General features: G+C 38.0%; 8 protein-coding genes and 1 long non-coding RNA gene across 12 annotated transcripts in view; 4 read left to right on the forward strand and 5 right to left on the reverse strand.

Annotated features, from left to right (window-relative positions):
* The first annotated feature begins 2,081 nt into the window (after positions 1-2,081).
* Positions 2,082-9,404, forward strand: LOC140940041 (uncharacterized). The gene is made up of 2 exons (XR_012166292.1): positions 2,082-2,153; positions 8,576-9,404. It is a non-coding gene; the product is annotated as an uncharacterized lncRNA (long non-coding RNA).
* A 2,633-nt stretch (positions 9,405-12,037) lies between these two features.
* Positions 12,038-19,688, reverse strand: LOC140941275 (uncharacterized). The gene is made up of 6 exons (XM_073390254.1): positions 19,119-19,688; positions 17,134-17,439; positions 16,272-16,589; positions 15,794-15,875; positions 14,832-15,037; positions 12,038-14,248 (listed from the first exon to the last, which is right to left on the reverse strand). The coding sequence occupies exons 1-6, from the start codon at positions 19,561-19,563 to the stop codon at positions 13,941-13,943; spliced, it is 1,665 nt and encodes a 554-aa protein (XP_073246355.1). The 5' UTR covers positions 19,564-19,688; the 3' UTR covers positions 12,038-13,940.
* A 127-nt stretch (positions 19,689-19,815) lies between these two features.
* On the forward strand, positions 19,816-23,403 carry LOC140940906 (uncharacterized). The gene is made up of 3 exons (XM_073389869.1): positions 19,816-20,147; positions 20,475-20,791; positions 22,254-23,403. The coding sequence occupies exons 1-3, from the start codon at positions 19,820-19,822 to the stop codon at positions 22,869-22,871; spliced, it is 1,263 nt and encodes a 420-aa protein (XP_073245970.1). The 5' UTR covers positions 19,816-19,819; the 3' UTR covers positions 22,872-23,403.
* Positions 23,404-23,486: 83 nt separating this feature from the next.
* LOC140940905 (26S proteasome non-ATPase regulatory subunit 12-like) lies at positions 23,487-33,846 on the reverse strand. The gene is made up of 12 exons (XM_073389868.1): positions 33,730-33,846; positions 33,480-33,539; positions 31,603-31,731; positions 30,703-30,810; positions 29,368-29,443; positions 29,007-29,035; positions 28,446-28,595; positions 27,078-27,212; positions 26,677-26,789; positions 25,421-25,589; positions 24,516-24,593; positions 23,487-24,080 (listed from the first exon to the last, which is right to left on the reverse strand). The coding sequence occupies exons 1-12, from the start codon at positions 33,829-33,831 to the stop codon at positions 23,865-23,867; spliced, it is 1,365 nt and encodes a 454-aa protein (XP_073245969.1). The 5' UTR covers positions 33,832-33,846; the 3' UTR covers positions 23,487-23,864.
* A 1,225-nt stretch (positions 33,847-35,071) lies between these two features.
* Positions 35,072-37,218, reverse strand: LOC140941269 (actin, cytoplasmic-like). Its single transcript, XM_073390250.1, has 3 exons — positions 36,876-37,218; positions 36,691-36,801; positions 35,072-36,057 (listed from the first exon to the last, which is right to left on the reverse strand). The coding sequence occupies exons 1-3, from the start codon at positions 37,128-37,130 to the stop codon at positions 35,293-35,295; spliced, it is 1,131 nt and encodes a 376-aa protein (XP_073246351.1). The 5' UTR covers positions 37,131-37,218; the 3' UTR covers positions 35,072-35,292.
* Positions 37,219-40,892: 3,674 nt separating this feature from the next.
* LOC140941270 (actin-3) lies at positions 40,893-43,549 on the forward strand. Its single transcript, XM_073390251.1, has 3 exons — positions 40,893-41,239; positions 41,348-41,458; positions 42,476-43,549. The coding sequence occupies exons 1-3, from the start codon at positions 40,985-40,987 to the stop codon at positions 43,238-43,240; spliced, it is 1,131 nt and encodes a 376-aa protein (XP_073246352.1). The 5' UTR covers positions 40,893-40,984; the 3' UTR covers positions 43,241-43,549.
* Positions 43,550-45,920: 2,371 nt separating this feature from the next.
* On the reverse strand, positions 45,921-57,602 carry LOC140941599 (cytohesin-1-like). The gene is made up of 15 exons (XM_073390618.1): positions 57,414-57,602; positions 55,525-55,598; positions 54,810-54,874; positions 53,840-53,909; positions 53,304-53,422; positions 52,591-52,671; positions 51,018-51,130; positions 50,204-50,277; positions 49,128-49,202; positions 48,455-48,566; positions 48,033-48,109; positions 46,996-47,067; positions 46,796-46,880; positions 46,623-46,692; positions 45,921-46,175 (listed from the first exon to the last, which is right to left on the reverse strand). The coding sequence occupies exons 1-15, from the start codon at positions 57,463-57,465 to the stop codon at positions 46,097-46,099; spliced, it is 1,218 nt and encodes a 405-aa protein (XP_073246719.1). The 5' UTR covers positions 57,466-57,602; the 3' UTR covers positions 45,921-46,096.
* A 2,355-nt stretch (positions 57,603-59,957) lies between these two features.
* LOC140941600 (SPRY domain-containing SOCS box protein 3-like) lies at positions 59,958-65,861 on the reverse strand. 2 transcript variants are annotated; one of them, XM_073390620.1, is made up of 4 exons: positions 65,579-65,720; positions 62,970-63,085; positions 61,858-62,048; positions 59,958-61,065 (listed from the first exon to the last, which is right to left on the reverse strand). In XM_073390620.1, exons 2-4 carry the CDS (start codon positions 62,998-63,000, stop codon positions 60,580-60,582), a joined length of 708 nt encoding a protein of 235 aa, XP_073246721.1. In that variant the 5' UTR covers positions 63,001-63,085; positions 65,579-65,720; the 3' UTR covers positions 59,958-60,579. The 2 variants fall into 2 exon arrangements, with proteins under 2 accessions (XP_073246721.1, XP_073246720.1); XM_073390619.1 differs by lacking the exon at positions 62,970-63,085 and having other exon boundaries at positions 65,579-65,861.
* Positions 65,862-67,209: 1,348 nt separating this feature from the next.
* The window catches only part of LOC140940539 (SPRY domain-containing SOCS box protein 3-like), a 3,530-nt gene continuing 1,357 nt past the window's right edge, over positions 67,210-69,382 (forward strand). The window contains exons 1-3 of one of the 3 annotated variants that reach the window (XR_012166358.1): positions 67,415-67,711; positions 68,521-68,636; positions 69,241-69,380. Coding sequence is in view for 1 of the 3 variants with exons in the window: in XM_073389522.1 (XP_073245623.1) it covers positions 67,708-67,711; positions 69,241-69,382 (146 nt within the window). In the remaining 2 variants the exon portion in view is untranslated. Of the gene's footprint in view, positions 68,637-69,240 lie in introns of all 3 variants that reach the window. The other 2 variants (XR_012166359.1, XM_073389522.1) reach the window with 2 other exon arrangements.

Raw genomic sequence — 69,382 nt, forward strand, 5'->3', positions numbered from 1 at the left:
ATGATAATGTTAAAAAGTAACTTAAAAATACAAATACATCTAGAAGAAATGAAAGTTAAAAATCTAAAATCTCAAAATACCGAGATAAATATGTATATATTTATGTATATGTAACATACTATGTGATATACGTTGTACCTACTCAGAACAAACAGGAGGGAAAAATCAGCCAATCAGAATTCGATCAAACTGTTGGAATACGAATCGTAACAGGCACCTAAAATGTGGCTGGATCTACTGCAGGAGCAGCCATTGGCCAAGTTGTTATTCCTGTTCCGATTGTGGGAGGATTTGTAGGAGGTTTCAAGGGATCCTTTACTAAGAAGTATGTCCGAGGACTGGCTGTATCTTAACAATTCGAACCCAGACTCTGAGAATCAAGCCAATCAGTTTTAGTAGGAGGTGTTTGCATTACAGGGATTCTGAATTTATAGAATTTGCTTGGTAGTTTAACTTTAACACTCGTACTTGAATATTCTAGTTTTTAACATTTGAATTTTCCCTTGAGCTGATTGGGTTTGCCCTTCTTCGTTTATACTCTCTTGGATTTTATAAAAGCAAGAGAGAATAATTTATTTTCTCTCTTGATAAAAGCACTTCAATAAGTCTCAATATTTCAGCCATAAAGGCTCGTGAAACTGTAAATAAATATACCTGGTTATCATTATTTGTACTTTGTTTAATAACCCAATAAGGCCAAGCAGTTTTTATTCCTAGTCATGCAGCGAACAGAACAAGCCTTAACTGTTTGCCGTTTCCTTCGGAAGCTTAAACTTATCTAATTGTATTAGTTCCATCTCAGTTTTGACTTCTAAAAAGGATAGTTTTAACGGTTCTTCTAGTTTCATTTATATTTGTTAGTTAGCTTCAGCCCACAACAACGCGGCACCATGAGTGCCAGAGACCTCAGTTCTTGCGCGGTGCGCGATTTCTGTGTTTTTTTTTTTTTTGGCTTTCGTGTGCCCAAGGTAACTACGTGGCATCTGTTCACTGAAACACCTTGGTAACAAATTTATCGCTAAATAGTAGCAACAACTACGTTTAAGGGTATGACAAATTTTACTGACTTGCGCTATCGAATTATGTTCGCGTTTGTTTAAATTAAAAATAGCGACTCTTCCGTGGACAGAAAGCCTGCATTAGCAGACTCGACAAACCTTAAAGGTTTAATAATTAAACACTTTTACTTTTACAAAATAGCATCAGCAACTATAGAATTTGAGTTTCTTTTTAAAATATGTTTTTTGGTTACTTCTTGCTTAACCTCAAGGGATTCTCATTTGTATCTCTGGTACTCCTTTGTTTTCAGTGGTTGCACGAATCGCTCAATATGAAAAAGCCCGTTTGTACTGTTTTTTCGATTACCTCGACATTACAATGTAAAGTGTACTATCTTGAGGAAAATAAACACTGTTGGAACCAAGTTTAGTTTGTCTTTTCTTTCTCTAAGCACTAGTTTGTGATTGGATCCATTCTTACAGATGGGAGTCGCTTTCCTTCCCAGCCAGTCTCGCGTGGGAACGGGGAGCATTTCGTGTCTTCGGCCCGAGCGGCTGCGAAGGAAACTACTTCCTGGGCGGTTTTCTTACTTTAATAAGCCACAGATTTCACTCACCTACTTTAAGTCCTAAGAGTGACCAAATACAATTTTCTCCTGTGGATAAACAGTAGGAAAGGTTAGGAGAATCAAAATAAAATGATCAACAGAGGGAAATACTTTAATCTTTTGTCAAATTCTCTCAACCGTTACTCTTTAAGGAAATGTATGGAGATCAGTCTGAGAATTTGTAACCGGATAATGGGGCTTTAAAGGATAAGTTCTTGCTAGCAGCAAGCAGCAAAGGCGTTTACTAGCAGCAAAGACGTTCAAAACCTTTTTTCCGTCGTATATTTTATTAATTTACTTGAAAGTGGAAATGGGTACTTTTTGCCTTACGAACAGCACTAAAAACACATTTTAAATGACACCTGCTTTCAGACCTACACAAAGGAAACTGCGCATGTGTTCTAAGACGGGTGAAACACCGGAGAAAGCGACTGCTCGCGGGCACCTGTCAGTTCCGCTTTCGGTTTTTTTTTTTTTTTCAATCAGTGCGGTGGCGAAGATACGTTGTTGCGTTAGACTCTTGATCGTTGCGTAACTGAGGTAAAAGGTAAGACCTGTTATTTCACATTTGCCCTAATAGGGAGGTGAGGCTGGTCTCATACAACAATAGCCTCCTTAAAGAGCCCCCTAAAATCAAAGATTTTTTGGAAAAAAAAGCCGGGTTTATACAGCACCTTTTGGCCTACGGCGTAAACCAGTTCATGACATCCCTCGTTTATGGGGCGCCAAATGTATTTTTATTATTTAGAGTGGTTATTTGTATATAACCAAAACAATGTTGGTTATTTACAAATAACCACATTACAGTTTTATTATTTCTAAATAACCAAAATATAAAATTGGTTATTCACTAATAACCAAAACTGAAATTTGGTTATTTAGCAAATAACCAAAAATTAAAAAGTGGTTATTTCTAAATAACCAAATGCGAGGTTGGTTATTTATTAAATAACCAAAATGCGATATTGGTTATTTATTAAATAACCAAAATGCGAGATTGGTTATTTATTAAATAACCAAATGCGAAATTGGTTATTTATTAAATAACCAAAATGCGAAATTGGTTATTTATTAAATAACCAAAATGCGAAATTGGTTATTTAATAAATAACCAAATGCGAAATTGGTTATTTATTAAATAACCAAAATGCAGGCAGAATGGAAAATTGGTTATTTATAAACAACCTGGACAGTTGGTTATTTAGTAAATAAAACATGGACGATTAAAAATCCAAAAATGTGCAAAAATGGTTATTTAATAGAGAAATGGTTATTTACCTTATTTGGTCTTAGCAAGTGGCCACGTGGCCCATTTTCCCGCTCATTTCCCATAACGACTTGCAGACTTCTATTTCCAACATGGCTTTTTCCAAAAACATAGCGCGGTTAAATGCAAAAATGGCTCTGAGCTGCTTTGAAGTTAGCTACTGACCGATCCAAATCTGATACATGCCACTACAGACTGTTCACAGTCCCTATTTTTCCGGAAGATCGTCGAGATCGAGCACTTTGTGTTACAGGCTGCCATCTTGGATGAGTGTCAAAACTAACCAGGGGGCAGGGGGCGGTTTGGGAGGAAGCGAGAAAAATAGTCCCTGAGTAGTTTTGACGATCATCTAAGATGGCTCACCCGTAACGCGAAGCCTATTGCGACAGGATTCTCTAATCATCCTGATATTGTGGAATTCTGTAGGTACTTTTGATCACTGGTCAAGCCAATCTTTGCCCAAAGAGATCTCAGGAGCAGGAAAGTAACATTTTCCTGCGTATCAATTTACTGACAATGTCCCGAGGAAAACGCTGGAATAGGAATTCTGAGACCCTAAATATAAAAATTTTCCGGGAGAACATGCCCCCAGATCCCACTAGGTTGGGTCGCCTTCGACACTACAACTTTCCTCCCTACTTGCGTGCGAAAGGTTTATTAGAAGATACATCATTATGATAACTCGAAAGAACAGACGGGAGCCAATCTTAATTCTCCAGTCGGCAAGTGATATGACCAAGAAAATTGTAAAAGAAATCGAAAAGAGAGACACTTTATTTGGTATTTCATTCAGTTTTTGGCAAGTACAGAATTGAATTTTATGGCCAAAATGTGAGATCAGTCGGGAAAATATATACCTCGTTAAGACCCTGTTGTATAACAAAACAGTGTAAAATACGATACGTTTCACGGAAATGCAAAATTATTTTTGTATATGTGTAATGTCTGAAGATTAAAGGACAAGGGAACAAATTAGTCAGAAATGAATAATGTGACGGCACGACAATTCGTTGGATAATCTCTGGACTATCATGAAAACTAACTGAAGTAGATGACGGTAAATGAAGACTAATGGTGGTAGATGTAGGCGTATGAAGGTAAAAGAAGGCTAATGAATGTAGGTGACCGTGGATATAGGCTAATTGGGGTAAATGAAGGCTAATGGAGGAAGATGACGGTAGATGAAGGTGAAAGAAGGCAAAGGTTATTGAAGGCCTTTGTAGGTAGATGAATATTAATGACGAGGGACGAGTGTGAATGAAGGTAAATGAATTAGAATGAAGGTGAATTAAAATAAATAAAGGTGAATGAAGATTAATGAAAGCGAATGAAGGTGTACGGAGGAAAATAAAAGTAAATGAAGGAAAATGAGGGTGGAAGAAGGTAAATGAAAGAGGAAAGTGAAGGAAGTGGAAGAAGCCATGTTGGAAATAGAAGTCTGCAAGTCGTTATGGGAAATGAGCGGGAAAATGGGCCACGTGGCCACTTGCTAAGACCAAATTAGGTAAATAACCATTTCTATATTAAATAACCATTTTTGAACGACTTTCCACCACCATCTCGGAGCCTGGAACAGGCTAGCTGAGCGGCAACCGTTACATCTCTAAACTGTTCATAACTGACGGACTTCACAACGGTGGTGGTGGAGTTTGCATTTACGTTCGCAAAGACAGCATTTTTGAAGGATCTATCTTTTATTTCTGCACAAATCTTTTACCAGCTTTAGATAAGTAGCGGTATAAAACGGTCTATTGGGCGCTAAGAAAACATGTAGTGCATTACCGCTGGGCTTGTGCCTCGGTAAAATTAAAGCTCAGAAAATTTTTTTCCAAAATTCACCAACTTTATTCAGGAAAGGAATTAGCTTAGGGCGAATTGTCGTATGATAATTCACTTTTGATCGGTATCTTGGCTTTTTTCTAAGACGGAGCACCAAGCAGGGATGTGGCCACAGGGATGTGGAGTCGTAGCCGAAGAACTTCAGGAACATAGGTGTAATTTGCTAAATTACAAAGTGAAATCGAGCGTCTGATTAAGGAAGGCATGATATTAGCACCAATCTAGACGATAGCTGACGATAAAAAATAACACCCGAACTTCTCGTATAAGTGGCACAAAAAATGTCTTTAAAATAAAAAGCGACTTTGCTTAGTCGCTAGCCTGCTAGCTGGCGGTATTGTGTGGGTGCGAGATTAAAGTTTTGGCGGCACATATCACTCGACTATATTACAACGGCTCCGCCGCCAAATCTCATAAAGGATAACGGACTGAGGGCCTAAATTTTGGATCTTTTAAAGCAATGACATTAAAGTATTTGCTAGAACTTTGATAAAACACAGCATAAATGTAGATGATTGTAGATTGTAATTAATTTTTTAACACCTTTCCTATTGTAAATATTAGTCTTCAGCTTTTTCATCATGTACTATTGTTTCTGAAATATTTTGAATGCTAAAGAGTAACCGTACCAAGAATCTACTCTTTTCATCCTAAATTTAGACTAGTTTTTTTTTTTCTGATATAACACAACAAAGCCATGACCTGGCAAAATATGTAAAGCCAAATGAACTGCTCAGGACAAAGCAAGACAAGTTTCGGGTTTTCGCTCTAAACAAACGACAATACATAAATATTAATACAATAAGGAATAACCATAGAAGAGGCCGAAATGGAGCCTTTGCCTAACCAGAAGACACTACACATTAATAAAAGGAGCCACAGTCGTAAAGACCAGGGAAACGAGTCCCCGTAGTAATAAACGCCCGAAAGAGTCAGGAGACAACATCTGCTTCGGAGCCACGAAATAGATAGCAACAAATTTTAGCGAAATTTAAGCCCCTGAAATAAAACACGCTCGATAGAGTCAGGAAACAAAAGTTGCCGCGAAACAACATCTGTTCTGCAGGCACAAAATACACCATAAACAAAAATTTAAGTCTTTGAGAATCTTCTAATCTCTTTTAATATGAGAAATAGAATCAAGGGTGCAACAATGAAAGCATAGAATCAAACCGGCCTTCTTGTCACCGGCCGAAAAATTTCGGCAAATCATTTTCATCATTTTTACCTGGTAATGAAAAATTTCGAAATAACTCGCACTCAGTACGCTGTAGAAACCCATGCTGTATTTTTAAATTAAAACTTTTTTCCTAGAAATCACAGAGTTTGCAAGTTTTCTTGTCTTTGGCTTATATTCTCCCTCCTTTGGCCTCCTGGAAAATTTTCAAGAAGTCAAGATTAAGAAAGCCTACGTGAAAAAAGGAGATCCTAAGAATTGAAAATGAAAAAATTTTTGTAAATTAGTATAAAAGAAAACCATTTACAATGATACTAAACGCCTGTTCACTGTTACTTTCAGTTTCGTGTTCTTCCTGCCAACAACTCGTGAGGTGTAAAAAAACAAATTCATGTTCATGAGTTTGATATATCTGATGTAGATCTACCTTGTTAAAGAGGGAGAGCTAAGATACTCCTCTGTCCTTTATTTAGGAAAAGCTCAGTTTTAGAACCCTGTCTATACCAATGCACAATATACAGGGTGTCCCAAAAGTTCGTTCGTCTACTTTATAAGTCTGTATTTCAGTACGCTTGAACTTGTTAAGCAAATAATTGAAACAAAAGTTGTGTCTTTCAATCTAATTAACTATTTTCATACTTGTTGTGCCATTATTTGAATCGAATATTCGATTTGTGTTCTCCCGCGTCAAAGGTGCCCGTGCGCGAGTATATTTTCAAGCCACATATTTTTTATATTTTATAGCCCGAATTGTTCGAACTCCTCCCTCGTATTTTGTGAATATCACGAAAGATAAACCCCCTTAACGCAAAAAAGTTCAGCTAGGTGAGAGCATAAGCATGTACAGGGGCACCCAACGGGAAATTTTGAGAAAAAGACCTAAAAACAACAACAAAGCGTGAATAAAGTTTTCTGAGACTATTTTAAGCATTTTGGGAGATTGCTGGAAAAAAATTATCTGTTCCTCACTCCCAGCAAGACTGATGGAAGAGTTCCCAGCCAGCAACCTTACAACCTGCAACCTGACTTACTGGGAAGTTTCATAGGGCCAATTCAGATCTTGAGTGGTAAGTAACCCATACAAGTAACCCGTAGCAGCTATTCTAGACTTCAAATCCCCTCTGACACCCTGAATTATCTTTTTCCCAGCAACTCTTTCCTTCCAAGGACTATTATTTCTTTCACATCTCCCAGCTAGCAAAAATGTGCCTGAAGAACAGATATTTTGAGGAACAGATCCACTGGGTGCCCCTGCATGTATACTTCGATTTACTGGCTTATCTGTTGTAGAAACTGCTAAAAAACTGGAAAAATCCGAATGTTGGGTGGTAAAATGATCATAGAGAAATGAAGGTTTTGAAGACAAGAAACGAAGGGGAAGACCAAAAGTCCTGAAGAAAGCAGCTAAAATAGTTTTAAAGAAGGCTAGATACAAAGTAAGAGACTCAATGAGGAAGCTCTCACATAGTTAGAGAGCCAAGTCCAGAAAGGGTCATGAAAAGCTGTTTAAAATGTTTAAAATTAGAGGCCCCTGAGATGGCAAAAAAACCCTTTGCTTAGTCTGCCAAGTAACGCCCAGCTGGTCTCAAATTTGTAAAGAAGTATACAAAAGCCTTGCTGTGGAAGGAGGCCGGGATCATTATCTTTTCTGGATAAATGCCCAATATATATTTTTTTAATATGCCTAAAATAAACAAATAATGTTAGGGGGTGGACTGGCTCCTGTGCAGCAGGTGATAAAAATGCTGAAAATGGATCATCTGTGGGTCTACACATTGTATCCCGCTTCATGCCGCAACGGCTACAGAATGTAATAAAAAATCAAAAAGCGCATGCCAGTTACTGAAATTCTGAATGCATGTACTCGGTAGCGAAATAAACATCTTCTAGAAATTTCATGTAAAAATAAAGTTTTGATCAAAAGTTATAGTGCATGAAATTAGAGGAACGAACTTTTGGGACACCCTGTATATGCTTGGCTATTTCTTGAAAAAAAAAAAAAAAAACTGGTTTAGGATAAGCTGATATAAAATTGTATACCCTGTTCAGGACACTAGAACGGCCCAGAAAAACGCTTTCCAGCGGCACGTCCCTGAATAAGGATGTGCCTCCCTTCCATCCCCGGGTGTGGACTTCAATTTCATCCTCTTGGGTAGACAGGAGAAACATTTTTTTGTGTTTTCTACTTGGCCTAATATTGTAGTTAGTATATTTTTTTTAGCGACCTGTGTCCTGGCCCCTCAGGAACTAGCGCTAGCTGTTGTGGCGTCCTCGCCTGTATTTTTGCGTGTTCAAGTATGGTATTTTCTGGTTTAATCTTTTGTGGTGTTAACAAAATTAATAAATTTATTTGATTCATTTTCTTCCGACTCCACTTATGTCTCGGTCAAAATGAAAACCAGATTGTGGGTTTTGGGTAATAAGCAAAGGCAGAAGGACAAACCAATCACAGTGCTTGTTCCAACGCGTAGTGATTGGTCTAGCTCTTCCATTTCCCAATTTGTCTGCTACTCCGACAATCTTGTTTTCACTAGATCGTAAGCGGAATAACTGAGGAATCGGAGCACGCGCACCTTTTTAAATTAGATCATAACGCTTTCGGAGACACTTCAGTTTGATTACGACCCCGACACCGATTCTATATTGGCTAGTGAAAACTAACCTTAAAGAAACTCCATTTTTACAGGGTACATAAACTTTTCTGCCAGTAACAACATGTACACGTACAGAGACAGACAAGGTAACAAGCGTGAAGTGCCCATGGTGCGTGCCTCCTCGCTGGACCAGATTAAAAGAGGAGACCACATCTGCTTCGATCGAATTTTTTACACGCATCACGCTATAGTACAGTCCGTCGATGAAGTAAATGGCGAAGTCACCGTTATCGAGTACTCCAATTCCGCAAAGCAATTTTGCTGTGATAACAGCACCCCGCCAAAAAATCCTGGATTGGCAGTGGTGGTTACTCGAACCTTCAAATTAAAAGATGATCCCAGTGTTAACGTTATTAAACACGACAACTGTTTTGATCCCGAAACTGTTGTTTCCAGAGCTAGGAGTAAGATAGGGGACAGAAAGTACAACCCTATTACCAACAACTGTGAGCATTTTGCCTTATGGTGCAAAACAGGAATATCCTCTTCAGAACAAGTGAACGCTGTCGGAGAAGTCTTGATGAACAAGCACACTTTTGCCTTTATGTAGTAACAACTGCCATTTGAATAGTAACAATGTTCAGGCCGTATTACCCTGGGTTCCAGAAGTTATTTTTTTCTTATATAATTCCTGATAGTTCGCTGTAAAGCCACGAAGCGCCGAGAGAATATTTCATCCTAGGTATTTCGCGAACGGACCTCTGGAGCCAGGGTAAGGCTGTATCGTCTTAAAGATGAACTGCCGGCGTTGATAGTTAAAGAGGTGTAGATTAAGACTGGAGCACGTTTCCATTTTTGTGAGTTGTTCTAGAATGTGTATCACGGCTTTTTTGAAAAAAATAAATGTTAAATTGTGTCAAAGATACGCAGCTGTTAGATTTCCGTACTTTTAAATCCGTCACTGCCATGCATTGTTATATATTCTAGCGTCCCCAAATGTCCTATTGAAAAGAGAATCGTTAGCATTCTTACCCTTTTTCACGTATTACGCAAACGCAAAGACAAATGCAAGTACGCCTTTGACGCAACAACGCGTTACATTTCTGCTTGCTTTACGAGGAAACAATCAGTAAAAGATTCCGACAATTCATTGACAACCTTTTACAAAAAGGTTAACTCTGCTAGTTGGAAAGGGGAGAGGGCATCAAGTTTCTGCATTCACTTTCCATAGATCAAAATGCAAAATTGTTAGCTCTTTTGTGATTGCTAGTCAATAAAATGAAAAGTCACAACAAGGTACCTTTTGAAAAAAAGGTTGTATTTTTAGCTTTCAATTGAAAATATTTTGACATCAATATTGTTCGTTTTTTCACCCATTCCTCACTTAACCAAACAAAGCTTAAAAGCACGAAAAAGGAACCTGTTACAAGCGATCTCATTAAACGCGCGAAAAAGGTTTCTGGTTGAGGAAATGTTTCTACCTTCTTGGAGCGCTCACTTGTTGTCCAGATTCCAGCTTGAACTGAGGTTGAGAAGTGATCATGTGGTAGGGAGGCATCTTTTCGATTAAAATGGAATCAAATTGTTATTTATGATGTTTAAAGGATTGAAGAGTAAAATTTAGGGATTGAAACGAACAAAGTTTTAATTAAAAAACAACGCATTGGGCGTTGACTCAAGAGGGCTTTAATTCTGTAACTCTCAGTTCCTCTGTTTTTATACCGTGATGTGAATAAATGCCATTCAAATACAAGAAATCTTCTGTCATCGTACACAGAGGTCTATACGATCTTGGAAAAAAAGGAAGGGGGTATGTGTCAAAATTCACAAGCAAAATAATTGCAGACGAAATGAAAGTTATAGAAACAAAGCCCCTCTCGTCGATTCTCTCTTGTCGACTAACAATGCATTGTTTGTGGCTGGGACGGCCACCTTTATAAGCGAATTTAATAACAAAAATCCCTAACCCGAGTTAGGAAACACTGACTGTATAAAGTACTGGAAAACATATCAAAAACCACCTTTAACAAATGAGTATCTTATTAATTGGATGGTCCTAATAAAGAAAAGAGACCAGCTCTGAACACTCAAACAGATTATATCCCCGCTCTGCTTATTATGTTTTGTATTCCACACCTTGTTTTTATCGCTGACTTTTATTCTAAAGCGTTTTACGAAATTTTTCATTATCAGAGGATGCAAAAAACGAATGCCGGGGAGAAAAATTACCTATCTGCAATAAATGATGTCAGTTTAAACTGCGTATAGTGGAAGGTTGTCACTGTATCTCTGTTGATAATGTTGTTGTTGCTGCTGTAAATTTGTTATTGTTTTTTTTGGCGGAAGAGTTCCTTTAGTTGAACAGTTAACCGGCATCCATAGGGCTCGATTTGTCGAATAGGATGACCTTAGTCTTTTCAATCAGCTTGAAAGGGTCAGAATCAAATGTTAGCTAGTGAAAAATGTTGTTGACCAATTAACTCGAACGCGAATCGACTTTCGGACGAAACAACCGCAATTTGTGTTACACTAGGATATTGTTCCTATGGCTGCGGTGTACGGTTTGTCCAGCAGTTGCTCGGCTTCTATGACTCGTACCCCTTAAAATTAGCCCCTTCTTCACTAATCAGATGCAGTTTCAGCAGTAGTAACATTGCAAGTCGTACCACTTAAAAGGCCACTCACCAAGAAATGCACTTTATTTTATCTCACTCAACCGTATCACATTTACCACTGGTATCCTTTTTTCGTTTGTGAAATAACTTCAACTTTATTCAAATTTGGAAGTACAACAAAAGATACATTGGGACTGGCGTGCAGTTAGCGAGGCTATTCGAGGCAGGCCAGGCTACATAATTTACTACAAACTAGACAAATACAAAGACAATATTAAAGTGAAAATTTTAAAAACAAAATAAAATGAAAATAAAGGACAAGAGAATTACTTTTACATTTTCACAATAATCGTATCCACATCAATATAGGAGTCTTCAGATTGAAGGATATCGAGTAGTATTGCTTTTAGTGATCTTTTAAAAAGTTTTTTCGGTCTTTCTTTAAGAATTTGAGGTATCCCATTCCAAATTTTGACCCCAACAAGCGAAAAAGCATTTCGTTTGACATTGAGTCGAGATTCTTTAGTATGAAAATGTTCAGACGTTGAGGCACGTGTATTGTAAGTATGAACACTGGAAATTCGAGGGAAGAGTTTCAAAATATTATCCGGAGCAGTGTTTTTATTTACACCATACACAAGACTACAAACGGGTTCTTAATATAGAGACTGTAAAGGAGAATTTTTGCATTGACAGAAAAAGGTATTGCGTGGTCGTTTGCTTCAGTAAAATATATTAAAGGCAGTGCGCGTTTTTGAAGGACAAGAATTTGGTCAAGGTAAGTTTTACACGCGTTGCCCCAAGAGATAAGACCGTAAGTTGTTAAGGTGTAATTAGGGACTGATAAATATTTAGGAGGGTGCAAGTGGGAACAATATACTTTGATAATTGATAATTCAGACAATACGATTCGTACACATTAAATTTCTCCGCAACAAACAACTTAAAACAAACGCTTTTGCTTTATTCGTCAAATCCTTATGGTCTTTTTCCTTTGACAAAATACCTTTAGGGTTCGTTGTTGTTTTTATTTACAAAACAGTTAATCATAAAATAGCACAAGTAAATACTCCTTTACATTTAATTTGGCAATACATAAGTGGCAAATTAAATTCTATATATACATAAGCAATATATTGCAGAGTGCAGTCCTCTATAAGACTGTTAAATAACAGTCCTATTCACGACTGCAATCACAGTATAAATATACGTTTTTTATTAATAACTATGTTTGCCAGTCTTGTATTCTACCTATGTAAGGGTGAGCAGTACAAGGAATATACATGGTAGCAAATTTACTGATTATGCCACTCACACTATTTAAGTGTAATTAATTTACTTACCAGGGTATCAATAGTTAAATCAGTCCATATTTTCAGCCCACGCATATGAAATAACAGTCCACGTAAGAAGAAAAGAAGCAACAACATGGAAACTGTGTCGGAATGCAAAGAGGTGCTAACCTTACTATTGTCGGTACTATGCTTACAAAAACTTCGCAAAGCATCATGTATGTAGCAGCACCCTTAAGTTATCCTACCAACTTCTTTATTACAAAATCTTGTCTGAGTCTAAGACCTTGTTTACATGGAGTGGGGGGCCCCGGTCTAGTGGGGTAAGTTTCTTTTGTTTTGTGTCCCCCAGAGCGTGAAAACAAAAGAAACCAACTCCACTAGACCGGGGTCCCCCACTCCATGTAAACAGGCCCTAATATAACACACAATAATTTCCCACATGAGAAAAATGAGAAATCAGTGTAAACTTTTCTTGGTTATTGTTTTCAACTCTAACTTATGATCAGTCGAAATCTTTTGATACAAAAATACCATATATCAAAATGGAGTTTAAATACAGTTTATTTCATAAACTGTCTTTCTATAGTTTTATGGATTTTCTGTGTGAAAATGAAATCGTTCATATGTGAGGAAAGAGTGCTGCCCCAAAACAGAAGAAACACCTAACCTTGTGCTGTACGCACACAATGATAATTACAAAACCAAGTTAGTTCTTATCTAAACAAATCCCTGTAAACAGAACCACAGCTTAACAGCAGGTTCTGCATTTTCCAACTTGTTGTATTAACAACTGTTTCTTTTTGGTATAGTTAGTAGAGGAGACTGGTTATAAAAGGTGGAAAACATCAAAGATAAAAGCCAACACTGCTGCAGTTTATGTTGGGAGATCCTTGATGGTGCACAATACATTGTTATTTGTTCAAAAATTGTGACGGAATAAATTAATATGATGTTTTATTGGTCAATAAGATCAAAATGATAAGAAGGCTATTGAATGTTGTGCACCTTCAAGTCCACAAAAACATAGACCAGGAGTCTGACATGCTTCATAACCATTCCACTCTATTAACAATGCTTTTTGGTACTTCTTATAAAAATGTGACTTCGTACATCTGGCTGCCCCTAACCTCCCCCCCCCCCAAAAGGATTTTATTATCTCCAGATTAGACGTAAAAATATATCAGAGACAATGAAAAACTGACTGACCATGTTCAAAACACAAGTCGTGCAACTCTTATACATTTCTGTCATCTTTAAGAGTAGACAGAGGAAAATACCATTGTTTTGTTAAATAGACTATTTTTAGTTGGTATTATAAAATCAATAATCCTTAGGATTGTCAGGCGTGGAGGAACTCTCCTTAGGAGTTTTGCTGTGGTTTGAAAAGGATGACATTTTTCAAATTCGTTTTATTTCCTTTTCATTAAATAGAGCCAGGTTTTTAAGAACCTTGTGGTACACACCTAAACAATGTATCTCCATGCCTCTGACAACTACTAGACTGGTTAGTACACTTACTACAACACAAGATGAATGAAAGTTTTGAATTAGAGCGTATACAGCTGTGTGTCTCTAAAAAGAGGCATTCTTTCTTCAGCTTTACGTGAGCTCCAAATTGATCCACATCGTCCAAAGCAAGTCTTCCTTCTATACAATTCCACTGAAGACACACTCAAGGCGTCCAGATCTCTGAATTCAAAGTCAGCCTTTTCTGTCTTTTTTCTTTTACTATAAATCCACTTTCGAGCCACAATCACAGCTACAGCAATCAATAAGATGCACAGGACAAAGAGCGCTACAATTATTCCTGTTAAAGATGTTCTTCTGTGGTTGTGTTTAGGAGCTGGGATATCACCTAAGAAGGACAGACAACTCTTTTAGCTTTAACTCTTATAGTTCATTGCAAATACCATTTAAGTATATCTAATAACTTGTCAAAAATTCTGCTCCTGGCATGACACAGTAGATGTTTTGAGTTATCACTTGTTGATAAAATTACAGAATGCTGTCTTGATCTACTTGATCAGCAAGGAGTTCTCAATAACATCATAATAAAGTGCAATCTAAGTAGAAGATGACAATCATAAATGTCTATCTTTTTTTAAACATCGATGTAAAATCGTTGCTCAATCCAGTCAGCCATCATAACACAACATAAACTTTAGAGTTATTTGCCACATGAACATGGACAGGTCTCCCTTCAACCTTTGTACATTATTTAAGTCTGAAATTTTAGTCTACAGGTACTATCATTGATCTACAGCTTGGTGTAGGAATATTGTTAACTACTGGAAATCAAGAAAGCAAGGCTGAAACCGTGAATGTCCATAATCATTTCTCCCCTCACTAAATTTACTTGTTGATATTCGACCCAGTCAGTTTAAAATGGGCCCAGTCTGGCACAATGTTTGTGCAAGAACCCTTCACAGGTAACATACCTCCAGGAATCTGTACCATAAGAGATGTGTTGGTACCACTGACATCATTCATAACTCCAATATTAACACAATACTGGCCAGCATCATTAAATCTGTGATTCACTATTAAACTACAAGAGTTTCTGTACTCCATCATAGGACTGCATATTTCTCCTGGGGGAAGATGGCATTGTTTGGTGACACACCAGTGAAAGGAAACAGGAAGACTGTTGAAAAAGATGACGGAAATGAAATTAAGATGAGTGTAGTAATTAACACTGACACATTATTTGCAGCTCATGATAAATATTTGCACTAAAAACAAAGATCACAACACTACTGGGGTCAATACTGAATAAACCTTACGCAAGCATAATTTACTAGTCCTGAAGCTAAAATGCTGTTTTCAAACTCAAAACAAAAGCTACACCTGAAAATTACTTCAGTGAAGCCAACTCTGGTAATGATCTGACAAAAGGTCTTACAACTTACTCAGTACAACACAGGTAGTCTTATTAAACATGACGTCAAAGAGCAATATTTGTTCTAGAAGAAGTTGTAGAGCAATAGAAAGTACTTTTACCGCTTTCAGTATAGATTTGCTCATGTATTGGCAAATAGACAAACAGTCTCCAAGTAATGCCAAATAATTTGGCAATCAAAAAATCCAGTTTAAATTATTAAAAGGTTCTTTAAGTATTAAAATGAGATTATAAAACTCTTCCTGTTATTAAGTCTGCAGTGGCAGATCCATATTTTTAGATGAGGGGAGGGGGGGGGGGACTCGGTCATCAGGACCCTGAGATAAAGGGGGGGCGGTCTCAAAAAAATTTTTTTTCAGCCCCTCAGGCCTCAGTATGGTTTAAAAATGAGGGGGTACCAGGGCCCTCCCCTGGATCCGCCACTGGTCTGTGAACCCTGGTGAGTTGATTTGAGAACAAAACACTCAAGTGTCAAAGAGGATTGTAGTAAAAATAACTTGCCTTCCATTGCAAGAAATGTTAAATCTCACTGTCTTGTCTTTATGTTCAAGATGTCTGTGTCTCACTTTAAGGTATACAGGATCTGTAACATAAACAGCAAAGCAATAATTTTGTTCGGTGTTTCTTTGTGTTGTGAAAACTATTGTTGGTTCACTTTTGTTTTTGGCACATGGGTATTGTTCCATGTCTTTTTCAGTCTTCTGTATTACAACATTTGGTTATTGCATCCATCTGCAACATCAAAACACTACCATTTTGTAGCACCTCAACATATTTCATTTGGCTTGTTAGTGAAAAGCACAGGCTAACAGGGAACAGAATAATAATTAACAAAGTGCAAACTCTCTAACAGTGCATGAGAGGCAATGATAACAGGTAGAAGAGCCTGGAATATTTCCAAACTCTTACATTTTATGGTCCAAATGCGATTGCATAAAAAAAAATTTACATTGCAAAATTGTGAAGCACATCTACCAACCTTTCACATAGAGATGCCTTAGAACTGCTGGAAATGATTTCTTTCCCAGAAACTTAGTATTAACTCTGACAGTTAACCAAATGGAATATTTTCCTTCTTTATGGAATGTATGAGAAATTCTTCTTTTGCTCCACCTGACCACAGGTTTGGAACCATCACCAAATTTCCAGTCAGTAGAAACTCCTGTTATTAGATTATAAGGATCTTTAAAATTTACTTCAAACTCAAGAGGAATGTCTGTAGGGAATGCATTTTGATGATTAGAAGGAAGCTTAGGCCCAGAAGAACATTTGATCACCAGGTGCAAATGAATATCATCTGAAAAGAACAAAAGGTTTTATGAACTTATAGACCATAAAATAGGCCATTTTACAAGTACAAGTTTACAAAAACAAGGGTTAGTGCACAACCTTTCTTAAGAAAATTAGTTATTTTTTCATGAAATAAAACATCTTTTTCATTTCCACGGCTTTGCACTTAGCTTCACTCTGAAACAAAGGATTAAGGCAATTTGAAAATGACCTATTCCATTACATCTGCAATGCAGGCAATAATCCAATATCCCCTTCTGAAAGCCCCTGAAATCCATAATGCAATATGGGGAGTTGATGAAAATATCAATAAAGTATTAAGTATTAATTTTCATTGTTGATTATTGATATTGTTACCAAGTCATAAAACATAATAATAGCCCCTATGAGCTTCCTCTTGTTAGTTCACAGCTGATGTTATATTATTCCAGTTTGCACACCAAGTAAAGATAAGCTACATGTATTTATCACTTTAAGGCAAGCAATCTCCAGCTATGTAAAAACAGGTAAGCAGACAACTGGTCTAGACATTGCAAAAGAAAATCACATACCTGTAAATTGCAATGTTTTATTGGCCTTTCCTTTGTAAAGCTTTCCCTGAATCCATCCATGAAGATTGACCACTATTGTACAAGATTTGACTGTTGTAAAATTGTGAATCACTTTCTGCAAGTGAGAGCTTGTGAAGTTTGTTCCATCACCAAAATTCCAGTCATAGGTGACATTGCTAAGATTTTGGTGTGTAAAGTTGTGAATTATGACCTCCAAGGTCACTGCTCCGACATAAAGCTTGTTCTGATCTCCTTTAAGAGAAGCATTCTGATATGCAACCAAAGTTGCAATAATCTTGTCTTCACCTGTATTCAGAGACCAACATACATCATGAAAATCATTTTCCACCTAACCTAAATTATAATAATTTCAAAAATGAGATACAGTGTTTTTGTCCTATATCTAGATATCAAGAAACAAGTCACATATTTCAAGTCTTTTTAAACTGATGCTGGAAACACTGTGTTGAATGTTTCATATAATAGCTATTAAAGGGACAATAATATGTTGTCTTGAAGAAATTTATTTGGACTAGTATGCCTAAAAAACTTATTCAAAGCTGGAATTTTTTTTTTCTTTTCACTATTCATGCATATATGGTTTCAATCAGTAGTGTGTATTTACAAAACAAAAACAGTAAACAAAACAAAACACAAATTAAGAAATGTTGAAGGACAAAATTTATTCATCTGATGTCCAACAACAAATTAAACTTGTGGCTGCATAATTGAAGGGCTCCATTAAAAAAAGTCCTCTCCAAGAAGGAAATGAGGAAACCAAGGGAAGTGTCTGGACTGAATGTGTCATACAGCTGTAGGTGTGTGTCACGGGTATGTCACATGATAAAGAAGGTCATTCATATGGGCCAGGAAGAAGAGCAACTTTGAACTTGTTTGGTAAGTCAGTCTTTTACTGAACCATATTATGAAAAGCGTCCCTTGAAAAATAAGTTTCTGAAAATACCACAGGCATACCATCCAAACTATTTGAGACATTGTGATGTCACGCGACATGTGATCCCATACATTTACTTAATTTTGTAACGCCCACACTTGGCTTGATGCAAGTGATTGGTAGAAATGCTTCATAAAACACAGAATTTTGCACCTTTTGACCCCAAATGTTGATATAATGTAAGAAAAATGAATAAAGATAACTACAGTACGATTTAAGTGTTGTGTTCTACATTTTTGTGGCATTTTCAGTTGCTTGAAAATGTTGATATAGTGTAAGAAAAATGAATAAAGATTACTGCCATATGTTTTTAATGTTGTGTTTTTTGCTTGAAAATGCCACAAAAATGTAGAACACAACACTAAAAACATACGGTAAGTTATCTTTATTTATTTTCTTACATTATATCAACATTTGGGATAGAAAGGTGCAAAATTCTGTGTTTCATAAAGCATTTCTACCGATCACTTGAATCAAGCCAAGTACAGGCGTTACAAAATAAAGTAAATGTATGGGATCCAGGGCTGCCATTAAGAGCTGGGGGCTGGGAATTTCCCTCAGCTACTATGAACATGGCCCTCGGTTACTCTCATAGGAAAGTAGAAGAAAAATAGAGCCAAAGAAAATCCCTAGCTTTTTGATTCCCCACCTACTGGTCGTATTTACCCGGCAACTTGAAATCTTCATGACATCCCTGATGGGATCACATGTCCCGTGTGACATCATGATGCCTCGAACAGTTCAGGATGGTCCGCCTGTGAAAATACCAGGAAGTTCAGATTCTCCGTAATTGTGGCTTAAAATAATATTGTTTTCTTTAGGGTTCACATTTTTGAGATATTGGCCTGGAGTAAATTTTCCAAATCAAATTTATGAAAAAAAAAAGAAAAGAATCAATCTAAAGCCACAATTTAAGTGATCTCTGTAGTTTCTGGTATTTTCAAAAAGTTACTTTTGAAGGCACGCTTTTACGGAATAAGGGTTGATAAAGAAACTGACTTTCACATTTGAAGAGTTGATAGAACCTCACCATCAGATTCTCTAACTGTGACCTTTGTCTCGTTTGTAGCGAAATATGAACTGTATCCTGTGAGGTGTCTTTGTTTACGCGCTAAATCGTTGCCATTCCCATCAAAAATTCGCACATATACAAAAATCGTATGATCCCCCGCTTCAGTCCACCGCCACTGAAAGTTATCCCATCTTCGTGCAGTTCTTTTGTGTTTTAAAATTACCCATGGCTTTGAAGAAACTTTCCAAGAAAACTCGAAATTGACTCTTTCGCTCGCATTAAGACTTGTCTTTGCGTCAGGTTTTGTGACAACCACAGCGTTGAATGTTGTTATTTCTCCAACTTTTCCAGTCCCGACGCCTCCAATTAGCACTTTGATGTCTCCATAATGACTACAGAGTATTTCAGAGGGAAATATAACGACTGCGAGGGCACCGAAACAGAAAAATGCATGCAGCAGCATATCTTTGACAGGGTCCGGTAGTGCAGTAGTTTCATAAGGACAATCAACCAGCACGCTTCATCTTACATGTGACTTTTTTACGCAATGAATTGGATTTTGCCCCCAAGTAAAGATGATACTTCCGGATGAAAGTAGCAATATAGATCATGTAAAAATACCATATACAAAAACACAGCCGCTCCCGAGCGAAGTGAACACATCAGGGATTCTCACATGAAGTATTTAGTTACCAGTCCTTTTGGCCTACAAAACGAAGATGTCTGTCGCAACATCAGGAGGACCATCGGTCGTCAACAGGCTCGTCAAGTTATCCGCCTTAACCATTATTCACCAGGATGGGTCTTTTTTCGAACGATGTGACTTGAGTACTTTGCCAAGAACTGTTCTGCAAGAACTTCTTGTGGCTTCCGTTTCTCTTTCGCGAATTCTTGTTTTCAGAAGTTTAATTGTTAACTGGCCGCTCGAGCAAGTTGTTCTTCAGAAAGTCTCAGGCTTCGACGAACCAAAAGCGGTTCTTCTCGCTTACTGTTTGCAAAGAACGCAAAATAGTGTAAAGCTTATAGACATACGAGGATGTAGTATTGGTGAGTTTGATGAAAAGAGAGAGGCCTTTAAACCTTCTAAAGTATTCCTTATATTTGTGTTCAATTAAGTTCACATGGCTAATAATAACATCTATCTGACAAATAAGTCACCCATCCCAATTACTTTTTAATAGGAAGGCACAATATTGTACTGTGTCTAAGTCAATTCCTTAATTCTATACTTTGCACAGAAGCGTGAAGATTACTTGGCTGACGAGCCATCTCTGGTTTCTGTACACAGCACTTGTTCACTAGTCTGCTACTTTTGCAGACCAGAGAAATGACTTCACAGTGTTCAACCACTTTCATTTCATTTTTTTTCTGTAGGCTTTCAAGGGACCACGGCATTTTGTAAGCTGGCTGTCAATCTTCCAGTTTCAGACAGTGATGTCTCTGGAATGAAAATTTTAGACATGCGCTCTTCAAACAATTTGTTCAAACAGAACAATATAGCGACAGATCTTCCCAAACGAAGAATTCCTCCCGTGGTTGTGATGCTTGATGCTGTTGTTGATGCTAAAAACTGTGCCCTTGCAATTCAAGCTTGCACTAATCATTTATTCATAGAGTTGAAAATGTCACATGTAACAATGCATGAAGTTCCAGGAGGAAGGGACATCTATTCTCTTTTAACAACTTTAGAGGTGGGTTGATCATATTACAGTGACTGAATGTCCTGTTGGCAGGCCACACCCCTTTTACACTGGTTAGACATAGTGGCATGTGTGAAGGGGTGGAGGAGTACTCATATGTGCTACTATAAAGGATATGGTTCTTAAATTAAAAGAGTGGAAAAGCTAACTACTGGCTTATCAAAAGGGATTATAATTTTGACCAGAAAAATTATTAGAGGTAACATCCCGTCTGAAGTAATAACTTGAGGTGGCAATTTCACGACAATTGAAAACATATGTCAGGCAGAAACTCCCTCAAACTAGAAATAATAAATATTGTAAGGTGTTGCTGTAAATGCTTGAGTCAGTGCCCTACATTAGGCTAAAAAACAAACCAAGTGCCTCTTTCAAATAAGAACTTGAGGATAGCAAAAGAACCTGATAACAAGATATTATAAACCAAGAAAATGTTCAAAAAACAAACACACAAATTTGGGTTTACACTTACAGATGATCCTTGTTGTCCTGTTCACTAATTAAGTTTTCAATCATTTTAAACAAGAACAATTTTGTTGTTACATGTTGAGGCTGAAATTCTGAAGATGTATAGATGTATAGCTACTAGGTAGAAAAGCTGTGAATAAACCGCTAAATTATTACTATTATTATTATTATTAAGAACAAACTAAGCACCCCCTACAAATAACTGCCCCCACCCTCTTGCCTGAAAGGGGTACCATTTTTAGGCTTCAGGTATATGAAAGGGTTGGGATTTCACAAGTTGAATTTTTTTATGAAAGGGTAGGGGAAATCTGTCATTCTGTTCTGTAAAAAGGCCCAAATGGACTGACAATCCACTTTATGGCTCTGAAAAAGTTCAAGAAACATTCTGTTTTTGTGATTTATTAATATAATTTTTAAGACAGTTCATTTATGGCAGTTACAAGGGATCCGGGGGGGGGGGGTACTTTAGGAATTTCTGGGTGGGGATGTGCCGCTGGGACCCGGGAACCCTTAACCTATACCAGAGCTAGTTCAGCTAATATGTGCTACCCTATACTAGAGTAAACTCCCCAGATCCCCCCTATCCTAGAGTAGCTGTTTCCCTAGTCTAGATAAAATCTTCAACCAACTGATCAGTTTCCTGAAAAATGATACCCTTTTCTAGACCCAAATCTTTTGATTTATATACCCTATCCTAGAGTAAACTGCTTGAAAACCATACCCTTCACAGCGGCACATACCTATAAAGCCCATATATAGCAGTACCCCCCGGGCAAGGGATCCAAAATTCTCAACTAGGTATGTGAAAGGGGTACCATTTTTCAGTAGAAGGTATATGAAAGGCCTGGGTACATTTTCTGTCAAGAATGGTATGTTAAAGGGTAAGGGGTTGGACCTCAGTACGGAGCCTCGCTGTATAAAACTTTGTTGAGTGCCCCCCTCTGTGTGTGAAACACTAAGCATGTAATGTATTAAATTTTTCTTTCAGCCTGAATTCACCACAGGTCTTGATCTGTCATTGAATGGTTTACAACAGCAGGGAATCCTGTCTATCTCACCAGCACTGCTGCCTCTGACAAATCTCATGGAGCTCAACCTTTCCTACAATATGATTGGTCACAGAGACACATGTGCTATTCAGCAGGTAGCAACAATGTGCAGTAACCTGAGAAGACTGAAAAAACTTGACCTGTCTGGTAATTACATCAAAGCAGGAGTTGGCATTATTCTTCAGTGTTTGCAGTCAAATCTCACACATCTGGCACTGAGCGGATGTGGTGTTGAAGAAGGCAACCTTCATAAAATGTGCTCCCTCAAAACACTTGGGCATTTAAAGTCTTTAAGGCTGGATGGCAATGGATTAGCAAACTACGTTGATCCTTTGTGTAATTTCATCATCAAATCAGCCAGAACACTTGAGCATTTATCAATAGAGGACAATATGTTAGATTCATCCAATGTAACACCTCTTTGTCAGATGGTAAAACAGCTGAACTCACTAAAGATGTTGTCATTGTGTTACAATCATCTTTTACCTGATGACATAAGAACATTCAGGGAAGAGTTTCCAGCACTTGAGATAATTAACAAAGACTGGCTGTTTTAATAATTGACATAATGATCATTACTGCATAGTTAAAAGCTAGCCTGAGAAAACAGCCAACATTTTACAGTGCCACCACTAGCCTGTACGCAGACATGGTTTTATTTTTCTTTCTGTTTTATTTTTGATCACGTGCACTCGACGGACTTTGGAGAGAAAATAGAGGGTCTGTGAACAGGCTATGCCACCACTGGGGTGGCAAACTGTCAGCTGTTTTCTCAATCTAAGCAAAAGCATTTTGTACACATTTGATGCTACCAGGAACAAATGAAACAAGACCTGAATTAAATGTGTATAATTTATGATGCAAGGATGTTAGTAAGACCTGGGGATTTCCCCTGGCTACTTTCACTGAAAATAAAAGGAAAAAAACTAAAAGAACTTCCTAGCTGTTCAGTTTCCTGCCTACCATAAATCACAAAGTAATTAAAACACTTGACAACTTGTGACAAAATTCGTCATTAATTCAGGGAGGACTGCCCAACAACATGGCCTAAAAACATTTGCTCATCTGTTATCTGTAGAATAGTCAGGAAACCACTTTTCAGCATTTAGATGAATGTTGAGTGCATGTGAGTGCTACATTTCTAGAAATGTCAGATTTACACACATCTCAAATACTATTAGTAAGAAGTCATTAATTTTATTTCAAAGAACTACATACAGTGAACACAGTCTTGCATTTGTTTTTTCACTACAACATACCTTTTGGACACCCTTTACACCCTTGCTAAAAAGTTCAGACAGCAAGACTTTTCAGACAAAGGAACTAGACCTATTGTTGTTTAGTTTTAGGATACTTCACAGGTGAGTGAAAAGAGTCAAAGTGAATATCCATCTTTCAATAATAACCAGCTCTTCACTTTAAATAACAAACTCTTGTCTAAACAAATTCTTCTGAAACTGCTTAAGCTTTGCATCTTGAATCTAGAGAGTGTCTGTAAAGAGGGCTAAACTTTGGCCATGCACCTACACTGATATGGTACAGGAAAGAAGCTACATTTGTACAAGTTTGTGCACCATCTCCTCCTTGGTAATGAGATGGGTTGTACGATTTAAAAGTTGCATTAGAGTGTTAAGATTGTGTGACCACTCGTTTAGAATTTCATTAGATTCTTTGTGGGCACTGAAACTGACAATGCCAGCAGGTCGGTCAATTCTTGCAAACACTGTTTTGGATACCACTAGCTCAGAAAGGAACAGCTCAGTCTCCTGATAATGTAAGAATGCAAAAAAAAATATTAGGGGACAAGACTGCAGACAGTTGACTTAAATTCAATTAACCTTAGAAATTTGGTTTGTTATACAGCTCCCCTCATTTTCAACGCATTTTTAATTGATCCTGTACTAAGTGTTTTTGGCTACATTTGCTTTCATATAATTTACTTCATCGTGCTTTTCTTTTGAGAACAAGGCAACAGAATCTGCCCATTCTTTTGTAAATAACACAGTCTTGTCAAAACAAAACTTCAAAGAGATTGAAGTCTTGTGAACTCTCAGGGACCCTTGCTCATAGTCAGACCTCTGGATGAGTTCACAGAAGCATGACAAAATCTGAAATTCACATTCAATAATCTAACATCACTTTCAATATTTCGAGTACTGAGAAGGAGAAAATATAATGTGAAATTGTAGGTATAAACTTACATCTACACTGAGATCCAGCAACTGGCTCATCCTTTTCAAAGTTATTCTAGTGTAGTATTTAGCCATTACTCTGATGTTCTGGAAAGAAATAAATGAAAATTTCTGAGTAAAACGTAAGGATTTACATGAATCTAAGAGCTTTACAACAGATTCATTTGGGGAGAAAGCATGGCCTAGTGGGTAGAGCACTTGCCTCCCTTCAATGTAATCCAGGTTCAGTTCCCAGTATTGACTCCTGACTTCATAAATCAACATTTCCAAAATAATTCAAATTCGATTTAGCAAGTGTCTGCAATTAGTTGGGGACATTACGAGAGCCACAGATTAATCAGTTCTTTAAACTGTCAAGTGTACTGACCCTCTCTAAATAAAGTTTTATGGTTTTCTGGTTTATTATTATGAAACTACCAATGAAAAAATGTTAAGTTTCAGGAAGGGGTAGGAAGGCATGACAAGTTCTGGAAAACCATAGTCAAATTTCCATCCCTAAGAGTTTATGTGTATGTGGTAGTTAGGAAAGTTGGGCTTATACATGTCGTTTCTCAATATTATTATTGCAGTAAAATTTGGAAGGAAGTTAATGTTAGTGTATCATGTACATTTAAACACCAAGAAGGTTGTGGGATTTTTTTTCTCAACACATTTTTGTTGTGAGAGGTATTTCTGCAAGGTCACTTAACTATTAAAATCCTAATTTTCAGATGTTTTGTAACTTTCCATTACATTATTAATAAGGCAATTTCAAATACACTAATGCAATATGATTTTAGATATTTGCAGCTTAATCAGAATACATGTAAGCTACATCATTAATTTTGGACTCGAGACACTCCTGAAGGTACGTGGTAACTTTAAAGTGGATTATGATTAACACCATTTGCAAGGACATGTACTTAAAAACTCACATGTTCCACAACCCTTTTTCTCAAGTCTTCCCAGCGCTTATTGCCTTCATCAGTTGCTGGTTCAAACACGCCAGTGGCAGAAGTGCTTGTTCTCAATTCAGACTCATATAGCTCTTTAATGTAGGACCAGCGCATCAGCTCAGCAGTGGTAAAGCACTTAAGAAGATCCCTAACAGAAGGATTGAGACCAATTAATATTGTCATATTTTAATAACGAAAGCTACGTTGGACTATGCAGTATTATTGTATATTTTAACACAGTATTCCCAAAGTTTAAAAAAACATGAAAAAACAAAAAAAACATCAAGTCTCATTAAAAGGGCAGAGCTTGAAATAATTTAGTGGATGGGGCTGATCAGGTTGTCTAGTCAAAACCTAGTTTTGCTAACACAAAAGTCCTTTTAAGGCAGGCAAATTTTAAAGGAAGCTTTGCATTAAATCATTTATTTTGTCAAAGATCTTGATCTGGTGTTATCTTTCTTTTCCCTTTTTTCTTCACAAATGCCAAAAATATCCAACCCTAACTGCAATTAAAATCTGAAGTTTTGAATTATTTTTTTTATCAGATGAGTAAATGACCAGACAAAATCAATGTCTATTTTTAACTGGCCAACATTTAGCGATGTCACCACTGGTTTCCCCTTGAAATGACATCTGAAAGACAAGCGCACAAATTCCATACTGATGATGCATTACCATCCAGATCTGAGCAGTGATGCGTCATCACTATGGAATTTCTTTGCACATTTCTCAGATGTCATATCACGTGGAAATCAGTAGTGGCATCCCAAAATGTTGGCTGTTTTCTCAAGCTAATTTTTGACTGGACACTGTCCATGACCCCAAGTGGCACCTGATCTAATACCACATTCTCCTCTTGATTCACAAGAATGCACACTTGGCAAACTGTAAAGAGAATTTGTCACTTTATCAGAAGCCAACTGATTTTTTACTCCACATATCCCTTCATTGCCATGTTGCAAGAACATGTTGTGAAGTGTTGTGCAAGATTTTTTTTTATTCATTGTGCTTCTTTCTGGACAAAATATCCCTTCAATTAGGAAATAATACTGACTGAAGAAAATCAAAGCTAACAGCTCTTCATTCACAGAACCAGACATTGGGCAAGCTGCTTGATTATTAGGGGAAAATTAAAATATTATACATACTGAACTTTACCGAAATTATAGCACAGATGTAAGTTAGAGAACTTATATCAAGTTGGTGTTGTTGGTATATTATTGGTATTCATGTACCTGTAAAGAGGGATCTCATCTAACGTTTTCTCCTCACCGACACGGTGAATAAGGTCAGACTGTTCATTATCATAAGGAGCAAGGATGAGAAACAGTACTGCATTCTTTAAAACCTGCAGAAAAATAACCAAACAAACAAAAATGAGTTTTGAGTTTGTAAGCATCAGTACACACTTCCAGAGTTCAATCCAGCAGAGACATTCATCTGAAGCCCACTCACTCAATATTTTGTATGTAGCAGCTGCCTAAGTCAAATAAGAGCCTGTTAATAATATTATTTGGAGTAATATTTATTTGTACATGTATTTAAATAAAAATTGAAAATTAGGCCCTTTTAACCTTATGATTCTTAAATAATAACAAAAAGATAATGACACAGAAATGTCATTTTTCATCCTCACCTCATGTTTCTGGGCTTTGTCCTCCAAAACAGATGGTGTGTCAAACATGGCTCTGTAATATTTACAGATATCCAGATAGCTACCATCATGCCGAGCCACCTCTATCATTAACTGATAAAACTTTAATTTTAAATCCTGAAACAGGAAAAATACTAGTCAAAGAGTTTCTTATCTCCCACTATGTATAAATGATGAATTCTCTTACTTTCTGTGGTTTCAGTAACCTACTATATCTGTGAGTAATTGAGGAATTCAGAAAGTTTATCCTTATTATCTGTAAGCTTGAATCATAGTGCCTGGAAGACACATTTGTTTGTCATGAAGAAGGAATTTGTCAATAAGAAATAACTTCTGCCTTAACTTTACTTATAAGCATGTAATGGGCAAAAATAAACAACATGGACTCAAATGTCATGACAAGCTGTCAGTTGAAGCATACACCTGTACATTTGAACGGTCATTGTGTGGTCACTTATCATCCAATTACAGTTGAGGTACATGATGTCTGTAGAAACTACAGCTGTATGATGATTCTGTTCAAGGGGATATACTCCCTAACAACTACTCTGTCTGAAGAAAGACTCATGTTCACAGCTAGGTTCATTTTTTCAATTTGACCCTTTTTCAGTAAATTGTACGCTCAATATAAAATGAACGATTATTGCAAGGTTCAAAATTAACAGTAACCTGTCAACCAATGGTTAGTAGTTTCCAATGTTTTGTTAAAAATGTGCCCAAGTAACCAGACATGGTTAGTAGAAAGTTCCTTTAAATTAAGTATTGTCAGTTTATAGAAGGCTGATGTTTTACTTTTCTGCATAAGATTGTTTTTTATCCCCAACAATTTGTCGTTCTAATTTAAGATATGCTTGCAAAATAATCAAAGAACACGAAAAATAAGTATTTCACAGAATTCAAGGTAACCACGCTTTTGTTTCTTGGGGAGATCTACATGTAAACACAACCTTAATAACTACCATCTTGCTCATTGCTGTGTTTGTTTTGTTTTCTTTCAAAAGTGGCTCATTTGTGCAACCTATTCATTATACAAATCAGAAGCATAGATCCTTGGATAGTTTTCTTTCAGATAAGGTCACTGCCCAAAATTTGTAAGAAGGAAATGGAAGATCAAGAAAATCAACAAAGAACAAGTACAGTTTCAAACACTACAGAAGGCTTCAGAAGCAGTATGAAGTAAAGCAAAAACAAGATGCAAGAATTTTCCGCCAAATATGGAAAAAAGGCATTCACCTAGTCGATGAGGTTAAAAAAATGTTTTGCAGTGTATGCGTGAATTTCTTATCCTCGCATAATGTAATTGAAAAGACATGTAAATGACCTTTAAATATTCTATTAATAACACGTTACCTGCTCTTGGTTGTTCTCAAAGACCTTTGGGCTGATCTTCTTGCTTATAATCTGTGTTCTAATGTAGTCCTTCTTTGCCAGACACAGTCTCATTTGCTCCAAAATGAATTCCACCTTTTCACGTCTTTCCATTGAGCCATATGTCTCAACCTGTTCAAGCAAAAACCGTCTACATTTAGAGCAGAACCAGCATATTTTTTAATATGGACCTTCTTTCCAAGTCTGTCTGCAAAACCTCTCCACAGAGACCATACTAGTGCTAGTACCCGAGAGTTGGACACAGGACCTAGTCTGAACAGGGGTGAAGAGGTGCTGACCACTAGTCAGAACTGACCGGCTACACAAGTCCAGTCGTAAAGAGAGTTCCACTATTAGTCAGGAATGCCGGTCACATCAGTTTATTCCTAAATGGTATGCAGGGCAGCAATGGGTTTCTAGCAAAAACTTTTGAAAAAAGCATTTTTCATCTTCAAAATTATCCACCTGCCTGGCTAGTGTGGACTATTGGTAAATGCACTAAGAGACAGAGACGTTTGGAGCACAAGGATTGTGATATCTTACCTGAAGTTCCTGAAGAATGGTGGCTGCCTCTGAAAGAAAACAAATGAAAACAGTTAGCAAGGGAGATTCTTGGAAGTAATTGTCTCATAAATCTGTTCTTTTTGTCTGTGAAAAAATATTACAGCACACTAGAGTGAATACTTTACTTTAGGTTTGTTTCACCTATGTATAAGGGTTTTTGAGCGCTGCTGTTTCATTGAGAAAGGGTAAAATGTAAACTGAGATAAGTTCCATAAAGTATTTAAGTAAACACTGTTGCTTCACAGTGTAACTTACTTTGCTCTCAGCAAAGATATAGTTATGGTCCAATAACAAGGAAAAGAATAAACAACTTGAAAGAAAAGATGGTGTAATTAATTACCTGCTATGTCACCTTGGTCTTCCTTGATTTTAGCTAGCATTCTTGTCAAACGAGCCCTCTCTATCTCAACATATATCTACATGTGCCATAAAATAAGTTGTTAAGCAACATATACAGTGAAACATGTATCGTGAAGACACCCACAGGAACCTCCATAGTGACTACCTAATAGGGGTGTCCTCTCAAGGCTGGTTTGTTTTACGAACATATGCAACCGAAAGTAAGTGAATTTTTGCTGCTAGTGTCTGCCTATTATAGGGTGACTGCTTGATGGGGGGTCCATTTAATACAGGTTTTACTGTAGCTGTAAAGCACACTATACGTGTGACTGCAAAATCCCCATGGGGACATGTCTTACTAATAAGTTTCAATAATAAATAAAAAAAATTGAAAAAAAGTTGAAAAAAAGTGTTCTGCAGTCTGAAACATTATGTAATATTGAAACCATGTATTCTACAAACATGTATGTCTCTACTTTTTTGTCAGTCCAGTTTAAATACAGTGTCCAGCACTGCGTATTTATCAAGCTTTGAAGTGTGTATGTACTTGCATTCGTTCCCTATCCCATTTTCTTATTTCTGGTCATTTGCTTCGAACTCCTGATAACTCCTAGAGGCTGGTTTTCACTAGCGACGGAGTCGGAGTCGGAGTCGTAAGCGGAGTCGTAAGAGCGCTTATGACCTAGTGAAAATCAAAAATCGGAGTCGTAAGCGGAGTCATAAGCGCGACGGAATCGGAGTCAGAAGAATCAGAATATTTACATTTTCTTCCGACTCGGCTTCCGACTCCGTCGCTTACGTTCCTCTTATGATCTAGTGAAAACCAGATTGTCAGAGTCGGAAGCAGAAGCGGAAGGATAAGCCAATCAGAATGCACATTCCCACGCTTTGTGATTGGTTTGGTTCTTCTGCTTCTGCTTCCGACTCCCACAATCTGGTTTTCACTAGATCATAAGCGGAACGTAAGCGACGGAGTCGTAAGCAGAATCGGAACGCTGTTTTCACTAGATCATAAGCTCTACGCTTCTGATTACGACTCCGACTCCAACTCCGTCGCTAGTGAAAACCAGCCTTAGAAGGTTTGAGTTATTGGGAGGCGCTTTAAGTAACAAGGGTAAATTTATATGGAAATGATCTGATGGGAAACAAAAATTTCTTCAAGTTAGCCGGAGCTTTGAGTTACCAGGCGTAAAATTATAGAAAATGTAAGAAGGAAATCCACGGGAAATCAATTTTGGTTTGAGTTAGTGCAAGGTTCAAGTTAGCGAGGGTTCGAGTTATTGGGAGTCGACTGTAATGTAGTACTACTGTCAAAATTGCCAAGATTTCTTTGTACCTTCCCAGCTGTGACTGTCCTGAGTGTATCTATCAGCTTCAGTTTGGTTTCCAGGTCTGGAGTCTGTTCTACATAGCTGAATGCCTCTTGAATCATTTTTGTCACAGCCTGAAAGGACATTATCAGAAATATAACGTTATTGGTGGGGAAGCAGAGATATAGTCACTTGTTGGTTAGACTCCCCTGGTTACTCAGACAAAGCTTACATGGTCCATTCAGTGGCTTTATATGAGTAGCAAAAGTTTTGGGCACAAGAACAACTCCTGAAAAAAGGAGTTATCGGTACATTTTAAGGAGAGAGCAGAGAGCTGATTAAATTAGCCAAAATAAACTTGATTTGATAAAACAGGAGAACCTAGGCTAACGAAATCCAAAAGTTGGAGTTCACTGATCTAGCTCTGATATTAGCTACACACAACAGTTCAATTTTCACTGAAAGAAATGAATAATACCTCTACAAACTAGGTATGCCTGTGGATCATGAGCCACTTTTTTGTTTTACCAACATGGTTTGTTAAAATGATGTATTTCTTATTTCAGGGAAACTAACCACGTCCTTTTTTTCATTTTCATAACATAAAGCAAAATTTTCTACTTCATTGTCAGATCAAGTAGCCTTCATTATGGGATCCAAGACCCATCTGTTAACTAAATGTAGAACAGTGAAGCCGATCACTGCTTTATACAGTTATTGACATTCTGATCATTTTCCCAAATAATGTTATGAACATCTCGTTGAAAAATGCAAAATGCTCCCCAAAGATTAGGTAGAATAAATTGCAGCCATGTCATGACTTTCCCGTACAAAATTTTTGCACAGATTACAATAGGATCATTTTTTTTTTGTCTGGGAGATAAAAAGTCTGGGACATCATCTGTGCAGAGCACCATTCCTCATACCTGTTTTAACTGGCTCCTTCTCTTTGTCAAGATAACAATGTGTTCATTAAGTGCATTCCAGTCTTTATTCTTAAAACAGAGTTGAACAATGCACACCAACACACGGCTTGTAGAATGCATATCAGCAGCCTTAAGGTTGGAGGGGCAAATGAAATCACATTAATCCAACAAAAATTAGGCATGTCAAATGATAATTCCACAGGGTATTCCTAAGCTCAACTCAATAGGGTGTCATTTAAGCTTCACTTAAAAATAACAATATTTATTTATAATTTTATTCATTCATTAATCTTACATACATGGGTTCAAGTTCACACATAGTTTTGATTTCAGGTTTTTTGCCCAAGTCACAATAATTAAAGGAGCTTATTGATTTTACCCAAACTAAAATGAGACAAGCAAAGACTAAGAACAATGTAGTTCAGTTAACCCATGACTGACCTACTAAGGCTCTTGCTATTGAAAATAAAATGTTACAAATTTATTAATGCAAAATGACCTGAAAGGCATGAAAAACAAGAAAGCAGGAGCAAGTTACAAAGTCTCATGATATGACAATAGGTTGTAAACATAGGGAAATCAAACCAGAAAGCAGATGATACTCTATTTCCTTCTAGGCCACTAGAGGTATAATGTTTGAACACTGCAATGTTAGCCTTCAGCTACATATTGCAACCCAACCCCAGCCAAGACTAATAGTACCAGATCTAGGGAAAGGGTTAAAGTGGTCCAGCTACCTATCCTCCACCCCTCTCCCTCTGTAAAGCACCCATAAGACCAGAGAATTACTAATGTTTAGGAATTGAATGGCAATGGCGATAGTTAAAGCTCTAGTGAGGCAAGAATCAGTTAACTAAACTATTCTTTGGACAGAGAAACACCCTGTAAAAAATGTGTATTCCATAAAAATCCCAACCGTAATTTAAAGAATTTCCTGAAAGTGCCCTTAAATTACAGTAGCTGTGTTGCAGCTATCACCTTGGAGCTGTCTCTTTCCAAAACAGTCAAAGCAACTCCAGTGAACAAGGTTCCATGTTTCGGTCTCTTTATATAGAGTACATGTATGTGGATCTCAGTTTTAGGTGAATGGATGTTATCACAGTGTAATGTGTAAGTTAGTAAGAGTACAGAGAACTTTTCACAGTTGAGGATGACAACACATTGGTTGGCCAAAAATTTTGTACTAGGACATGTTTCTGATCAAGTGAGCGAAATACAACTAAGCTTATGCCCGCTATTTTTGCATGTTTACTTTCTCAACCCCAACGAATGTTTCAATAACTTTGGATATTCCCTAAGCCAAATCTTTTGTTTGTAAACCTTTTCCTGGGTGAGAAAGCATATTAAACATACAGGACCCGAATAAATGATGAAAGTCTTTTGTGTCTGGATTTGATCTTTGTCACCTTCAAACTACCAGCCTTCCAATCAAGCACCCATCGTGGTTCTCACCCAAACACAGCGCTTGAAACATACAGCATCCCACTAATCAGTAAAAAAAAACTAGATACTGGATGTTTTGGTAGTGGGATTCACCTACTATAATTTCGGTCAGTGTAAAACGCAGACTGCGGACTGCAGACTGCAGACCGCGGACCAGGGGTAAAATGCAGACTGAGTGTAAAATGAAGTCCGCAGTCTGCGTTTTACACTGACCAAATATAATTTTGGTTTTGCGCTATCAAAGGAATGGCTGTCTTGTCCTGGGTCTTTTCATGTGGGTCAAAATAAAGACTTGACAAAGCCTGAAACTGCGTTTGAAACGACTCTGGCACCAAGGGTAGTTAATGTTGTTGTAAAGGTCCAAGAACTATCTAATCAATCCACAACTTTAGTTTATAACATGCATGACATGCTGCTTTAGCAATACCACTCACAGTTCTAGTCTGTTTTTCCAAAGAAAGAAGAATGTCCAGAGCATCACTGAGTTTACCATCCTAGCAAACAACAGGAATAATATAAATAAAGCATTGATCTGTATATTTTTTCACATAAAAAAGGCTTAAAGGATCTAAATTAAAAAGAAATAAACCGGTTCTCGTACATAGATCGTTACTTGACCGGCACGTGCTAAGTTAAAGCCATTTTTCTCAAGAAGAAAAGCCACTAAAACTAGTTCTAACTTACAGCAGCTAATGCTTCGCATTCTGGTATTCTTTTGTCTACAGTATCACTGTAGTCCACTTCCATTTTCACCACATTTCCTTTCATATCTGTAGAAGTCGCCATTTTGATAGTTTTTTTCTGTCAGAGGGCTTTGAAAGAATTATGGGTAAAATTAGTCAGCACTCGACCCAGGTTTCAGCTTACAAAAAATTTTAGTGTCGAGAGTGGCGTGACGACACTAAAAACGGCTGTGTAGCAGACTAGGAGTCAGGAGGAGGCTTTTAAATTTAAAGGAAACATGCCTTTTATTTCGTCCCAGGGTGGGCACTTGAACACGTTTTTGGCCCAAGAGTGAGGCATTTGCAGATTTCAGACGAAAAAGTGACTAACGGCCGGAGCGGGGCGGGGTATTGACTGAGCCATAAGCATTTCCCCCCGTCCGGGAGGTAACTCCTTGCGCGAGCTACAAGAAATTTCAGTTAAGATTAAAGAAACTCGGGAGCAACCTGATGTTCCTGGTGACACCTATTTTTTTTTGCAGAATTGGCCTCATTTCTTTTTGTTTATTTGTTCGTTTGTTGTTTTTTTTTCTTAATCCTCTCAACTGTTTCCTCAATGGGCCTCAGTTAGGCGATACACCCAAGTTCGACGTTTATAGACTGCGTTGCCACGTGTAACACCTGCGCAAAAAGAAAAACCACGAAAAACTAGGGCGTATTACCCAGGTCCCAGGGGTCTTTCTTGAGTGAGATTCGAGGTCAAGGTAACCAGGGGTTTTTCTCTCTCTCCTCGCCGCTCGCTATTTCTTTCGCGAAGAAAAATTTCAAGAAAGACCTCTAGGACCAGGGTAATGGCGTATTGGCGAAGAAATTGAAAGACTGCTGACTTTTCTCTTCTCGCACCAATTTCTTGGTCTGACACGATATGAATTCTTAGATACTAAGTTATAAACCGGGCGTTAAGTTTTCCTTCCCTCAAACGCGTTTTTTTACGAAGCGCCCTCGCTTCAAGCCTGCGAATTTTCTTTCCCGTAAGTTGGATAGGGGTTGTCATTTGGAGGATGGAGTACGTAGAAAGAAAAGCTAATTCTCACAATACCCTTTCCCTTCCTTTCACCAAAATTATTTCCATTCAAAATTTGCAATGAAAAGTGATAAAAAATGCTACTAAACTGACCCCACAAAAACTCCAACCTAGTACAGATCTTAAAAACAAAGAGCAGTCTCCTCTTTCACTGACACAAAATGCCAGAAAGATAGGAAAAACTTAATTATTTCCCTCCTAGAGAATACCAAGTGCCACCAGGGAACCTATCTACTATTTTTTCCAACCCACAACCCAAGACAGAAAGTACACACTTGAATTACACATCAGAGTTTTATTAATTTTTACACTTAAAAAAACTCCATTCGAGAGCGTCCACAATATTCCATTGCCACTTTCCGTTTAATCATCCATACTCTATACAAAAATTTACAGTCGCAACACATATCCATTACAGTTTTCGTTCCATGCTTCTTTGTGCTCTTCAAATCAAACAAACCAAACACAACTGTTCTCAAATTCAAAGTTCACAAAGTGAGCTTAGAAGCACTTGCGATGTACAATGGCAGGACCAGATTCATCATATTCCTGCTTGGAGATCCACATCTGCTGGAAGGTGGACAGTGAAGCCAGAATGGAACCTCCGATCCATACAGAGTACTTGCGCTCAGGTGGAGCAATGATCTTGATCTTCATGGTTGGTGGTGCCAAAGCAGCAATTTCCTTCTGCATCCTGTCTGCAATACCTGGATACATGGTTGAACCACCAGAGAGGACAGTGTTGGCATACAGATCCTTACGGATATCCACATCGCACTTCATGATGGAGTTGTAGGTGGTCTCATGGATACCAGCAGCTTCCATACCAAGGAAGGCAGGCTGGAACATGGCCTCAGGGCATCGGAATCGCTCATTTCCAATAGTGATCACCTGGCCATCAGGAAGCTCATAGCTCTTTTCAAGGCTGGAGCTGGATGCAGCAGTGCCCATTTCCTGTTCGAAGTCAAGGGCAACATAGCACAGCTTCTCCTTGATGTCACGAACGATCTCACGCTCTGCTGTGGTAGTGAAAGAGTAGCCTCTCTCGGTGAGGATCTTCATGAGGTAGTCAGTTAGATCTCTACCAGCCAAGTCAAGACGCAGGATAGCGTGGGGCAGGGCATAACCCTCATAGATAGGCACTGTGTGTGTAACACCATCACCACTGTCCATGACTATACCAGTGGTACGGCCAGAGGCATACAGAGACAGCACAGCCTGGATGGCAACATACATGGCTGGAGTGTTAAATGTCTCAAACATGATCTGGAATGATTAACAAAGAAAAAAGAACATTAATAAAAACTCAAATGACCTAGTAGAAATTAAAATTAAACTTTTTCCGCTAAAATCTTGGCCTACGTGACCGCATAACTTAATAGAATATAAAAAGAATTTTAAGGCAGATTTTAATCCGTAGAAAAACAAACAAGTTGAGCTTATGCCAAAAAACCAATACCATATTAGGAGAAACCGGCATCCTTCGAACACACTAGACTCGCACTTTAACTTGAACGGTCGACGGCAAATTTCGCAATTCGAAGTACGGTAAATCAAATCTAGCCAATAAATTTTCAAGAAATTCCAACCAAGTTTTATACAGGAAATCAAAATTTCCGCGTTGACTTAAGGGCAACATGTAAGTAAGCCATGTTACAAAATCAAGATCCGCACCTCAACAAAGCGTAATAAGTCATGAATATGTATGAAGCTAAATCACAATAAATAAATTTAACCGAACATTTAAAATTCTCGCCAAGTTGAGTCCTTCAGTTGATCAATAAATGAACCATCCGTGATCTTAATGGGCGGTGTCTTCTCGTGAATAACTGAAATTTGGGGGTGGGGCGGTTAGTTACTTGTGGCAAAAACAATTTTTTCCAACAAAAAGAAAAATACCTGAGTCATTTTTTCTCTGTTTGCTTTGGGGTTCAAAGGAGCCTCTGTCAGTAGAACTGGGTGTTCTTCGGGAGCGACTCGGAGTTCGTTGTAGAAGGTGTGATGCCAGATCTGCAAGGAAATCACATTTTGGCGTGTAAGCTACACAATATTTACTAAAGATCACATGCCAAAGTTAAAATTACCTTCTCCATATCGTCCCAGTTAGTAACGATTCCGTGTTCGATGGGATATTTCAGTGTCAGGATACCACGTTTGCTTTGGGCTTCATCGCCGACGTACGAATCTTTCTGGCCCATACCAACCATGACGCCTTGGTGACGAGGACGACCTACGATCGATGGAAACACAGCTCGGGGAGCATCGTCTCCTGCAAATCCAGCTTTACACATACCGGAACCATTGTCCACAACCAAAGCAGCAACATCTTCATCGGCCATTGTAAATGCAAAAGTAGTTCGTACCGAGGCACTGAAATATTACAAAGGTTACAATCGCTCTGTGCAACCACCAGAAATAGGACGAGATTAGGATAGGCATCGTTATTTATACCCGTCACACGACAATATGGGCAACACTTTGTTACCAAATATGGTCAAAATTTTGTGCTTTTAGTTCGCCCAAGGGGATCCGACAGGCAACTCAAAGGTGACGCTTATGACGTCAACGACAAATGATGACACGACAATCGAAATTTATCGAAAAGTGTGGAAAATTTCACTTATTGGTCGGCATTTTGCAAAATTTATGTCGTCGCTTGCGTCCGTTTTCTTTTCTTTCAACCATCGAATATTTAAGAAAGGCGGAATTTTTGCCTCTATTTCTAATGAAAACTCCACCCCAAGTGCCTCAGCGGACGAAAAACAAAAAAGAGATCTGTCAGCAAAGGTCATCTATCCCAAAGCCAAATTTCCCGCAAATTTCCAAATCGAGTGGTCTGATAGAAGAAACAGTGCTGACGCGTGCTTTTTTGTCCTCGTTTGCTGGAGTTTATCGCTATTTGCGGTAAAATATTTCTCTAGGATTATTAAGCTTTGTATTTGTTTTTTTTACATATGGTATTTGTCACCAAACCCCAAAAGATCAAATTTTTGCTCACTGGGGGTTCACTTTGTCTCAACAGAAAGGAGTGGTACAAGCTAAAGAAATGTGGCTCCCAGTCACTATTGTTAACTTTATGATTCTGTAGTTCAATCGTGAATCAGTAGTTTTTCCCTTCAACAGGACAATAGCAGTAGATTTTTGACATCTTGACATAGGTAGAAAGCGGGTACCCTCATAAAAGTATTGAGATATAAACACCCTTCTTTCCCCCTCTCCCTAAGGGCACCGCTTTCCGACTGACGTGACAAGCACTTCGCTTCCTGTTGAATGATACCTGCGCCGTTCTCTTGGGACTTTTGAGGAAATCCTTGTACGCGCGGGTTAAATTTCTGTGAAATTGTTTTTTCGCTTTGTTACTGGTGATTTTGTTCGTCGAGGGCCGCCTATGGAGTGTGGTGTCGTATTCTTTTCTGATCGAAAATCACTGAAAATACTCTCTGTAGAATTCTTGCCCTTTGAGATAAAACAACAACACCAACTAAAGGAGGAGCGTTGCGTGACAACACAAAAAACGGCCGCGGAGCAGACTACTGGAAAGAGCCAGAGCTGTAGCTGTAAATGAACATCCCACTTATCACGCCATACCCCACGTGTGCCATAATTTCCGCACGTCATCAAACAAGGCAGACCGGAAATTTGCGTTACCAGCTGGGAGAGGCTCATAAATGCTACTACCCGGTGGAAGAACAATGACTCAAGCGCGAGAAAATACTCTACGCCTGGTGTACGCATAGATCAGAGGGCAGCGTAACATCAGACCGGGGCTCCTGACAGGAAAGTATAAGCCGAAAATGACACCGAAACCTCTTTCAAAACCAAAACGAATAAGGGGTATCAAGAGAGAGAGAATGATCTATCTTGGGGGGTATAGAATACTAGTTACCGTCATCGAAACTTGGCGGGAACCGGGGGTACTCCCTATAACGGTCTAAAAGGAGGTTCCGCCCGAAAGGGGTACCAACAGTTAGAGATATGACTTTAATGTCTCTATCATGCACAGTTAACCATAAACACCGCCAAGCAAGGCCACAAGGCTTCCAGAAGAAACAGATGAACTTCCCTGATCTATAAGGTTGTTGTTCAATGAACGGTTCTCAGATTTCCGGGATATTTTGTACCCAGGTGTTTTTAGTAGCCTGTGTAGCAGGCTTCGAAAGGGGTAGAGAATTAAAGGAAGGGGAAGCCAGATCTCACGAGATTATTCTTCTCCCCATCCCCTCCCTTTTTTGCGTCTGCCACGCAGGCTAGGTTCTAGGGGATTCGTATATTACCTGACGGGAGGGAGGAAATACCACTCCCTTAAAAAATAAGGCTTTGTAAACTCTGCTCGTGAGAAGGAAATATCAGGAAATACCAAACATAAGAGCTCGGAGGACATCCAATTTGTCTAGGTCGTGGACAACTGAATTTATCAAAAACATTTTTGATATATCTAGCATATTTCATCGGCAAAACCCTCCTACAATCACATCCTGAAACCTTGCAGGGAAACTTACTAAAGCTTTGTTTTCTCCAGGTTAGTTTGTTTTAGTTGAAATTTTTCGCGATATTTTTTTAACTTGAGCTTTTATGAAATGATATTTCTTTTCAATTTCCTGAGTCATACTCATGCCATGAATAACATTTTCACAAACAAGATACAAAGACAGGAAAGGAGAGGCAAATGGATACTCATGCTTCAGTCTGACTCCTTCGTCCGACCCTATCTATTCCTCAAGTTCGTTTTCGCTTGGTTCCACAGAGGCGGCAACAGGTACTGGGCAGGAATTATTTCGATCAGATCAGGTCGTGTAGATCGCTTCCCACGCCAGTGCGGGATAATATGTAACTTCTTATGGGAAATGGAAAGAAAAAATCATAACCAAAGAAATCAATCGAAAATCAACTAATTTGAAAATAAAATTATTAACTTTCCCCCACCGCTATCATATCTCAATATTCGTCAATATCATTCAATAGTCCGTTTGCTTGAGTGGGAAGTGCCGTTTGCGTACTAGACTGACGTGCCTCTGCGTGCTAGCTTAATCTCCTAGATTCGCTTTCAGCAGAATATGAGCTTGGTTCTCCGTTTGTATTTCCAATATTTCCGTTGTAGGTTGGCGAATTTAATACAAGCTCGTGGGTGGAGCATGTGCGCATGAATTTGCAGGCTATAAATGACTAACCTGAGATCAGGTCCAATTGTAGCTATTCTCATACATTCTCTCTAAGGCAATCCTCTTTTTTTTCTTCGTTTAGCATCGTCCGACCGACCCAAATTTTTGGCATTTTCAAAAGAAAAAGAAAAAAAAGTAACCACGTGGTTAAACCGTTTGTCACTTAAAATACTATTCTTTTAATCTGAAAAATGAGCATAGTAACAGCCATAGAGAAAAACAGAAACATTTTTTACAGTACATTGTATTTTGTTAATCCAAATATGTGAATGTTAACTTTTAACGTCGTCCTGGGGTACCAGGGCCTCCTATTCCGAGACTTCTTGTGATTCTTTTTTTAGTTTTTTTTTTAATCCGATCGACCGACCCAATATCAGGAAACGCATCCGACGCTAAACGAAAAAGAAAGGGGATGGCCTAACGGCTACCGCTACCGCCTTGCCCGCCGGAATGTTATTTACAAAGCGAAACAAAAATTGAGCCTGATCATGATCTCAGGTTAAAAACTTTAGGAACACAATTACATTCCCTTTACAAAATTAAAAAGCTTCCTGTTTTTCTGCTGGGCTTCTTCTAACATACTCGAGCTTTGCTTTTCAAGCGAAAGCTCGTTAAGTTATAACTTTTAGGCTTCCGAATTATGAAGACGAGCTACGTCTAGTGAATGTTCGTCTCGATCCATACTTGTTGTTTCGTAACTTTCCAGCGAGGAGAAGGCTTTTGATCGCTATTTGAGTTCAGTCAGTGAGAATAAAAAAAAACTAGCAAAACTCAGCTTTCATCTGAGAGCATACAAGACTCTGAATCAGGTAAGCCAACTAACGGCACATCAATCAAATTCAGAAAACTTAATTACCAAATTAGGCCATGAAGATTACCATATAAGGTAATAAACTGGGCACATAGTTGTTTGATTGACAATTTGCAGCACTTTGCTCTGTTTTACGTAGCATGCTCGCAGCGTGTTGGTTTCGTTTCATATCAAAGACAGCACAAGATATACAAGGAGGTCTTTCGCAGATTAAAAACTGAAAATGGCTGATGATGACATTGCTGCTTTGGTTGTGGACAATGGCTCCGGTATGTGTAAAGCTGGATTTGCAGGAGACGATGCTCCCCGAGCCGTTTTTCCGTCGATTGTAGGTCGTCCTCGTCACCAAGGCGTCATGGTTGGTATGGGCCAGAAAGATTCGTACGTCGGCGATGAAGCCCAAAGCAAACGTGGTATTTTAACACTGAAATATCCTATCGAACACGGAATTGTTACAAACTGGGATGACATGGAAAAGGCAAGCAATTCAATTCTTTAAACAATACAACTCTTGCGTGTCTGTAAGTTTAAACAGCGCATCTAATGAACGCATCTATTTTTTTCATGTCGAACTTGCCTTTTGCAGATCTGGCACCACACTTTCTACAACGAACTCCGTGTAGCCCCTGAAGAACACCCAGTTCTCTTGACAGAAGCACCGTTGAATCCTAAGGCAAACAGAGAGAAAATGACACAGGTAAACGTACATTCTGTCTTAAAATCTTAGTAAACTCACAATAGTAATAAACGTTCCCTCCTAGTCTCCACAGTTTAGTCTGACGCCAGTTTGGCTTCCCGACAATCCAGATTTAATGACCGAGAGCTATACTTTTATCTTTCAATTCAATCGAAATGGTTCTCCTCTGGCCGCGCAATCTGCTCACAGAGTGGAAAAACAAAAACCTCCTTTTAGCACGGCTCATAAAAGGTTTTCGTGTGCCCCTACGGTTGTTGATCCTTTCAAATATTTCTAATATGACAAATTGATAGCTTTTGTGAAAAATCTTCCTTTTCCGTAGAAATTGATCTTAATAGAGACCTTAAAATCCGCGGACAGCGACGGCAGGGAAAAAGTCACATAAAAAGGGCAATTCGAGTTATTTCAGTCTTCATCGCGATTATTCCAACTCACTCACTTTGTCAAATGTTGGCGAACTCTCCTTGGGTTGAATTCCTGATGATCACATCCAAGTTCAGAAAGAAAATTTCGTCGTAGCTTGTTTACACCCTCTTTGACATTCCCACGTCGTGGCCGCGCAGTGACGGCAAATAAATGTACAAAACAAAAAGTGTACTGCACGTGCATACTTGTTGTTTTGCGCACTGGACCTATTTTTGACTTTCTCGTTGCTGTCGCTGTCGTCGGATTTTAAGGTTCCTTAACGGTTGTTCATCAGCCCATCATTATGGGCTCCTTATTCGGCATCTTTGCTTTAATTGCTGCTTATCCTGGTTCCTCTATTGCCTGCGAAAACAGCCTTCTTTTCTCTTCCCACGCCTCTAGGAACGTTTCGCCCCTCCTGGCGATCAAGAGCGAGGAGAGAAGGCTGTTTTCGAGGGCTAAACCTTTTTTCACTAGCGGTTTTAATATTTGTAAAACCAGTTAAGTGGCTTACCTCATGGAAGATAAGGCCACACTTTTTTCCTCATTTTTTGGCAAAGCATCATTAGTTTAACTAAACTGAATGACAATGATATCTCTCTTTGTATGCAGATCATGTTTGAAACATTCAATTGTCCAGCCATGTATGTTGCCATTCAGGCCGTGTTGTCTTTGTACGCCTCTGGTCGTACCACTGGAATTGTTCTTGACAGTGGTGATGGTGTGAGCCACACTGTACCTATCTATGAGGGCTATGCCTTACCCCATGCCATCCTTCGTCTGGATTTAGCCGGCAGAGATCTGACGGATTACCTAATGAAGATTCTAACTGAACGTGGCTATTCCTTCACCACTACCGCTGAGCGTGAAATTGTTCGTGACATTAAGGAAAAGCTGTGCTACGTTGCTCTGGATTTTGACCAGGAACTGCAAACTGCGGCATCTAGTTCCAGCCTGGAGAAGAGCTATGAGCTGCCTGACGGTCAGGTGATTACCATAGGCAACGAGAGATTCCGCTGCCCCGAAGCCATGTTCCAGCCCTCCTTCCTAGGTATGGAAGCTTCTGGTATTCATGAAACAACCTACAACTCCATCATGAAGTGCGATGTGGACATCCGTAAGGATCTGTATGCCAACACTGTCCTCTCTGGTGGTTCAACCATGTATCCAGGTATTGCAGACAGGATGCAGAAGGAAATCACAGCCTTAGCACCATCTACCATGAAGATCAAGATCATTGCTCCACCAGAGCGCAAGTACTCAGTGTGGATCGGAGGTTCCATTCTGGCTTCACTGTCCACCTTCCAGCAGATGTGGATCTCCAAGCAGGAGTATGATGAATCTGGTCCTGCCATTGTACATCGCAAGTGCTTCTAAAGAGCTTGAACTTTAGGAGTAAAAGTTGTTATACTCTCTTCGTAAACGCAGTCATGCATTTGACGCTACTTTAATTTGTTGACTTCTGGAGCCACAAGAGGTCATATTCAACTGGTTTTCAATTTTGTTTCAGAAAACTGTAGAAAAGTTTGCAAACTTAGATAACAACTTTCAAAATACGTTGCAGCATCTCTCGCTTCGTGACTATCAAAAGTGAACTTAAACGAATGTTATGAAAAGCTTTGCATCGTTGTTTATACTTCAGGTTTAGCAGTTAAAGAAGTTTCAATAAAACTCGTTTCCTCTTAACCAACGTTGTTGTGTGTCCATAGGTCATGGAAAAGAAAATAATAATATACAGATTCAAGCACATCCTTTCCTCGCTTCTTACCTCTGCATTTATTTCATTAAAAAATGCAAAAAAGAAAACAAGTAAACACGTGCAAATAACTTAATACAAAATACTAGGTAGCCTGATAAGATCCCGACCCGCAGTCAAACTGTATGTGAAGCATTTTGGCGTGATACGTAATATACAAATAATATATGAATACATACTAAAACTTGAGCGAATCGAAGGGTGACTTACCGAATTACTAGCCCAGGTTCCTTCGCGCTGGGGTAAAAATAAGCAGCATACTCCCTCAAATAGCAGGAAGATTTCCGGGTTGGAATACGTGCATTTTCTATTGACAGGTTTAAGTGCACATGTCATCGTTTTCAATTTTCTCGAACTCCCCCTCAACTTTCAAGTCGACGCAAGCGCGTCAACAAATTAAAAGGAGGAGAAAAGTAAGCCTGCGTAGAAGTCCTTTCCGATTTCCTTTAGCCAAGAGGTCAGACTGCACGATACCCATGAGGGCGAGCACAAAATTTGGGGATAGGAGCGGTAGGGGGCGGGGGAATGGACGGGGAAGGAAGGGGAAAAGCTGACAGTTTACCGAACGCTGTTCGCCAACGAACGGGAGGCAATGACGTATTGCGATTTTTGACAAAAACGAATCATTAAACTTGGTGTTCTTTAAATTTTTTTCCGTCCGTCAAATGTGAAAAGGAGTAATTCTTTGACATTCCAAGTAACCATAACAACCCTGCAACCCGTGTTAAATCCAATGTAAAGAGGGTTAAGATCCTCTTTAAAACAACAATTTAACATCAAACCGATTTTGAGGAATAAGCGTTTTTATGTTGTAACCTTGCTATGGTAACTTGGTGTTAAAAATAAAACACCTTATTCAATAGTAACTGGGTATTTGTTTGATGTAATCAATGTAGGGTAAAACAAGGAAGGTGTCGATCCGACAATGGTGAAGTCCTAACAATGATGAGCCGTCTACGCCCTTTCTTCGGTGAGTCGGGGGGATGCCTTCTTTTCTGAAAGTCTGAAGTTTTCTTTAGTCTCGCTTCTCTGAATTTATAAATAGGATACACCTAAACACAGGCTAAATAAAGAGTTGGGATTGTGATTTCCCTTTTAAAGAGCATCTATAAGCACTGAACTTTCAATAAAAACACTTCTTAGTTGACCTGGAAATGTTACGTTTAATTAATCAATTCCCCTGCATCCAGTTTAATAGATACCAGTATATCTAGTTTGAACCTACGTTGCAAATAATTTTCCCGGTTATCTGTTACTTATAATATGTACATGATTGTAAAACTGTGACAATGTTAAGATAAAAAAAAGATTGAGAATACAAAAGCTAAACGGACTGAATAATGATCAACAATATTTGAACTATTTCTAATCATATGCAAGGATGATAGCTTGTAAAGGTTAAAAAACATCCAGAGAGACAACCTCCTATTCTCACATTTTTTGTTCTTAAAGGGGCTACGTCGCGTTATTTGCTATGTTTTCAAAATAAGAAAACGTTTTCCGAAACAGTTGAAATAAAAACAATAATGGTACAGCTTTGTTATTAAAAACTATATTCAAGCATCAAAACTGTTTCAAGTCGTCTTTTGCTATGGATGGTAAGAATGGACGTAGATTAAAACTTGAAATGTTGGGCCAACGTTTTTAAGTTTTAATGCTATCCTTGCAAAAATCACCTAAAAAGTTATAATGGTGAGTGCTTCCTGGTGACATATTTATTGATATGTTCTTCATAACTCTTCAGGTGTGGAGTATTTTTTGAATAGGTAAAGGCATTAAGTAAAAAATCGACCTAAAAAAGGCTATATCTTCGTGAAACAGCCCCTTTAAGAAGTAAAAGCGTCTACCCTACTTGCAGTGGTTTCATTCCAGTATGGTTTTTAGCCCAGTTTACGAAGTCGTTCACATCAACTCTCAGGGACGTACAATCGTAAACAAGCCAACCTACGCGAATCATGGCAGCGACGCAGACGACTTTTAAACATTACATAAAACCCATGCTGGAAAGAAACCACTGCTAACAAGGTAAAAACGCGTGTATACGAAAAAGGAAAACAAAAGCAATACACTGACAATACACTGGCGCTTCAGTAGTTATAAGAGGAGAGTTTTCGGGATTATCATAATCAACGGAGTCTACCTGTCAGTTAACCCAAATCTGTCGATACCTTCACTCTCAAAAAGAACATGATGTCTACCAAAGCAAAAAAACACTTTTTTTCGTCTCTTTAGCAATTGGCTTTCGAAATATATATATATTTTTGAATTAAATCTATGAAAAGGTAAAAACAGCATTGTGCATGTAAATTTGCATTGCAGTTTATTACTGATAACAAAAGTTGATTTTACTGGCTTTGGTAATACATTAGTGACGTCAAACTAGTTTTATGTTTGTAGTGATTTTCCAGTTCTTTATTGTAAACCTATTCTTTTGTTTAGTAATAAACCAATTTTAGCCCCGGATAGTCGTCGCGTGCTCAATTTGATGCCGCTTGCGTTACTTTCTTCTTTCTTGCTTGAAGCATGTCATAGAATGGATCAAATATCATACTGGCCCTGATTAAAAAAAAAGGAGTAAATTGAAAACTTAATTATGCTGTGATTATAATCAAACAAGGAAGAAGATTAGAAGATAATGACAAATCCAAGATGTCATTTAACTGAGTTGCACATCCTAGCCTGCGTAGCAAGCGTTTTCAATCGAGCCATTGCGCGAAAGCTGGAGTGGAAGCAAAAGAAATGGCAGATCGAAATCGAAGGGGGAGGGGAAAGTGGAAGGAGGAGTTTACTTCTCTTCCCCCCCCCCTCCCCCCCCCACTCCTCACCTTCATTCCCCTAATTTGCACTCGTCCGAACTTTCTCGACAAACTCGCGTGGAAACGTTTGCTAGTACCCAGGCTAATTGCTTCTTAGAGATGCTCTTGCCAAGGGAATGAATTCACCTCGTTCTACTCAAGAAAACGTGTACTTTAAAGAGCCTGGACACATCAAAATGAAACTCACTTTATACAACCAATCCAAGTTTCTCTTTCCTGAGATGATTCTGCACATATACGATACACATCATGGTGACCTACAAAAAACAAAACAGTGGTTTATCAGATTGGAAAGAACATCACGCTAATAAGGCAGAAACAAAGTACTCAACAGTGACTGTATTATTCATCAGAACAGACCTTCCACAACTTTTCCTTCGGAGTCTGTTTTACAAGCCTTTATGAGACTAGAAGAATTATCCGCAGAATATATCTCAAAGCAATACTGAAAAAAGAAACAAAAGCAGAGTACAGTTAGCTACAATACTTACAATCTTGCAATATAAACCTTTTAACTTATTTAACTGTTTTTCATCTAAAGCTAGCAGAGAAAGTGTTACCTTTCTTTTGGAATCTTGGACTTCCCTCACTTGAAGATTTTCCAAGGGAATAATACCACGAGGCTCCCTGTCCTGTCAAATAAAAACCATTCATTAATTACGTCTTCATAATGATAATTACCCTACGAGCAGACGTTTCTTTCCGGCATGGCTTTTAGCATTTACGAAGTCATTCGCGTGACTTGTCAGTCCCGTAGTTGGTTTGTTTACACCCCGCGAGAAATAGGGCGTAAGCAAACCAACTACCGGAATGATAAGCCACGCAAACGCAAAGCCATGCCAGAAAGAAACCCTTGATCGCAGGGTAAATGACAATTAGACATCTACAAGGGAGCAAAATAACGCCGCTAGGAAAGTGAGAGTTGTTTGCACACTTTATTTCTCGAAAACGAAGCTCAAACTAGCGAAAAAAAGTCCTGAACAGTGCTTATTTGTTTACTAAAACAAAAGTCACATAAAAAAAATTAAGCAATTTTAAAGCACTGTAAAAAATGACTTAAAAAGCCTAAGGACGTTCTTGCACGAACTCCCTCATTATTACAACAATTGAGAATAAGGGTGGGTATGTATGTACTGGTTAGCAATGACCAGGACCTGGTAGGGGGAAGTGGAATGGCAAGTACTCTACTTTCTTACAGGAAGAGGCACCAACCCAAGGTCCAGCCCCTCTGCTCCTTACCCTTTTATACAACATTTTTGACAAAAAGGGTAACCATGATGTGATCCCGCGGATCAGGATACTCACAAAACCCTAGTCAAGTAATATATCAAGCATGAGACGCAGTGTTTGATCACCAGATGAAACACTGAGAAGAGAGTTGAAAATACGATGCGCAGCCGAGTATTTTTGACGAACTTTGAGGTGATATAACTTCTCAAACAAAACGATTTTAGAAGGAGAAATTAAGGGTTCCAAAAATGAGCAGTTTTTCATCTGCATTCCAAACACTCATTAAACATTAAAGTCCTTTCAGTAAATTTGTCTTTTCTTCATGAATTATTGATGAATTTGAAAAGTTACTCTGCTTTTTTCTTACCCCGACATTCTTGAAGTAATATAAGCAGTTATCTTTTAGGATAAAGTATCGCTTTCTCCAACTTTTGTGCAAACCACCTTAAAATAAAGTGAGAAATTGATTGATTGACTTTTTTTACAAAACAGGTGCTGAAACATAAAACATGAATATTTGAAGTAACCTACATGTAGATCTCATTACTTATATTTGACATTGAAAACCAAGGCTTATCACTTCTCCAGTGAAGTAAGAGATTACATGATAATGAAATTGAAATGCAATAAATATTGTTCTTTGAGGGTAGCAGAAAATAAAACATTAAAGAACGATATAAATCTGACAGGGAAATAACATTCTTCAATAAATCTGCAACGCCTTGGTGAGTGGATGTTATTGAAATAGAATTACATCCTGAATCGATACCCCGGGAGATCAAATTTTACCTTCTTTTGTGAGCCAGCCTTCTCTATCTGGATTGAAAAAAGTTCTGGTGATATCATTGCCATCATCTTCTGGGATCTTGAATTGTTCATTCTTGATGCTTTCAAACAAGCTCTACAATAAGCAAAAATTCATTAAACAAAATGATACCATCTTAATCTTCATTACTACTGCAGCAAATGGATCATGCCGCAGTACACTTTACCTGGTTATTCCTAGCTGTTTGAATTCCACCTAGTTGTTATATTAACGCAGAGCTTGAAATCTTAGTGACAACAGCCCTGTGACCAAGTGCAGCATCCATTCATTGATAACATTATAGTAATGACTGAGCCGATGTACCAAACACATGGCTATTAGGCCTGGGTTCAAAACTGCATCCCAGGAACAATGCTCGACATAGATCTTACTCAATTAATATTGAGTCTTTCTCAAGTATTCCAAAATCAAGCAAGTAAAAGAAAGGTCCTGCTGGCAGGCTGCTACTTTTAGTTTAGGTGAATTTAAAATAATAAAATTCATAAGCGAAAAAAGTCAAGAAGTCTGAAATGGGTATATCCAACACTTAACCAATACAAGAAGAATATTGATAATGGAATGCAAGTCAGAACCATCATTATTTTGTTTGCACATTTAAAAGGCAAAACAATGACAAAGGTAGCAAGCAGTTCCCACCGTCAGAATGTCAGTTGGAAGATCTTCTCCACAGTTGATTCCTCTGTTCATTTGAATAAACCTTTCAATGGTAGGCTGGAAAGAGCAAAGTGGAATAGTAAACCACCATTCATTGTAACAGGGCAGTAAGCCTATACATAATAATGTACATGTGTCACCCCAACTGTCATGGACACCCAACAATATTGTTTTCTCTAAAATAATGGTTTGAAGAAGCAACTACTGCCTAGAATTTTCTATAGTATGAGGGGCAGCTAAAAATTCCTAGATGAGCATTCCATTTATCTACGATTTTTGAAGCTTATCTATTAAATTCCCTATGATTTTTTGAAGTTCAATTTTTTTTTCATTTCTCTCCCTAGTTAAAGCTATATTTCGTAGAAAAAGTAACCTTTTTTTGGATTAAAAAATGTAATGGAGAGAGCAGAAAAATTTTCACTTTGATAATTCTTTAAATAGCATCTATTGTTTTTGGGAAAATAATAAGTGAGGCCCTTGTAATTTTAAAAAGACTCAAGTTCCCCTAGGATGACAAAACAGATACAATATAGTGGATACTTAAAATACATTTCTAGAGACCTAAAAATAATACTGTGGATAGCCTAAAAAGTGTTTTCACTGTAGTTAGGAGAAAACCATCCTTGGGTGCCCTTAAACTGGGGGCTTGCTGTAACAGAGATTTAACATCTCATTAATATCTGGTGAATGAAAACTTAATTGCAGCCTTCTGTGAAACAGGAAAAAATTGGCATGCAAAAATATATGTGTTAACCCTTTAAGCCCCAATACCCACATATAAATTCTCCAAACTGATCTCCATACATTTCCTTACAGAATCAGTCGAGAGAATTTGAGAAAAGATCAAAGATTTTTCTCTGTGAGATCATTTTATTGTTACTTCTCGTAGACTTTGCTCTTGACAATTTATGGATATAGTTAGGAGAAAATTGATTTTGGTCACTATTGGCACTTAAAGGGTTAATTCTCTCCATAACTTTCAATGGTCCATCTTCAATATATAATAAACTACTTTTTATAACCTAACAGAGTAAGTAGAAGTAAAGTCTTCATCTCACCTTATCCTTGACGCTTGGGTTGTGAAGACTTGTGTTCAACAAGATAAGTGAGAAACTTAAAACATAACAGGTATCTGTTGGTCAGGAAAAACTAGTTATTGTTCATACAGCTACATCAAAAAAGGTTGCTTTGGTAATTGGTCATTTCAGCATATGGAACAATGCAATGATTTAGTTGAGTGACCACCAAACAATAAATTCCCAATGCCCAATTCCTAAAGCCGAAAGCAGCCTTGTGGGGGGGGGGGGGGGGGGGAGGGTTATTTAATTTAGAAACAACGATGGTATCAGTTCTCCATAAAGAACTAGAATACAAAGTGGAAAAGCTGAAGCACAAGAAGTTTTAGGTCAAGCAGCCGAGGATCAGAATCAAATCCGATCTTCCAGTTGGTAAGAAAACCATCCAGGATCAGTCTACAAGAAGTTTTACAGTCGTGGTTGATTAATACAGTCTGTCACTTATTAGTGAAGAATAAATAGGGGAGGGGAGGGGGGCTTAATAGAGGATTTATGGTATATACCATATGGTATGTAGCAAATCTCAATCAAAAAAACTCTTTCTTATAACTATTCAAACTGGTTACTTTCACTTTAAAATCTCTTGATTCTAAGAAAGGCTAATTCAGACTAGGGACATACCTCACCCCACCCCCACCCCCCCCCTTAGAGGGCCTCATAATATATTCAAACCCTTATTATTATTATTATTATTATTATTATTATTATTGTTATTATTGTTATTATTATTATTACTATTATTATTATTATTATCATAATCACACTTTATATCATGTGGTAATATTTTTTGGCATACCAGATGACGTAAACACTCCAGGGTTTTGATCGCAATATCTCTTGGCAAACGCTTCCATCATTCTGTCAATTTTCTGGGCCTCACCAGGAAGACGAAAGCTCCACAAAAACTCTCTGCAAAGTCATCGAATAAATACAAGTTGTATTAAAAAGCCATTACTTGTTTTCATTTCACCCTGACAGGGTTGAAGAAAAACATGTTAAGCTGCAAGCAAGCTTTCCCGGGGCGCTCTGGCAGCAGGGTAAAAAAGGAGGGAGAGCTTGCAGTCACGTTTCAGGAATTGAATTCCGTCTCTGTGTCCCCTGTGGCTAAGGCCATTGACAGAGCTGTCAGTTTTGGCCAATCGGCATGGAGTGGAAATATGTGTCGAATGTTAACAAACATAGAAACAGTGTGCGAAAGATAAATTTCCCACGAGTAAAAGAAACTGCAGTGACAAGATGAAACACCAGAAAATTGTTGAGTTCTCGTTTTCATAGGCAAGTCATTGAGGGTGCCAGATCAAAAGAAGACCATTCAAAAAGTGGCAAACCACTGCTAGCGCCAGCTTCAGCCCTCAGCATTGAGACAACAGGATATTTTGTAAGCTTTGTGGCATACATCGAACTCAGAATATCGTTCCTCCGAAAGTGTTTTGAAACAAAGATGTCTAGAACAACTAAATAAATTGCATCTCTCTCCTGCTATTAAAACAGATTACAAATTGACAGGAATACACCAAACTCAATTTGCCTGTTGCATAAGATGCTAAAATTATACATTTTTCCCCCCTGCCACAATATAAACTCTACCGCAAGTCCTTTTCTTTCTACTGCAAAGAAGCTAAAGCAACTAGCAAATTACCCACCCATAGTGTAATTTTAAAAGTGATAAATCTCTGAAAGAGATCTTATTGTTAGAGCAATATGTGAAATATTTGAAAGGTTTCACGGCAATGAAGGTGTCTAGCCTGTTAGCCGGCAAGTAACTCTCCTGAGGGAACTTTGCGTCATTGCCGGATTAGAAATCAACCAATCAGCATTTCGCAACCTATTCTGATTTGAGAGAGGGCTATAACAAGCTGGAAATATTGCATGTTAAGATGACCACCTATGGTTTGCAATCATAGAGATACTTTGCTCCTCATGCCTGGAATAACCTGACTGATAATATCGGAATGTCTGAAATGCTTGCTTCTTTTAAATGCAATATTATAGACTATATTAAATTTTTTACTAAGAGTTGTGTATTTTATTTTGTTTTGTTGTTGCTGTTGTTTTTTTGGTGGTTTTTATATTATGACGCTATAAATAATTTTTTTGTCGGTTCTTATATTATGTAGTTCGGGGATACTAGCTCTATGTGCTACTCTACAATCCGAAATAAATAAAGTTATGAATGAATGAATGAATGAATGAATGAATTCTGGGATGCAGATATTCAAATTTATGAGACACGAGTGTAAGCTCTCCTTCCCCTCTTCACTCCCCCACCACCCTACCCCCAGGAAAACCCCATGAGAGCTTGCTCACAGACTAATGTTAAGCTAGCTGCATTGTGCCAAAAAAGTCATATTAGATCAAATGGAATTTACCTCAGGGCATCTACCAATGATCTTCCCTTAAAATCATGCAGTTCCACAAAGATTCGAAACACATCCAAGTTAAAATCTGCACTGTGGATTAAGATTAATGAAATAATTATTATTTAAGTTGTACAAGGAGGCAATGAAAATAATGATTAAGACTGATATAAATGAAAAAATACATTTAGGTCGACCTCTCTTGGGACTGACAGATTATTTTCAACTAACTGTAATTAAATTTTAGAAAAATCTTTTTGAAACTGAAAACCCAAAGCAATCACTACAACATTATCTGCATAAACAATAAACATTCATTAAAACAGAAGTCAGTACGCAAGCCTACCGTAGTCCCATTATCCATTTTACACTAATGTATTGGTATGTATGTTTATGTTGATTACCTCATCATCATTGAAATCATCCTCGTCAATGATATACAGGTTGTTGCATTCCTCCTGTATCCCTACTATTTCTAAAAGTCATGTGGAGGGGGAAGAGGGCTTCTTCTTTGACATTATGGCCTAGGGGTGGGTGCTTATTTGGGGAAGGGCGCTTATTAGAGAGTGGGTTCTTATTCAAGGAAAAATGGTATATTATAATTAGTCATTTTCTTAGTGGTGTACGAATTACATTGTACCCCTGGTAAACCATAACCATGTAGCTTCCAGGTGTTTGCCTTTGCCTTAACATGTACTTTGTTTATAAATAACCATTCTTCTTACTTTTCTCCAAGATAATTTCCAATCATAGTTTTATTTAGGCCTTCTTCATGCATAAGGAACTCAGCAATGTCCTCTGGGGTGTTATTCAGCAAGTTGTTAGAGATCAGGTATTCCAATCCCTGTAAGACAGAAAGACCAAGTCAAAATTAAGTATTAAAATACGTCACAAGTAACAGCATACAGTCCCAACCTTCACGAGTGACCACCTATCCAAAACATCAAAATTTTCCCAGCCTATAATTATAACCTCTTGTAAATGACCAACTTTCATAAGCGACCACAACCACTTTACAGCTGTTGGTATTATTTTTTTCCACTGACTTTAGTGAACCCTTGGTGCATGCTGTGGTCATGTCTAACACCACTCTTTTCACTTAATTATCTAAGCCATTAAATTTCAAAACTAATGTCTTGAATTTCATTTGTATAATTTAAAAAAATCAATCAATCAATCAATCAAAATCTAATAATAATAACATAAAGCATTTACGGAGAAAAATATTAACTACTGACTAATGGGTCCAGTAGTTTTTTACCTTATCAGGATCAATGTTGAACTTCTTTTTTCCAGTAGATAACTGCTTAGCCCTTGGGTCTTCTCTAGAACTTTGAAAACAGTTTGTTTCAACAAAGAGATCTTATGTCTTATACGTACATCAGCAGGGTGGTAAGACCACAGGATAAACACATGCATGCTATAGTTTCAATACTTGATAAAAAAAAAATTAAATAAAAAATAATAAAAACAACCAAACCAATGATATGTACTAAAAAGGTGTTGCAAATAAAATAAAATCACTTGGTTAGACTTTTCTCCTTTAGTTTGAATGCAAAAACTAGATAAAAAAGTTGTAGTTCTTAGTGAGGTCCTCTTAGTGGGGTTACGTATGTCCCTCATCTGAATCTTAAAAACTGTCATTTCGCATATTGAGGAGGAAGCCATGTCGCTGTTGGTATTTGCGCTTTTCTCTGTCACTGTCACAGTTCAACCCATCTTTGTGTAGCTTGTCACCATTTCTGCTGTCCTATGTCACTGTTTCAAGTCCATGTAATGTCGGAATTTACCCTAACAGGGCCTCCTTAGTGTGTATCAAAGGTGGCAAACAAAAAATCCATGCAACTTTGACCAAGAGAAAAAAATTGGCCCCAAACTGGACATAATAGGCTTGTTGGCCCCACACCTTCAATTACTAGTCTAACAGTAATTTGCTATCCTTCACAGGTTAACATTTATACTTGTACTACCACAGGCAGACCAAAAAAGCCGTTCAAGGCATTGTGATGCAAAATGTGATCTCATACATTTACTGCATTTTATAACAGCCCCTCTCAGCTTTATTCAAGTGATGGGAGAAATGTTTCATCAAATAAAGAGGTTTTCACCTTTTGATTGCAAAAGTCTATGGTAAAGTAAAAAAAAGATGAGGTATGTACAACAACTGAAACTATTACCCTGTAGGATTCCTATGGTCTGAGCAGCTTAAAATGTTCTCTTATTCAACTTACCCATTTTCCCTCTGATCCACACTGTCCATTTCTGCAGTAACCTCCGCAATCTCAGCCTTGAGACGCTGTAACAAATTAGTGAAAAATATAGTCAGACAAAGGCAATTACTTAGTTAGCCCTGAAACAACCCACAAAACAAACAAGCTTCAATGATCTAGGTTGCATAGACTTGAGACCTTTACTCTACACTCAAGGACTGAATTGCTAAAAAAAATATGGCCAGTTTCTACAGAGATTTTAATTATTCTGATTTTCATCAAAGAAGAATACAGTTGTTTAGTAACAACAGAATAAGGGTTGAATATGATCGATTGGTGAGTATAGTTCTAAATACAGTGGCCGATCCAGGGGAGGGGCCCAGGGGGCCCCGCCCCACCCCTTCCCATATTTTTAGACCAAAATGAGGCCCAAAAGGCCGAAAAGGATTTTTTTGAGACTGGGGCCCCCCTCTTATCTGAAGGTCTGGATCTGCCACTGAAATAGGACTGTTGTTGACAGTAACTGATGTTTCAACAACTTGTACAGTGGTCATCTTCAAATTCAAAGTGAGTTGTACAGTATATTGTCAGTTGGTAGTGTTAGACTGTTAATTGACCTGTTAATTAAGTTGCAATATTATTTGCTGTCTGTTAGTTAAGCTACTCGCTGTGAAAACTCCAAAAGTGATTACAAAACTTCTGTTTAAATTAACATTTAAGTTATATGGCTCAATACCTGAATTTCATCCAGCAACTCCGACTTTCTTTTCCTTATTTCCGTGAGGAGTGCCTCTTCTTTTGGGGTCAAACCTAAATCACCAGGATTTAAAAGATAAAAAATTAAATACATTGTAAGCACTAGAATGATTTAAATGATTTTGGTTTATTAAAGTTGCTTTGAAAAATCTTTGAAAAACTTTTAGGGAGGGTGGCATCTTTAGGGGATTAAAGGGATCACGCACACTTCATAAGTTATCAGGTTTTCTCTAGACATATTTTTATCAGGGGTGACAAATAATAAGTCCAAGACTGGCTAAGATATACTGAAACTTTTGTTGAAAAATTTGAGACTTCACAACAGTGACTCAAGACTGGGATAGACACTTTTTACATCCATTTTGGTTCGTCTTGTTTTCCAAGACCAATGACTTTGTCTCTACCATTTGCTGAACCCTTTTATAAAAAAACGATTAGACCTTATAGATAATGCAGAGGGCAGGGTGTTACATGCATGATCAGGGTATGAGCTTAATGGGCTTAAAGATACCAGAAACTGAAAAAAATCCAATGACAATTTGCATTACAGTCAAACCCTGCTTTACGGACACCCGCAGTTTGCTTTGTCCCTGGGCAAAGAAAGTCCTTACATTTTCTCTAAATTCAACCCACTTAATATGAACACCCTGTTAATAAGGACACTTTCTATGGCCCTCTCAGTGTCCATATTATTTAAATGCATGTTGGCCATCAGATTAAACCATAACCCTGACATAAAAAAAACCTCTTTACAATAACCACTAAGGGGAATGAATGAGTAATAACCAGAGGTTACAAAGTGTGGGCGGCAACGATAGAAGGTCAAAACGCTTTTGCTCCATTTTATTTGCGATGCTTTGCATAAGTTTCAAGTGACAGTCAAAACACGCGTGATCAGATTACGAGTGACAGAAGGTCCAAACATGTGTAATCTAATTGTGTTCTGTGCATTCCTTTATTCTTAGCAGAAGTCCAAACGAATGCAGGCTATATAGGGTACATAAATGTGATGCATGCATAATAACAACCTGGAGATTAGGATTGTGGGTGACAAGAGGAGCCCACAACAATAAATTAAACATGCTTCTTCATACAAGAGCACCTAACACAAAATGACTCCAAACCTCAGTATGATACCCTCCTTGTCATGGGAATGTTAACCACAAAAATCTCTTACACTTATGGTACAGTAATAAATGTCTTCAAAAAAGAAGTGAGTAAATAAATCTCTCAATGTGGTCCAATTGTTAACTCTTTAAAATCTTCTCTGTTGATATCTTTTCACTTTCAATTTTGAAACAGTGTCAACCACAAAAACAATGGGTAAAAAGATTCAGCGGGGAGAAAAAGAGTAAGCCAAAGAAATTTCGAATGTGGGGTATAATCCAAAGTAAGCATCGGTAATAATTATTTATCTTAGATATCAATGACAAGAATTCTCGAATGTATCGATAGCCAATTTTAAACAAGTATCAAATTACAACAAATACTACAATGTTTTCCAGAATTGAAAAGTACATGCCGTACATATAATTTTCTTCCAAACGAATTTCCTTAGCCTATATATAAACAGCTGTAAACTTAATAGCTTCGAAAAACCACAAAATTTTGTGTGTGAAATGCCACATGAGCGAAGTATGAAGAGGGGTTGGCTATTTTCAGCAAACCTCCCTAACTGAGTTTCAACTGCAAATTTGCGGTAAATCTTACCCCCTTTTTTACACTCACACCAGTGTATTTAATAACCAGTTTTTAGAAAAACAGTCTCAACATTAAAAAAGAAAAAAGCGCGGTAACAACTCCTACTTCCTGCAATCATCGTGAGACAAAACTTGTGCATGCCAGAACATCGAAAATTAATAGGCTCACCGTTCATTTCCTTGGTGGACTCCATTCTTTCTGCAACCATCGCCGTCGACATAGCGTTTTGCTTCCCGAATACAATGACTTATAAAGTTCAGATTCTCTCTCTGGAAGACCAAATTGTAATCTATTCCAAGCACTTCCGACGAACAACCCCTACCTGGGCGCCATCTTGTTTGTCAATTTTTGCACTGACTTGTTCCCAGGCCATAATGCAGAGTGAGGGCGATTTCCTGCATCGTAGAGAAGAACCGGCGTTCTGTGTAAAGGACCACCCGCGGCCAACCAGAGGAATGTTGGGGAAAACGAGGGGATGGATGGGTTTCTCTGTCCCTGGAGAGGGGAAAATTGACGGCATTGTTTTAACTTCAAAGCAAAGGGGTTGGGGAATTCAAAATTTTGTGGTCTTTGTTGACAGTGTTGTTTACGCAGACTATCATTAAAGGTCCCCACATTTAAATGAATCCCACGAGGAAGATATCAGGGGAAGTTTTCATTGAGAAGAACTTGAAGGGGACTTTGTCTTGTCAAATTCCCCTAATCCCCAGGGAAATTGTAAACTTTACTCTGCCCATTTTATGGCAAACCCCCTAGTTGGCCCGTAGTCCTATCGCTAGGGGAAGTCAATGACTTGTGCATAACATAAGTCTGAAATGTCATACAACTCTTCACCCCCCTCACCAAAACAATTGTTTCCATTCAAAGATAAGTGTATGCAAAATAACTGTAAGGAGTTGGGCGGAAACATACCCGCCCCCCACATTTTTGTTGGATGGAGTTGGCTCTTTCTTGGGGTGAGGGGGGCGGGGAAAGTACTTTCCGTGTCTGGCTTTGGTGTTTTGAGTTTTTATACAAATCAAAATGGCATAGTCGTGTGTTGTCCAGCTGAGTAGTGAAAATCATGTAAATGCACTGCTGCATTTATTTAATTTGGCTATTACTGTGAAACTTTGATACATTTAAGACATCTAGTCCAAACAAAGGACTGTCACTACATGCTGCTCTCTAGCAACACCAAAACCACCACACTGTTTAGCAACAGTTGCACTCACTTACTGTGCAGCTACAGTTTAGAGTCCCTAATTTAACAGGGGTGTAGCTACCTGTACGCACGGTACACTGCCGTGCATACCTGAAAAGTGCGATGGTAAAAAATGTAATGATAAATAAATAAATAAAAAGATAATGATAATAATTAAAAAACATTCAAATGGAGCACAATAATAATTACTTTAAAAAGCAAAGTCTGCTTGTTCCTTTAAATGATGTTTTTCCAAAACAACAAGCTTTTTTCACACCCAAAAGTCAGTTTTTAGCAAAGTGAAGTGATTCATTAAATGATATACCGTTAATCCTCTATTAAGCCCCCCGGGGTGCTTATTCTTTTCAAGCACTTTTGAGGGGGGGCTTAAAAGAGAGGGGGCTTATTTGATTTAGCAAAACGCATCACCTGTAGCAAAAATACCGTGGTATGAGATAGAGTAGACTTACGCGTTGTACAGTTAAAGTCACTGTCAAAAGTATTTAATTCAGTTGTGGGAGCCTAAAAGTAACAAAAACAAAATTCTTATTCTTCAAAAATGTGCTTTCGGCCTCATGTTCTTCGGTAATTGTTATGAGAATGGTTACTTGTACTGTATTGATTTGTCGTACACAACTTACAAACGAAAATCTCTGGAAAACTCCTCTTATATTTACATTTTTCATCTCTTGCATTTAAGTGTTTTATATAAACAACCTTGAAATTTATGATACGGTATTTCTCCACAGAGAACTAGAGCGCAAAGTTGAGAAAGTTAAGTATATGAAGTTGGAGGTCAGGCGGCCGAAGACCAAAAACAATATGAACTTCCAGCCTGAATAAACCATAACTGATCAATCCACGTTAATCGTTAATTTTTTTGTGAAGAATAAGGATTGGGGGAGGGGGAGTCTTAATAGAGAGGGGGGCTTATTAACTTTCCTCCTCTGAAAAGGGGGGGAGGGCTTATTAGAGAGGGGGGCTTATTTGAGAGGGGGGGCTTAATAGAGGATTTACGGTATTTAGAGAAAATTAGGTACAATGGCGCACAGATGGGAAGCTGAAGGTATGATACCTTGGCCACACCCTAAAGACCTGGAAAAGACTTGGGATTTGGGACCTTGAGGAAGGGGGAGTGGGTACAGGGATTGTAAAATAGTTTGCACCGCCGGAAAAATCCTGCCTATACCCTGGGGAACATAAAAAGGCCAAGTGTCTAAATGCACTAGACGAGGGTGAATTCCTTTCGGATAAGTTAACATCATTTGTGCAGATTCATCAAAATAATGCTCACTTTCTTGCAAGGTACAATGATATATTACTTAATCCTCCCTGGCCAACTATGAAATCAACTTCAAGGTATCTGGATATTAAATGAAACTTTCAAAATGCTGTTATCTTTTAAGAGCCCTCCTTCCAACGAGTACCCTTCCTTTTAGACAAGTTTTTAAATAGCCACGCTTAACAGAGGAAATGCAGACCGTATTTGTCTTATGATTGATATGTTACTTCAGGCATCCAGTAAAACGTTTAAATGTTCAACTTGTATTTTTTTATTATAAACTCTGTGATTAACAGCTGGGCTGTTCACAATAACATTGAAAAGGAACAACAAAAGACTTTTATAAACACAACTCTGCAAAATACAAATGATCTATTGTTATCAATCAACTTAGTTTCTCTCTCCAACCCAAAAACTGATACCATTATTTACTTATTTACACTTATTAACATGATTTGAAATGCATAACATAATAAATAGCACCTTTTTCTCTGTCTCATATTTACTCACACTTTACTGTTGGTTCTCTTTTTTTTATGAAACTTACAAATACCAACAATAATATTTAAATCTAAAGCCATCTTTCCAAGTTCTCCATAAGAAAAAATGCCAAGACTCCAGTCATTTTACGTTTTAAGCCTATAGGATAACCATGACTTTGAGAACGTTCAAATAGCTGAATTAACATTTAAAGTTCTCCTAGTTTCTAATTTCAACAAGATTTTCACCAAACAGAAAGAATAATAGCAACAGTCATTTAGAAGCAGTTACGCCATTCTATGGTCTTTGATAAGCTCTCTGAAGCCCAGTGTTGAGTTTTTTTGTAAAATAAAAGCAACTTAAAACAGTGTGTAATTAATGTGTCTGTGTCAGCTCCTTTTTGATGGTAAATGAACCTTCACCACCCAGTCTAGTTCATTACAAAGATGTCGCCTCACCCCTGGGGGGATGGGCAGACTCTCCACTGCTTTAAGATTTGGAAGACATTTACCAATGGTGGCACAACAAAGATATTGTAGAGAAAAAGACATGGAAGAACTGCGTTGCAGCTTCATCTTTGTTCTTGCCGCAGTTGAAGAAACTACAGGAAATAGGGTTTTGCCAGTAAGGTTTGAAGCAGCCACTCCTAGTGGCTCATTGTCTTTAAAGAACGATAACTTGCCATGCCAGGCATCCAAATGGATACCAATTACTGAACCATGGTCAAATCTTGAAGTATAGTTATGGGATTTTCCTTTATGATGAAAATTTCCAATGTAGGATAACCCCCAACTGTTACTGTCCTTGCCAATGAGGCTACAGAAGGAGGTTTTATGCTGAGTGATGTCCATGTCTCTTGTGCATACTCCCAGCATCTGGTTAAAATGCATAAAAAAAATTAATGAATTAACTATATTCACATACAGATCCATGTAAATGCAGTCACCCCGTTGTATGGTATGTCATTTATGTCAAAATTCTGTATTAGTCAAATGGTACAAATCTTAATTCCCAGCAAAAAACAACAGAGATCACTACCATGATGGATATTTGGATACGAAACGTTGACTTATGAGAAAACAACTATTCATATTATTAACCACTTTTTTGAAAGTCTCTGTGGAGCTAAATATCTCTAAAAAAACGTATACTAAGCAATAGCCTGGCTTCTCCTGGATTACAAAAAGGAGATGTCTTAATAAGTGCAGAATCTTATCCACGTAATGAAGAAATAAAGGATACAATGTCTAGTTCTTCTGTCAACTGTAAGTCCATACAGCATAAAGAGCATCACTGTTTGAAGATTGTAGCTTGTTGAGAGCGAATGTCATTATTGCAAGCATTCTGTGTTAGGTGCATCAAGTTTGTCAATGTCAACAGGGTATGTCAGTCTGTACGGTATATACAACACATTTGTCACTGTCCTGATTACTGTGGAGTTGTCCAACAAAGAAAGTCACTTTATCAGAGTAATATTGGAGTTGCAGGGTGAAAGCAAGAGCCCACCAAACAAACGGTGCCAGCTAGTTGTCTTGACTGTAGCAGGTCTTTTAAGAGTCACTTTGGTAAATTATAACCAAATCCAGAACTGACTACCATGTCCGTTTAATCTGTCTGTTTCTGTCTCTGTCAGATGGTTCTAAAACAATCTGTCACATGTCACCTACCATGTCTGTACCATAGACAGCACTGGTCATCTTAATCTCCCAATAGTATTCTCCCCCTGGTGTAAGGGGCTGTGAGCCTTTAGCTGCTGCAGTTCCACAGCTGTAATCTGGGTGAAAGAGCACCTCTTTATTGCCTCTTGTGAGGCATACTGATGACGAAAGTGTTTCAGGATCCCATTTCCATTCACAATCTGCAAAATAATGTAGCACAAAGGGAAATTAAGCTTTATTCTACAGGCAAAGCTAAACTGCTGCATGGAGTAAGCTTGAACTTATTAATGTCAATTCCTTAAACACATCTTTGCATACAAACAGGACAGCATCGAAACTATTCTCTTCAGTCAATACTAAAATAAGTCAACTTCAGTACAAGTGATATGTTCAATTTAAATAATTTTTTTAAGCAGCTACAATTTCCTTAACCTTTTCATGCTTGCAAAACAAGTAACGAACTCTACAGTATTTAGCATTTCTATGGCAATAGTTTGGTTACAATTTCAAGTTGAAAAGTACTAGAATAATATGAAGGTACAACACATAACAGCAAAGAGCAAAAATATAAGAGATTAATTTTACATAACCGATAAGCATAATTTACATTTTCATACAATTTGTTTTTTAACTCATTATTATGCGTCAACGTATCAAAAACCAAACTGGAACAAAAGAACTTAATGAACAAAATTATTAAATTTGAGCATCTCCTACCATACAAGTTATACCTAAGTTTGAGGCCTATCTTCCTTTTTTATCAAGACTTGTAAAAGTCTCAACTGGAGAAGGAAGAACAACCACTTATCTTAGTTGCCTCTGCATGGACTGTGTGTATAAACAGGTTGCCAAAACAAATAATGGAAATATCAATTTTACTCTTCAAAAAAATTCTGTCCGAATTAAGTTGGTTGGCTTGTCCAATTTAATTATTTTGCCAAATAGCTGCAGCCAATACAATGGCAAATGAAGCTAAAGGATTCTATGAATGTATAAAATGACAGAAACACAAAAAACTTACAATACAGTACAACAAAAACACTGCACAAACAATATGAATGAACACAACCACAACACTGACATTAAACAACAAAGTCAGTTCAGGATTGTATGCACTTTACCTCGATACCTCAAAAACACTTCCTTTTTCATCAAGACTTGTGCCTTGACATGGAGAAGGAAGTTCAACCATTAGAAGGCCAACAAGTGCGTTTAACTGTACATCTCCCATGTGCAGCTGAAATATAATAATATGCCAGGCCTTAACTTTGATTTTTCTGTTATCAACACAGTGCATTAACAGTCTTTATCCTAGGGGTTGCAAGCTGGTTTTGGATCATTTGCCCATTAGGTTATTTCTTTTCTCCCTCAGTTCTATTGAAAAAAGGTAAAACTGTAAAGTCTTGACCACGTTTGAGAAATTTAAATTTAAGAAATTCCTTCATTCCATCAAAAATTTTTCCCTTCTCCTGGTGTCAATGCTAAATAACATTAAATATATGAAAGTGTGGTTAAATTTGAAGGTTTTTTTTACAAAGTCATGAAACAAGCAGATATGTGGTAAAAAAAAAAAGAATAGTCTCCAGGAATACCTTCAGACAGATATCCTTGATAATACAGGCCCAGTAAGGGTAAAATCCCTACAGGTGACATGGCCTTGAAGCAGCGACATTTGACAAATTACACCGTGATCTTAAGCAAAGAGAACGCTGACATCCCAGACATTATGAATAGCAACCAGAAGTTTGATGTCTCACTTGATGGAACACTTTTATCTCACACAACGAATTTAACAGTCTTTGTTTTAACTCCCAATGTACGAATTTGTCGAGTCACACTAAAAGAGAGAAAATATCAACTTCCGGGTGCCATTTTTGACATCCAGGACGTCAATGTTCTTGTTGCTTAAGCAGGGTGCAAAGAAAGTCAGTTTTACAGCCTGCAATTCGGGCAAGCTGTAGCTAGCAAATACTAGCCCACAAGTCATTTCAATTAGCTCCATTATACTACTACATGAGAAATTTCTGCAATTTGATTGGCTTAGAGCAGTGGTTTTTCAGCTTAATTTGAAATACCTGCATGTGAAAATTACAACCTTTTGCAGGTAGTAGTATAAACAATTAATAGCATGATTTGTACATGATATTTGGCGTAAATACCACTCGTGATATTTCAAAATTGTCTCAAATTTCACTCGCCTAACGGCTCCTGAAATTACGTGTAACAATTTTGAAATATCACTCGTGGTATTTATGTCAAATATCACTACTAATCATGCTATTACCTATACAAACCCTTTTTGATTATCAGGATTGTTTACAATCCATTTGAATCTCCCCAAAAAACAGCACTTGCCCGTCGAGTGTTAAGAACAAAAATCACTAGCCAAAAAACAAAATCCACTAGCCCCAGGTTATCGAAACAAACTCAACAGTAATATACTGACAGGAACATGTCTTCCTCCTCGGTATCACTAGCCAAAAAACAAATTACTAGCCAAAAAACAAAATCCACTAGCCCCAGGTTATCGAAACAAACTCAACAGTAATATACTGACAGGAACATGTCCTCCTCCTCGGTATGCCAAATGACTGGTTTTGAAATTCAGACTGGGAACATTTGTACCCCTCTGAGAGGGCGAGGACATTTTATAATAATATTGAAAACAAGCAATAAAATATACCCATTTCAAATATCTCAAATCTTCACATTTTTGTCGAGTGGCTGTTTTAAAGCTAGTGCTAGTAGATTACACATCAGCAAAACACTCCAAGCGTACCAATAAAAAATTATTTTCTTGGATCAAAAATATGTCAAAAATTTAAAATTCAGCTGAACCAAGCCGCACAGAAATTCAAAATTTCGGCTTTCTGAGCGACTCAATGCGAAGACCATTAACATTGACATATCTATAAATTTGTATTAAAGGATTATGTGTTATGATTGTCAGAGCGGATTACGCATTTCGACAGAAGCCGGTAAAAATCCACTTCTAATAACAAGCTGGTCGTGACGAACCTCGCCCAAAGAGTTTTCAGTGCACGCACCGAAGAAAACGAAATTTTACGTTTTTTGGCACGAAACTGGAAAGCATATATTGCCACAAGACGATCACGTGAAGGAATAAAATGTGGTAATTGAACAATATCATTTCCAAAAGCTGCAGCACGAACGACAAGAGAAAACATGCACAATTCAGCGTTTTCATGCCGACCGGACAGGAAACTGCATGGAAAACTGTTCTGTTCTTTTTACACAAGGGAAAATTTACTTCAAAAATACGAAAAAACCTTTAAAAAAACTTTTGCTGTAAAAGAATTTTACAGGCTTTTCTAATTCTATATTGAAAGGATCTTTGAGGGAAGCAGCTGTTTTTTTTTTACATATATAGCCTTTTAGCTTTGCATATGCAAATCTTGTCGTTTCGTGTTTGTGACGGTACAAAGTTCGTTTTCCTCGAGAAGAGCGCTGTATAAAGCTCAATTAAAATACACTCAATCATTTGTGCTTCAACTGAGAGGCCAAAATAATTTCAACGTACACACAAAAAAGATTTGGATAGTGAAGAATGAAACGGACAAAAACGCCACGTTCGGCATATTTAATTTTCATTACCCCATGTTTGCTTTCATGCATGCAAAGATCCACGTTCTACTTTTCGATCCAAAACCTCCGCGACCACCTTTTGGTTGTTATAAAACTATCCACGAACACAACTAAGAAATCATACCTTTATGATATTCGTCCATTTCATGGTCCGATCCTGAATCACTGAGGCATTCTTCAACCTCCATGGGCTCGTCTTCGGTTTCCCGGTCTGGGTAGCCGAAAATGCGCGCCAGAAGTTCGCGCTGCGAAAGTCGCGAGTTTTCCAACGGATGCGCGTAATAACTTGTGTGGACTAAGGCCATAAATGAGTTCCCAACCGGTTAAGCCTTTAAGAAAAAGCTTTTCCAATTTCGCGTGAAAATATAAAAAACAACCTTCTTCTTCGTTAGCTTTGCTCAAACTGAGCTTTCTTGTTTACGTCAAAAATTAATACTCTTACTTGGTTATCTGCTGTCCTTCCCCTGTTATCGCGGGCTCGTTGAGGCACTTAATTCACACAACATTTTTAATTTCTCATGACAAATAATTATATATTTATGAAGAATTGAAAATTCATAGTTATACAGAGAAAAGGGATAAGTTTCTGGTTATAAATTTCAAATGAAGGGTAAAGAATTTTATCTAAAAAGGAAAACGTGAGGTACGATGAAGTAGAAGACGTACGATATTGCGTCAGCAGCATCCGGGTGCGGTGAAGCGAAGCGAGCGAGAGTGCACGGATACGCGAACTTTTGGTGAACTCTTTCGTAAGAGGAAGTTTTTGGAAGCCTCAGCAAAAATACGTTCAACGAATACGCGCCTGCAGATAAATTATTGGACAATTTCGTAATCTGATTGAATATTCAAGAGTTGTAATCCCAGGGCATAAGTTTATAAACTTTCCGAGAGCTACAAAATGACGTTAAAACCGCGACCAATGAGTTCGGGTAGGGCTATCCGCCGTAGACAAAGGTCTGGATCACAAAAAACACAGAAGTAGTATTGATTGCAGAAAACAAAGTGTCCTTTAATAAGGTGAAGGATATCAAAACCAAAAAACCTTAATCAGCACCTTCACGCCGACGGCTTTGCACAGAAAATGGGGAATGCTTTATGGTATTTTTTACTTATTATTTCTTTATTAAAAGAAACAAAGTAAAAAATAAATCCTTGGTTTTATAGATATTTATTGAACAGAGATGCGCAAATTCACCGTGATCAAGTCCTGATCATTTTGTTTTAACACACCCTCTACACACCCTGGTCCCGCCTCCAAACTTGTAATCATGCATTGTCTCATGTGTATAAAACTGGATTGACCGCTTTCCGTTGGTCTCCCTCGCAGCCCTTAGTGTCGTCACGGAACGCTCCTTGCATATCTTTCTAGACTTACTAGTGGTCCTCGTTGCATTTCTGTACAGAGCAGAAGTTGCAGAGCCATTACAAATTTCCTTGCTGGAATTTAAAATTGTTCATCAGTCTTCATCACTGTTGGAAACACCAGTGAAAACATGTGAAAATGTTTATCGGCGTCATGTGGCACTGCCAGACCGCTCAGGAGTATCTATGCGTAATACGATTCAAGGAAGGGGCGGGGGGATGGGGTGATCGTAAGGGAAGATTGGGTGGGGCAGTGCTACCAAGGACTAACCACACATGTACACCACCAAAGTTGACGCCCCGTTCACGGCTTCTGGTCTAGAAGGACACCCTGTTCAAGACGACAAATAGGGAAATAACATATTGAACCGACCCAGTTTAAGATTTGACTCGGAACCCCTAAAACCAGACTCTTTTCTGCGGCACATACCCTTTGAGGCCAAATAAGTGAATACCCCGGAGTTACTACCGCCGCAGTCACGTATCTTTGTTTTGATCTAGTATTTACGTCTTCGCAGTGTTTACAAAAAATCAAGCCTTTCCGGTTTTCCGGGCTTCTATGTAGCCAATCAAATACGCTTATTGCTGGTCACGAGATCTCATCCGGTTCAAAATATTTATGTCGCTCAAAACAAGTGAGGGAGATAAATGTGCTTCAAAACACGCATTTTGGATAGTTTAAGTCGTGGTTTAAAGGCTCTCAAAAAACTTGAACCTAGATTCTTTCAGCGAATTAACAGTAAGCGTAAGTTTGGAGAGATATCCTTCTCGTGACTCGATATATAGCAAAAGTGCAAAACCTGTTCGATTTTTACGATAGGAAGCTATTGCGTACAAGTAGGTTGTGGAAAGTCCTACATCAGACTGAAGTTTTTATCCCCGGAGTACAAAATGGGTAAGCAATGCAGGTTACTTTTACATCTTTCACTTTGCAATGTCATTCTCACTCTGCCCTTTGCATCGAAAGATGTCAACCATATTGCTTTGTTTGCGTTTGTGCGTTTGATATTTATATCTGAATTTTGAAGTCCTTGTATTACTTGATCTGGAAAAAAACACTGTAATAATTTCTGTGCAATTCTTCACCTTAACATACTTAACATGAAATAGGTTCGGCGTTCAGGGGAATAAAGGAAACCGTAAGGAAAAGCTATACTTCCAACCATTCGAGATTTTTAAAAAAAAAACATACTCTAATGCACATATTACCGTCATTGTCTTTTGTACAGCTCGTTCTAAACAGCGGTCAGTATTTTTAAAGCTTGAACGAACAACAATAACTCTTTTCTTTGTTATTAACACAATTTGTACTGAGCTTCAAATCGTGGCCGTGGTCAAAGATTTCGAACTTATCAAAGGTTCGCAGCGATTTGTCTAAAAGTTCCAGGTTGATGATCCTATTGAAGGTGAACTATTAAATGAATCTCAGAGTTTCTGCGAGCTGTCAGAGTTTGATTATAGATTTAGCTCACAGTTGTTGCATCCCTTCCGAGGGAGAAAACGTCAATCTTTTTAATAAGTTAATGGCGAAAAGAAGGATCTTATTCAAGTCCTAACTGTCTACCCTCCCCTAAGTAATCTAACACATACATAGATATACCTGGTTGATTTTTTTATCACTGTTAGCCTAGTTATTGCTTATGGAATTCACTAGCTGTTAGTTAAGAAATTAAACTTAAGGCCTGGCATATTATTATATTTCAGCTGCACATGGGAGATGTACAGTTAAACGCACTTGTTGGTCTTCTAATGGTTGAACTTCCTTCTCCATGTCAAGGCGCAAGTCTTGATGAAAAAGGAAGTGTTTTTGAGGTATTGAGGTAAAGTGCATACAATCCTGAACTGACTTTTTTGTTAAATGTCAGTGTTGTGGTTGTACTTAAGTGGTCTGACAGATCTGCAGGCAGATCAATACCCTGTACTAACTGAGTTCAGGGTCCATGTTGTAAGTAATGAGGACCAAGTTTTTTGCCCCGATTTATGGGCCAAGTACAAGGTAAAAAGCCATAAATCCGAGCACAAATAGCAAGGTTCCCTAACTTACAGTAGGGACCAAGAAAACAAGGTTGGTAAGATATTCATCATTTTTGTGGGTTGAGAGGTGAAGATTTCAAAGCAAACAGAACAGCCATTGATGAATTACTTGCAGAAAATCCTCTTGAAAGGGAAATTTTATTATCACTCTTAGAGGCCAAATTAAAACATACCTTTTAAAAACCAAAAGAAGCTAACAGTTTTTGCAAAGTTTATTGCCATGAATCAGCACACAACAAATTTTGAATTTAGCAGTCTATCGAGTGAAATACAGCCTACCATTACTTTAACATTTACGACAGTTATTACTTGTCCTGTGGAACAATGCAGCTGTGAGCTTGAGTTAATCAACAGAATGGCTCATTGGAATATTGTTTCATTTTATTACAGGAATTCTTTCCAATCAACAAAGTACAAACCCAGCCTCCTTCCACTCTTGGTCTGATACATACCATGAACCGTGGGTGTGGAGCAGTGAAGACAAGTCACCATCAGTGTACCTTTGCCTTAATAACAAAGTCGCATGCTTTTA

The sequence above is a fragment of the Porites lutea genome, chromosome 6 (genome assembly GCF_958299795.1).
Source record: "Porites lutea chromosome 6, jaPorLute2.1, whole genome shotgun sequence".
NCBI lineage: Eukaryota > Metazoa > Cnidaria > Anthozoa > Scleractinia > Poritidae > Porites > Porites lutea.

Bases quoted from the DNA above. Each gene is read 5' to 3' on its own strand.
- LOC140941275 (XM_073390254.1), bottom strand. From the start codon at position 19,563: ATGCTGCTGCATGCATTTTTCTGTTTCGGTGCCCTCGCAGTCGTTATA. The intron at 17,440-19,118 runs GTGAGGTTCTAT...CTCTGAATACAG, and splicing joins CACAGTTAGAGAATCTGATG to GTGAAGACAAGATTATTGCA. The intron at 14,249-14,831 runs GTATGTTACCTG...TGTCCTTCTTAG, and splicing joins TATGGTACAGATTCCTGGAG to GTGATATCCCAGCTCCTAAA.
- LOC140940906 (XM_073389869.1), top strand. From the start codon at position 19,820: ATGTCTGTCGCAACATCAGGAGGACCATCGGTCGTCAACAGGCTCGTC. The intron at 20,148-20,474 runs GTGAGTTTGATG...TTTTTTCTGTAG, and splicing joins CATACGAGGATGTAGTATTG to GCTTTCAAGGGACCACGGCA. The intron at 20,792-22,253 runs GTGGGTTGATCA...TTTTTCTTTCAG, and splicing joins CTCTTTTAACAACTTTAGAG to CCTGAATTCACCACAGGTCT.
- LOC140940905 (XM_073389868.1), bottom strand. From the start codon at position 33,831: ATGGCGACTTCTACAGATATGAAAGGAAATGTGGTGAAAATGGAAGTG. The intron at 31,732-33,479 runs GTGAGTGGTATT...TCCAACCTTAAG, and splicing joins TGGAAAAACAGACTAGAACT to GCTGCTGATATGCATTCTAC. The intron at 24,081-24,515 runs GTAAGTTTATAC...TTACATTATCAG, and splicing joins TGCTGGATCTCAGTGTAGAT to GAGACTGAGCTGTTCCTTTC.
- LOC140941269 (XM_073390250.1), bottom strand. From the start codon at position 37,130: ATGGCCGATGAAGATGTTGCTGCTTTGGTTGTGGACAATGGTTCCGGT. The intron at 36,802-36,875 runs GTAATTTTAACT...ATTTCCTTGCAG, and splicing joins ACTGGGACGATATGGAGAAG to ATCTGGCATCACACCTTCTA. The intron at 36,058-36,690 runs GTATTTTTCTTT...TAATCATTCCAG, and splicing joins ACAGAGAAAAAATGACTCAG to ATCATGTTTGAGACATTTAA.
- LOC140941270 (XM_073390251.1), top strand. From the start codon at position 40,985: ATGGCTGATGATGACATTGCTGCTTTGGTTGTGGACAATGGCTCCGGT. The intron at 41,240-41,347 runs GCAAGCAATTCA...TGCCTTTTGCAG, and splicing joins ACTGGGATGACATGGAAAAG to ATCTGGCACCACACTTTCTA. The intron at 41,459-42,475 runs GTAAACGTACAT...CTTTGTATGCAG, and splicing joins ACAGAGAGAAAATGACACAG to ATCATGTTTGAAACATTCAA.
- LOC140941599 (XM_073390618.1), bottom strand. From the start codon at position 57,465: ATGTCGACGGCGATGGTTGCAGAAAGAATGGAGTCCACCAAGGAAATG. The intron at 48,110-48,454 runs GTAAAATTTGAT...CTTTATTTTAAG, and splicing joins AGGCTGGCTCACAAAAGAAG to GTGGTTTGCACAAAAGTTGG. The intron at 46,693-46,795 runs GTCTGTTCTGAT...TGTTTTTTGTAG, and splicing joins CGAAGGAAAAGTTGTGGAAG to GTCACCATGATGTGTATCGT.
- LOC140941600 (XM_073390619.1), bottom strand. From the start codon at position 65,759: ATGGCCTTAGTCCACACAAGTTATTACGCGCATCCGTTGGAAAACTCG. The intron at 62,049-65,578 runs GTATGATTTCTT...ATTATTTTGCAG, and splicing joins AATGGACGAATATCATAAAG to ATTGTGAATGGAAATGGGAT. The intron at 61,066-61,857 runs GTAGGTGACATG...CATTTTAACCAG, and splicing joins CTGTCTATGGTACAGACATG to ATGCTGGGAGTATGCACAAG.